At 44.1% G+C, this 70937-nt stretch overlaps 4 protein-coding genes across 7 annotated transcripts in view; 2 read left to right on the top strand and 2 right to left on the bottom strand.

The window, feature by feature from the left end:
• The window catches only part of GNPDA1 (glucosamine-6-phosphate deaminase 1), an 11162-nt gene extending 3493 nt beyond the window's left edge, over positions 1–7669 (top strand). Inside the window, exons 3-7 of the mRNA XM_052643060.1 lie at positions 788–889; positions 2386–2568; positions 3553–3737; positions 5368–5542; positions 6207–7669. Coding sequence (XP_052499020.1) covers positions 788–889; positions 2386–2568; positions 3553–3737; positions 5368–5542; positions 6207–6307 — 746 coding nt within the window. The 3' untranslated portion in view covers positions 6308–7669. The remainder of the gene's footprint in view (positions 1–787; positions 890–2385; positions 2569–3552; positions 3738–5367; positions 5543–6206) is intronic.
• A 12837-nt stretch (positions 7670–20506) lies between these two features.
• On the bottom strand, positions 20507–39530 carry RNF14 (ring finger protein 14). Of its 4 annotated transcripts, none has more exons than XM_052642889.1 (9): positions 39499–39530; positions 36869–37044; positions 34439–34608; positions 33264–33415; positions 30049–30576; positions 28507–28735; positions 24530–24702; positions 23462–23592; positions 20507–21891 (listed from the first exon to the last, which is right to left on the bottom strand). In XM_052642889.1, exons 3-9 carry the CDS (start codon positions 34590–34592, stop codon positions 21834–21836), a joined length of 1425 nt encoding a protein of 474 aa, XP_052498849.1. In that variant the 5' UTR covers positions 34593–34608; positions 36869–37044; positions 39499–39530; the 3' UTR covers positions 20507–21833. The 4 variants fall into 4 exon arrangements, with proteins under 4 accessions (XP_052498849.1, XP_052498850.1, XP_052498848.1 ...); XM_052642890.1 differs by lacking the exon at positions 39499–39530 and adding an exon at positions 39432–39483; XM_052642888.1 differs by lacking the exon at positions 39499–39530 and adding an exon at positions 39179–39418.
• An 11158-nt stretch (positions 39531–50688) lies between these two features.
• Positions 50689–63084, top strand: PCDH12 (protocadherin 12). Its single transcript, XM_052643917.1, has 4 exons — positions 50689–53579; positions 56580–56677; positions 58771–58922; positions 62306–63084. Exons 1-4 carry the CDS (start codon positions 50709–50711, stop codon positions 62770–62772), a joined length of 3588 nt encoding a protein of 1195 aa, XP_052499877.1. The 5' UTR covers positions 50689–50708; the 3' UTR covers positions 62773–63084.
• Positions 63085–67958: 4874 nt separating this feature from the next.
• Positions 67959–70937, bottom strand: part of DELE1 (DAP3 binding cell death enhancer 1) — a 14548-nt gene continuing 11569 nt past the window's right edge. The window contains exons 11-13 of the mRNA XM_052643111.1: positions 70469–70628; positions 69277–69519; positions 67959–68533 (exon numbers count right to left, since the gene is read on the bottom strand). Coding sequence (XP_052499071.1) covers positions 69278–69519; positions 70469–70628 — 402 coding nt within the window. The 3' untranslated portion in view covers positions 67959–68533; position 69277. The remainder of the gene's footprint in view (positions 68534–69276; positions 69520–70468; positions 70629–70937) is intronic.

Raw genomic sequence — 70937 nt, 5'->3', positions numbered from 1 at the left:
CCTTTAAGTCTTTTACCTCTAAGTCCTTTAGCACATAACTCCTCAGAACAAGGACATTCTCTTATATAACCACAATACTACTGTCATACCTAGGGGAATTAAAAATCATTTCACAGTGTCATCTAATACACAAACTATATTAATTTTCCCTGTAATTGTCCACATTTATTTGTAGTTTTAAAAAAAAATCCAATGTCCAGTCCAGGCTCCATGCATATCTAGTTTCTTAATCTACAGTAGTCCTCTTGCCTCTTCATGGGTTTATGATTGACTTTTTAATGAGACTGCACTTGAGTTTGCTGCTCCAAGGGGAAGTCTCCCCGAACCCACAGGCTGGCCTGTACCACGGCTGACGTTACGTGGTGTAATGTGTCCCCTCTCCTAGACAGTGAGCTCCTCCAGGATGGCTGCTGAGTCTCTTACTTCTCTGCATGCCCATAATGGACCTCTCACGTACTGGTTGCTCAGGGAATATCGTGTTGGTAATTAAGTCTGACATTTACTCAGGTGCTAATCACAGTCATTTCAATCATCAGTGTTTTCAGTGCTAGGGATTCAGCAGTGAACAAGACAAACATAGCCCTGCCCTCCTGGAGCTTGCAGTCTAGGGAGAAAATAGGTTATTAAACCAGCAACTTAATGGATGGCAGTTGGGACTGAGCATTGGGTAGGACTTCAGATCTGACAGGTATTCCTAGTGAAGCAGCCCTGATTCATTCCTGGTTGCCCTCTGGGCTTCCAGGAGTGGGAAGCTGAAGGGGGTTCATTGCTGTGGCCTCTCTTGCAGGGAGCACCCCACTTGGCTGCTACAAGAAACTGATTGAATACTATAAGAATGGAGACCTGTCCTTCAAATATGTGAAGACTTTCAACATGGATGAGTATGTGGGTGAGTCTTTGTCTTTCATGGTCTTACCTGATTCCAGGAAAGTCGTACTCCTTGCCTCACAGGATCAGCCAGGAGAGGACTGGGGACATCTCGGAACCAGTGACATTTGGTGGTAGGCTCAATTGGTAATACCATATCCTCCAGGCCTTGGTTTCTTCAGCTATAACATGAAGCTAATGAAACTGACTTTTGGGCTTAAGTGATATAACAGATGTGGAAGCTTCTTGTACAGAGCAGACACTTGATAAACTTTAGCATATTGCCCCCCCGTCTCCTCCCCAACTCCATGCCCTTTCTTTCTGGAACAATGACTGCAAATGGGATCTGGGGTCCCATGGCTGGGAGGTGTCCCCCCAGTGTCTGTGTCTGGACTTTCTACTGCATCTTCCAGTCCCTTTCCTGCCAAGTATACCAGGAGGGGAGCTGAGACTGGTGTCCTTCCTACTGATGAAAAGTGGCACCTTGGACTCCTGTCATCCTCTGTGCCACCTACCATCATCTTGTAATGGTTTCACTTGAAAGGTTCTTCTGTTTAAATTGTGGTAAATTACACATAACATAAAACTTACCATCTTAACTGTCTTTCTGTGTACAGTTTGGCGTTAAGTACTTTCACACTGTTGTGCAACCAATTTCCAGAACTCTCTTTATCTTGCAAAATGAAAACTCTAGCTATCAAACATCAACTACCCATTTCCCCACTCCCCCAGCCCCTGCTGCTGCTGTTGCTGCTGCTAAGTTGCTTCAGTTGTGTCCGACTCTGTGCGACCCCATAGAAGGCGGCCCACCAGGCCCCCCTGTCCCTGGGAGTCTCCAGGCAAGAATACTGGAGTGGGTTGCTATTTCCTTCTCCAGTGCATGAAAGTGGAAAGTGAAAGTGAACTCGCTCAGTCGTGTCCGACTCTTAGCAACCCCATGGACTGCAGCCTACCAGGCTCCTCCGTCCATGGGATTCTCCAGGCAAGAATACTGGAGTGGATTGCCATTTCCTTCTCCATATCCAGCCCCTGAAACATGCATTTTAAACATTCTTCTTAACTGAAAAATATCCTTGTTGGGAAGCCCTGAAATTAATTCTCACCAGCCCCCTGGTGTTCAAGTTGGGGTTCAGGCTGAGCAGGGTGTAACTAGGAATGAATGGTGGGATAGGAGGCATAGGGTAAGGCATATGCTTGCTTCCTTCCCTAGATGGACCCAGTACTTACCCCCTAGGAGGTTAGCCCACCTCTAGTGGCCCAGAATGACCCTGGCCTGCAGCCTCTGGCCATTCCCCTGTGAAAGGAGATCAGAATGAGGGCCTAGTCCCATGGTCTTGAGCAGACAAGGATACCAGCTCAGCCTATCCTGAGTGGCTGGGGGTAGAAGGGCTGGGGCCCCAGCCTCCCTGATAGGCTCTTCCCTGAAAGTGTCTCTGGGGGTCAGGAGGTATCCTGACATCTTTGGGAGGCAGACTCTAGCTCAGCCTGGCATGACTGAGTACAGCCATGGCCCCACAGGCCTTCCTCGAGACCACCCAGAGAGCTACCACTCCTTCATGTGGAACAACTTCTTCAAGCACATTGACATCCACCCAGAAAACACTCACATCCTGGATGGGAATGCAGCTGACCTGCAGGCTGAATGTGATGCCTTTGAAGAGAAGATCAAGGCTGCGGGCGGGATTGAGCTGTTTGTTGGAGGTGAGCTCGACACTGCAGCAGGTGTCCAGGGTGGCTGGAACACAGGAGGAGGACAAGACCCATGCCTGTCTCCCAAACAGCTTCCTCTCTGTGCCAGTGACAAGAGTCATTTGTTGGCCTGAGGTGGCAGGGAAGGCACGGTGGGAGCCCCTGCTGCTCAGAAACTGTGATCTGGGGCATCTCCTCTTCTTCAGTGTCTTATCTAAAGTGTGGTATTTGGATTTGGACTCCGATTCTCTCCGTTTCCCAGTTAGGAGTTTTATGGATCAGTCACAGGAACTAGCTGATCAATCAGTTAAACATTAAAAATCAGACTCATGTAGTTCTAAAAGATTCTACCATCAACCCCAGCACACTATAAACAGCAATTGAACCCCAGAGAAGCTTTGTGACTTGCCCTGGGTCAGCCAGCCAGAGCAGCAGAGAGAGGGTGGGGACCGAGGGTGTCCCTACGCTGAGTTGCCCTCTTACACTTCCGTCTGTCATGGCCTCTGGAGTCACCCACAGCGGGTGGAGGTGGGAGGCTGAAGTTGAACAGTTTTTTAGTGCTCCAGATTTAACCCTTCTTTACTTCAAAGTGGGGAGGAAGAGGCTAGGAATGCTCATGTTTTGAGATATAAACCTGGCAGCCCCTTTCCAGGCCTTGTGTATGTTTTATTCAGTGTGACTCTGTCTAAGCAGCGGGACCCATGACTAGTGGCAGACGAGAGAAAAGTTACACTTGGATCACCTGGGGGGCAGAAGCTTATTGAATCGCTCCCTCCTTAGCTTTCTGAGGGGGTTAGCAAGTTAACAGTGTGTGTATGCCTCAGCTAGAAACAAGGGGGGGAAGGTCAGATGCTTAAAGTTTATCTTAACTGAATGAGGTAAGATACACGGTTTTCAAGGATTTTTTTCAGACCCCACGTGGGGAAGGAGGGATTGTCCATTCTTGAAGTCTTGGATCCCTGGCACCGACAGGGCTGCCCCATCTCTCTTGGGCAGGCATCGGCCCTGACGGACACATTGCCTTCAACGAGCCGGGCTCCAGTCTGGTGTCTAGGACCCGTGTGAAGACGCTGGCCATGGACACCATCCTGGCCAATGCTCGGTTCTTCGATGGAGATCTTGCCAAGGTGCCCACTATGGCCCTGACAGTGGGCGTGGGCACTGTCATGGATGCTAGAGAGGTAAGGGTGCAAGGGATCCACAGGCCTTTCATTGTGGGTGGGGGGAGCTAGACTTGTCTTTTTGCTGCTAATTTTAACTATACAAGTACCACCTGAATTCACTTTTATTAAAAATGAAGACATAATAAATAAGGCTAAAGTCCCAACTGAGACCCTTCACTGTTCTCCTTCTTCTCTGGAAGTAACCGTTCTTCCCAGTGTGAGGTGTAACCTTTCAGCAGTGACTTCCCAGGAAGCTGCAGGCTCCTAGTCTCTGCTTACCCAGTACCACTAATGTCAGAATATGAATTTGTACCTGCCCAGGTAACTGAGGGGGCCCTCTGGTTCCCTGCAGTTGGTGGCGGTCAGTCACTGCTTGAAGAGAGCTCCCCCTGCAACTGCAAGATGCTTGTGCTTAAAGCCCTGCGTGCAGAGATTCATAAATGTGGAGAAGTGTGATGGAAATAGTATCTTGACCTGAATTTAGTAAGTCTTTCCATAGAAATCTGGGTATCATTAGAATTTTTTGTGGTTCCAGTTTCCTTACTTTCATTAGAAGCTTTTTCTCTTTATTTCTGGTATATTCAGTGAGAAGAAGCTACAGAAATTTTAGCTTCAACTTTCCTTGCCCAAGTCTGTAAACAAACATGTAAATCAGTGAAAAAGATTCCCTGTCTAAAATGAACTTTTGTGAAACAAGCAATGGCAGCAGATTTCTGTTGGGTAACCTTGAATCAGTACCTAGGGAGGTCATTTTGCTGGTTTTGGTAAATAGTGTGGTTTGAGGGCTCTTCCTGCAGTGTGCAGAAAGGACCTGGGGCTGAAAACCTGGAAATTCTCTTTTTGAAAATGAATTCTGGCGTCCTGAACAAAGAGTCACATTTCTCTGTGCCTCTGTTTTTTCATCTTTCAAGCAAGGAACAGTAGATCCTGCTCACAACTCCATGATACAAGTGAATTACAATGAAAGGGTATATGGAGAGCTATTTATAATCACTTTCCAACACTTGACATCTTGATATTTTAAGCATCGAGGGGAGTCTGTGCCTGTTTTACTTAGACAGAAAGCATTACTCTAAGTCACACGAGCAGGTCTAAAACTCTGAATTGAAAAGTGACCAGATTAAGGGGCAGCCTTATTTGGGTTCAACATTAGCAGCCACACAGATAACTCTCAGCATGGCTTCCAAGGCCTCCTTGTAGACAGTGCCGATTGTGACCCCTTTTTCAGTTTGTCACTGAAAACTCACCCAGCCTAGAAGCCCTGGGACCTAAGGTGTGGGCCTCAGTGTGCACGGGACATATGTTCACAGGGCACTTTCACAGACATCACCAGAAGTGCCAGAAGGCACAATTACGTGGTGGATAAGGGCATGGACTCTAGGTTAGAAATGACATGGGGCAGGCTACTTAAACCTCCATCACAGAACCTACTTCCTTATGTAGGGATAATGATGCTCCCCACTTCAGGCTACTCGTGTGCTAAGGCACATAGAGCATGGAGCGCAGTGTGCCCCGTGCTAAAGACTTAAAACGACATAGAAACAGTAGTCCTTACGATCATTTTGGGTGGCCAGACTAGAATTCAGGTGTCGACTTCCAGTTTTGCTGCTCCTTCTCCTCCATCACAGGCTTGTTTTCTGATCCCCAGGTGATGATCCTCATCACAGGTGCTCACAAGGCGTTTGCTCTGTACAAGGCCATTGAGGAGGGGGTGAACCACATGTGGACCGTGTCTGCCTTCCAGCAGCATCCCCGCACAGTGTTTGTGTGCGACGAGGATGCTACCCTGGAGTTGAAAGTGAAGACTGTCAAGTATTTCAAAGGTGAGGGTGAGGTGGGTCAGAGTAGGTAGCCATCTTCAGAGGTGCCGGGAGTGAATGGTGGATCTAGCTTGCATGCTCTGACCACTGTAATTCACAACTGTGATTTTTAAAAAAAAATCAAACCCTCCTCTCAGAATACAGTGTTTTCTTCCACCTATGACTGTCAGGGTCCATTTTGGGAGACCTACTTGCTCTGAGGAGGAGAAAAGAATGAAATCAAAGTTGGAGTTCTAGGACAATTTGGTAAACTCCTTGCAGTGATACTGAGCCTCAGGCTTTTTATCTTCATACAGGCCTTTTCCTTCTAGTCAAGGCACTGAACTGTCATGAAGATCTTTTTTCTTCTACTTAAAGAGGACACTCACTGCTTCAAACATGAATCCTCATTTACTGAGCAGAATAGGAATTTGTTCTTTGGTGAACAAATGGCCAACTTATAATGGCCGACTGTCCTACAGACTGAATTTATAAAAGTCCCATGGATTCTAGCATTTAATAGGAATAACAAATTCTTTTCCTGTTCTTAAGATGTTCATCATTTGGGCCCACAGAAAAATGATGAGTACCAGTTCTAGGACAAAATTTGAGAGCTCCTGGACATTACTGTTGATAATGGAACTCTGCCTCTACCTGCATTAACAACTTTTGTTTTTAATTTTTGTAGGTTTAATGCTTGTTCATAACAAATTGGTGGACCCCTTGTACAGTATCAAAGAGAAAGAAATAGAGAAAAGCCAGTCTTCTAAGAAACCATACAGTGATTAGCCTGTGCTAATCACTGTGGTATCAAGTACCTCATTGGGACAGGCGGATCTTTCTGGAAATTGTCTTTAGGATGACAGAATTGTATTTCTTTAATCTAGTATGGTTACTCCAGATAAGTGGGCCAACTTTTTGGCTATGCAGCATGGAGTTTGGTCATAAGAATTTAGCTACTTGTTTGTAACTTACTCTTAATCAGAAAAAAAAAAAAAAAGGAATCACTCCATAATTTTGATGTTTGCCCCACTGACTAGGGGTTTTTAGCTTTTTGTTCTGTCTCTGACACTGTTCGTATGTATACTACATTCCCATCAGTAAGTTCTATCATGTGCACTGATTCTCAATTGGGGAGGGAGTTAAGGGCTTATATATATTGGATAGAACCTCTCTGGAGAGTCTTGAAAGTCCCTCTTGAACAGACCTGCCCCTTATTTGAGAATCACTGTTTTAGATTAAGGAATAAATACTCTGTGTCTAAAATCAGTATGAGGAAGCAGTCCCTTTGGTCAATAACAGAGGCCATGGGAAGGAAACTATCCCTTATTTTCTCCCCCACCCCCCCTTTTTTTTCCCTGCTTTCAGTTGGCCCTTCCTTGAACTCAGAGGACTCTGAGAGAGGATTTGGGTGGGTAGGGCTAGAGAGAAGGCTTTCTCTGATAAACTCAGAGCTTCAAGTTTGACCCAGCCACATCAAACTCCCCTCCCACAGGGACCTTCCAGCACTGGAAGGTGGAAACATTTTTCCCACGGGAGTCCTGTGTTTTGTTCCAAAGTCTCACTGTGGAACCTCTCATACTCATGGAGGAGGTCCACAGGGGCAACAGACACTGTCAAGTTCAAAGCTGTATTCAGCCAAGGTTATGGGGCCAGGGCAAGCAGCTCAGTTTAGAAACACACAAGTGACATGTTCTACACCCCTAAGAGCTGAGCGCCAAAAACATACCAACTTCTTTAGAAGTTGCCTAATATCCTTTCCCCACATAAAATACCCTATCCTTCTAACCCTCGGGGGCTCCTGTGGCATGGCCTCATGTTCCCAGAACAGAAAACACAATGCTTTTGCCCCTTTCTCCTTCGTTCCTTGTTCACAAAATGAGTCTACTGCTCTGCTTTCCTCTTACTTCTATGCCTTGACGGTTTGGATGCTGCCTGCTCCTCCCTGTTTTTGTGCCAGCTGGAAGCTGCTGCCACCTCTTTTCTGGGAAAGATCTTTCAGAGCCTGGCTCAGGCCTCTCTTTAAGCACTGTGTTTGGTACCAGTGTTTTACCTTTAGCTTTTATACGTGATTGTGCTGCCATTCTGTTTTAAGCTAATGGATCAATGGACTTGTTTACAATGTGATGTTTTCTATTAAATCCAGTATTTTCAAGTAAAATGTGTCATTTGTGGATTTCCTCCCCCAGAGGTCAGAAGCTGGCCTGGGTTGATATTTCTATGTTTTGAGCACAGCTAGTGAGTAAAGCACCACACTCACTCCTCATAGCAGCTCAGCAGGAAGTCACAGTCACAGCAACTGTTGATCTCTTCTTCAAACACCAGAGAGGAAAATAACCAAAATATTTCACAAAAATGAAGTGCCTGTGTGAAAAAATGGTAGGAATGAACAGATGAGCAATGAGCAATAAACGGTCAGCTTCTGGGTCTGCTTGACATCCAAATGAATATGTGGCTGTTAAACAGAATAAGGCAGACTTGTGACCAGGAGGGATGTACCGACTACAAGGTACAGAAAACAGGTTTTAAGGTTTTTTTAGTTAAAAGTCAATACAATGGAACATCTTGGGTCAACATAACCAACTGAGGTATGAGTAGAAGTTGAAAATAGGGTTTACTTTTTTAACAACGGTTACTAATATATGTGCCCACAGTAGTCACTTGTTTTAAATATAAATTCGATGACTTTTATTAAGTCTGTGGAGTTTTACAATTCCTCACCACAGCCCCTTCCATCATCCCCCACAGCTCCCTAATCCTACCCCAGCCCAGGTGACCACTCGTCGGCTTTGTCTCTATAAATTCACCTTTGTTGGACATTTCATATATAAATGGAATCATACAGCATGACATCTTTTGGGTCTGGCTTCTTTCACTAAGCATAATATTTTGATGTTTAGCCATATAACAGGTAGCAAACTGTCTATTCCTTTTTATTGCTGAAGAGTATTTCATTGTATGGATATATACCACATTTTGTTTATTTCATAAAGAAGGGATTACATTATAAGTAGGCATGTTAATAGGAAAAAAATCTGAATGAAATGAGAAAGGATTTAGTGATGAATGCTAAACGGAGATGTCTGTATGAACTCAGGATCTTAAAAAAATCTGTCACGGTAAAAAAGTCTAAAAGAGTGGGTAGATGTATATGTCCCCTTCATGAATCACAGCCTTGTCGTGGTGAAAGGGCCTGCATAATTCAATGAAGCTAAGAGCCATGCCGTGCAGGGCCACTCAAGACAGATGTGTCATAGTGAAGAGCTCAGACAAAACATGGTCCAGTGGTGTAGGAAATGGCAACCCAGGCCAGTATTCTTGCCTGGAGAACCCCATGGACAGTATGAAAAGGCAAGAAGATATGACACCAGAAGATGACCGCCCCCCAACCCAGGTCAGAAGGTGTCCAGTATGCTACTGGGGAAGAGCAAAGGGCAATTATGAATAGCACCAAAAAGAATGAAATGGCTGGGCCAAAGCAGAAATGACACTATGTTGTGGATGTGTCTGGTGGTGAAAGTCAAGTCTTCTGCTGTGAAGAACAGTACTGCACAGGAACCTGGAATGTTAAGTCCATGAATCAAGGTAAATTGCATGTAGTAAAGCAGGAGATGGCAAGAGTGAATACTGACACCAGTGAACTAAAATGGACTGGAATGGGTGAATTTAACTCAGATGACCATTATATCTACTATTGTGGGCAAGAATCCCTTAGAAGAAATGGAATAGCCCTCATAGTCAACAAAAGAATCCAAAATGCAGTATTTGGGTGCAATCTCAAAAATGACAAAATGATACTGGTTAGTTTCCAAGGCAAACCATTCAAAATCCTAGTAATCTAAGTCTGTGCCCAACCACTGATGCAGAAGTTGAAGTTGACTGATTCTCTGAAGACCTACAACACTTTCTAGAACTAACACCAAAAAAGATATTCTTTTCATCATAGGATTGGGATACAAAAGTAGGAAGTCGAGATACCTGGAATAACAATCAAGTTTAGCCTTAGAGTACAAATGAACCAGGGCAAAAGCTAACAGAGTTTTGTCAAGAGAACCCGATGGTCATAGCAAACACCCTTTTCCAACAACCCAAGAGACAACTCTACACATGGACATCACCAGATGGTCAATACCGAAATCAGATTGATTATGTTCTTTGCAGCCAAAGATGGAGAAGTTCTATACAGTCAGCAAAAACAAAACCTGGAGCTGACTGTTGCTCAGATCATGAGACTTTATTGCAAAATGCAGGCTTAAACTGAAGGAAGTACGGAAAACCACTAGGGCACTCATGTATGACCTAAATCAAAACCCTTATAATCATACAGTGGAGGTGATGAATAGATTCAAGGGATTAGATCTGGTAGAGTGCAAAGAACTATGGATGGAGGTTCATAACATTGTACAGGAGGCAGGACCAAAACCACCCCAAACAAAAAGAAATACAAGGCGGCAAAGTGGCTGATTGAGGAGGCTTTACAAATAGCTGAGGAAAGAAAAGCGAAAGGCAAAGGAGAAAGGGAAAGATATACCCAACTGAATGCAGAGTTCCAGGGAACAGCAAGAAGAGATAAGAAGGTCTTTTTAAATGAGCAATGCAAAAAAAAAAAAAGGAAAATATCAGAATGGGAAAGACTGAAGATCTCTGAAAAATTTGGAGATACCAAGGGAACATTTCATCAAGGATGGGCATGATGACAAACAGAAGGACCTAATAGAAGCAGAAGAGATTAACAAGAAGTGACAAGAATACACAGAAAAACTATACAAGAAAGGTCTTAATGACCCAGATTACCATGATGATGTGGTCACTAACCCACAGCTGGACATCCTGGAGTGTGAAGTCAGGTGGGCCTTAGGAACCATTACTGTGAACAAAGCTAGTAAATGTGATGGAATTCCATCTGAGCTATTTAAAATCCTAAAAGATGATGCTGTTAAGGTGCTGCAAATTTGGAAAGCTCAGCGGTGGCCACAGGACTGGTAAAGGTCAGTTTTCATTCCAATCCCAAAGAAGGACAATGCCAAAGAATGTTCAAGCTACCATACAGTTGCACTCATTTGACATGCTAGCACTATGCTCCAAATCCTTCAAGCTAGGCTTCAGCAGTATAACACAGAACTTCCAGCTGTACAAGCCGGGTTTTGAAGAGGCAGTGGAACCAGAGGTCAAATTGCCAACGTTTGTTGGCTCATGGAGAAAGCAAGGGAATTCCAGAAAAATACCTACTTCTGCTTCATTACACTAAAGCTTTTGACTGTGTGGATCAGAACAAACTGGGAATTTCTTAAAGAGATGGGAATACTAGACCACCTGATCTGTCTCCTGAGAAACTTGTACACAGGTCAAGAAGCAACAGTTAGAACCAGACATGAAACTGGTTCAAAACTGAAGAAGGAGTACATCAAGGCTGTATATTGTCACCCTGCTTATTTAACTCATATGCAAAGTACATTATGTGAAATGCCAGGCTGGATAAATCACAAACTGGAATCAAGACTGCTGGCAGAAATATCAACAACCTCAAATATGCAGATGATACCACTCTACTGACAGAAAGTGAAGAGGAATTAAAGAGCCTCTTGATGAAGGTCAAAGAGAAGACTGACAAAGTTGGCTTGAAACTCAACATTAAAAACACTAAGGTCATGGCATCTTGATCCCATCACTTCATGGCAAATAGAAGGGGGAAGATTGGAAGCAATGACGGATTCTATTTCCTTGGGCTTCAAAATCACTGTGGACAATGACTGCAGCCACGAAATTAAGATGCTTGCTCCTTGGAAGGAAAGTTATGACAAACCTAGACAGCATATTAAAAAGTAAAAACATTACTTTGCTGACAAAGGTCCATATAGTCAAAGCTATGGTTTTTCCAGTAGTCATGTATGGATGTGAGAGCTGGACCACAAAGAAGGCTGAGTGCCAAAGAATCGATGCTTTGGAACTGTGGTGCTGGAAAAGATTCTTGAGTCCCCTGGACTGCAAGGACATAAAACCAATCAATCCTAAAGGAAATCAACCCTGAATATTCACTGGAAGGTCTGCTGCTGAAGCTGAAGCCACCTGATGCAAAGAGCTGACTCACTGGAATAGACCCTGATGCTGAGAAAGAATCAAGACAAAAGAAGGGGGCAGCAAAGGATGAGATGATTAGATAAAATCACTGACTCAATGGACATGAATTTGAGCAAACTCTGAGAAACAGCAGAAGACAGAGGAGCCTGGTGTGCTACAGTCCATGAGGTCACAGAAAGTCATGACTCAGTGACTGAACAACAACAACAAATAGGTATATATAAAGCTGATTCACTTTGCTGTACCACAGATATACAGCTGTACAGCACATTATAAATCAACTATACACACCAGTAAAAATTTAAAAAATAGTAAGAATAAAAAAATTTTTTTAATCTGTCTTTCCAAGGTCTGTGTTTCCCAGCAACAGTGTCATCATGCTTCAACCAGCTCTCGTGCAGATCAGGTGGGATGTATACTCCTGGGCCAGATTGGGCCTCTGATGCTACTCAGGGCTTCTTGGAGAGAAGCAATCATTAATGTATGTTTTCAGCAGCGATTGCAGTAGAACTGGAATATTTTGTTGCCAGAAAACAAGGATGCTTTAAGAATGGCCATCACCAAAAAGTCTACAAACAATAAATGCTGGAGAAGTCATGGAGAAAAGGGAACCCTCCTGCATTGTTGGTGGGAATGTCGATTGGTACCACTATGGAGAACAGTGTGGAACTTCCTTTAAAAATTAAAACAGAACTACCATAAATTCCAGCAATCCCACTCCTGGACATATATCCAAAGAAAACCATAATTCAAAAAGATACATGCATCCCAATGTTCACCGCAGCACTATTTAACAACAGCCAAGAGATGGGAGCAATCTAAATGTCCATTGACAGAGGAATGGATAAAGAAGGTGTGGTACATATATATAATGGAATATTACTCAGCCATAAAAAGAACAAAATAATGTCATTTGCAGCAACATAGATGGGCCTAGAGATTTTCATACTAGTGAAGGAAGTAAAAGAGAAAGACAAATATCATATGATATCACTTATATGTGGAATCTAATTTTTTAAAATGACAAATAACTATAAAACAGAAACGGACTCAGAGATTTCAAAAACACTTATATTTACCCAAAGGGAAATGCTGGGGTTCTTGTTCAATTACTAATTTGTGTCTAACTCTTTGCAACCCCATGAACTGCAGCATGGCAGGCTTCCCTGTTCTTCGCTATTTCCAAGTTTGCTCATTCATGTCCATTGAGTCAGTGATGCCATCCAACCATCTCATCTTCTGTCACCCCCTTCTCCTCTTGCCCTCAATCTTTCCCAGCATCAGGGTCATGGTGGAGAGTTCTGACAAAATGTGGTCTACTGGAGAACAAAATAGCAAACCACTTCAGTATTCTTGCCTCAAGAACCCCATGAATACAATGAAAAGGGTCAGGGGATAAATTAGGAGCCTGGAATTAATATACACACACTACTATATATAACACATAACCAACAAGGACATACTATATAGCACAGGGAAATCTACTGAATATTCTGTAATAACTTATTTAGGAAAAGAATCTGAAAAAGAATACATGTACAACTGAATTACTTTGCTGCACATCTGAAACTAGCACATTGTAAGTAAACTGTACTCCAATAAAATTTTTTTAAAAATAAATAATACAGCTAAGTAGAAAAAGGTGAATCTGTAAAACCCTTAGTGTGATACACAAAAAGGAAAAGATAGTGTATATATATAATTTGTATTTCAGGGGTTGGATGCAATGTGCTTAAAGTTTCATTTAGTAAAAAGTAGCAGCATGCCAACAAATGGGTGTCATGCCTCCTATTAAATACATGTTTAGAAACTGCAGATGGATACAAGAGACTAGCCCACTATCTACACCCAACCCTGGTCAATATATCCATGGCTTACTCCCTTACTTCTTCAGGTCTTTTGCTCAAATGTCATTTATCAGAGATATCTTCCCTGACCCTCCAGTGTAAAGTAGCAATCCTGATTCCCTATGCCTCTCTGGGATATTTTCTGATGCCTCTTTCCTGGGAACTAACATCCTTACTGTGATGAGATGCTAGTGAAAGGTGCAGAAGTTTCCAATAAATAGACTGTGATAGAATCCTCAATTATGAAATAATGGAAAAATAAAACAACGCAGTAATTTGGACCTCAAGAGTGTCCTTAACAACTATTTTCCCCTAGTCTTTTCAGTCTCCTTAAAGAGACCTAATTCATAATGTCTAATTATGGCCTCTAATCCCTCTTCCTCCAGCTTTTCTCTGACCTTGAAAATAGAAGCAAGTGGTAAAGAACTTCACAGGTTCCCACCACCACATACACCCACCTGCTAGCCTTGCCCTCAGTTTGCCCTCTTCCTGTGGTTTGTCCCTTGTCCAATTCCTCTATTTGTACACTGCTGCTGCTAAGTCGCTTCAGTCGTGTCCGACTCTGTGCGACCCTATAGATGGCAGCCCACCAGGCTCCTCTGTCCCTGGGATTCTCTAGGAAAGAACACTGGAGTGGGTTGCCTTTTCCTTCTCCAATGCATGAAATTGAAAAGTGAAAGCGAAGTCGCTCAGTCGTTTCCGACTCTTCGTGACCCCGTGGTCTGCAGCCTACCAGGCTCCTCCGTCCCTGGGATTCTCCAGGCAAGAACACTAGAGTGGGTTGCCTTTTCCTTCTCCAATGCATGAAAGTGAAAAGTGAAAGTGAAGTCGCTCAGTCGTTTCCGACTCTTCGTGACCCCATGGTCTGCAGCCTACCAAGCTCCTCTGTCCATAGGATTTTCCAGGCAAGAGTACTAGATCCCTTCTTTTCTTGCCTCCTTGAGGGCATTGCTCCTGAAACTCTCCTTTCACACCTACAGCATCAAACTGTCCTTTTTTTTTCCTGAATCACCCCTACAAGAATACAAAACAAGCTTTAAAAACAAAACTCTTTACCGTTTGTCCTCTCTTATAATAGCTTCATTCTGATTCCCTTTGCAGTAAGAAAATTCCTGGAATTATCTATACTCTGGCTTCAACCTCTCTCCAATTCTTTCTTTATTCTCGTATTCCCATTATGCACATAACACACCTTTTGCAACTGCCTCACAGTTCTTAGATACTCTGTACCTTTTCTGTATCTTCTTTCATTCCTTTTCCTCTTTAAATTTCAGTTTTTCTATTGACATATCTTGAAGTGCAAGGTTCTTTTTTCAGCAGTGTTAAGTCTACCCATGAACCCATCAAAAGCATTCATTTCTGATAGTTTTTATATCTAGCATTTCTTTTCCATTCTCTTTTGGAGTTTTCCATTTTTTGCTTATATTCCTCATCTGTTCCTGCACGTTGTCCACTTTTTCTATCAGAGACTTTAGCATATTAATCTTAGTTGTTTTAAATTCCCATTCTGATAATTCTAAAATTTCTGCCACATCTGAGTTTGGTTCTGGTGCTTGCTTCATCTCTTCAACACCAGCAATTTTCCTTGAGGGCAGGCTTCTGACCTGGAAACAAAGCTCTGGGGTTATTTCAAAAGTTACTCCCTCCAGTCCACCCCCTACCCCCAGCCTCCCACCAGCCAACACCTGACAGAAGCAGATTCTTTTGCCATCCTCAGAGTGACAAGACGGTTGAGCTACTGGTGGTAAAACCCACATATGGGTGGGTCCCCTTCAAATGAGCTCCCAGGAGGTTTCTTTTTTTAAATTGTAATAATTTATATGGTATGTGTTACAAATTGCTCCCCATAGTTTTAAACTCTCACTAATCCACACTCAGCCCCCTAGCAATTCATTTAAAGCCTAATTATTGCCTCCAGCAACTTCTACTTTGGGTAAGCAGACCTGTATTTTCTGCATTTTCCTGTCTTTCTAGTTTTTGTGGAAGTTTGCCCTGTGACCTCAATTCTCTGGTGGAGCTAAGAAAAGTTGATTTTCAGTTTGTTCATTTTCTTTATTACTGTGAAGATACTCCATTCTTTCTCAAACACATTCCAGATTTTCATCCCCTCCATTAAAACAGCAGTTGTCAAGGTCACCAATGACCTCTAAATGAATTTCCAAGTCAAGTCTCAGAGCTCATATTACTTGATTTATTTGCAGTGTCTGACACAGCCGACCACTCTGTCCTTCACATCTGACGTGGCTTCCAGGACATCACACTCTGCTGATTTTCTTACTTCACTGGTCACTCTCAGTCTCCTTTGCTGGTTCCTCATCATCACCCTGAATTCTTAGCATGTGGGGTGTCATAAGATGCAGTCTTTGGACCTCTTCTCTCTTAAAACTCACTCTCTTGGTAATTTCATCCAGTCTTACGGCTTTAAATACCATCTATACATTGACTCTCATATTTACATCTCCAGCCTGATATTTACATCTCCAGCCTGATATTTACACCTCCAGCCTCCCATATTTATATCTCTCCCTTGAACAGCAGAATATCCAACTGCCTACCTAACATCTCCACTGAGATAACCATCAGACATAGTAAATTCATCTGTCCACAACTCAAGTCCTCTGGCAAACCTCTGCTACCTATAGGTTTCTCCATATCACCTATTTACAAAGACCCAGAAATCGACTCTGCTGTCTCATCTTCTCACATTGTATGTCCAATCTAGCAGTAAATCCTGTGAGTTTCACCTTCAAGGAAGTACAGAATCTGAACATCTGTCAAGATTCCAAGTGCTGGTACACTGGTCCAAGGCACCTGCACTTCTCACCTGAGTTACTGCAGTCGTTTCCTAATTAATCTGTTTCTGCCCTTGCTCACCCTGTTCCCTCAACACCAGACACTATCACACTTCAAAATCCTCCAAGGGCTTCCATCTCAGAGTAGAAGCCAAAGTTCACCCAAGGCCCAAGCAGTCTGCAGCACCACCTACTCCCATCCCACCTCTTAATACTCTCCCTTTCTCAATCTGCCTAAGTTCTGATTGGCTACCATGCCATTCTCGGAGTCCTCTAACACACTCCTATCCCAAGGGCCTTTGCTTCTGCTATTCTCTTTGCCTGGACTCTCTTCTCACATAGTCCACAAGGTTCACTTCCACACTGCCAAGCCTTTGTTCAAGGGCTATGCTGATGAACTCCTGTCCGCTCTTTAAAATTCCAACATCACTCAGCCTCCCTTAATAGCCTCCCCTATTCCTTCTTCCAACTTTTCTCCATGGTGCTTATCTTCTGATAAATCATGTAATTTGCTTAGTGTCTGTTTCCTTCCACCAGAATTTAAGTTTTACAAGAGCAGGGAGATTTATATCTGCTTTAATCAAGGCTACATTCTCAGTTCCAAAAAAAAAATAGTAAGGCCTACTGTGAGGTGTTAATAAACATTCATTAAATGAGTGAACGAATACTAGGAAACACAACAAGTTTGTATTGGAATGGGATTGAAATTAAGACACACAATCATCTCTTAAATTTATATGCATTTAGGTTATATTACAGAGAAGGCAATGGCACCCCACTCCAGTACTCTAGCCTGGAGAATCCCATGGACAAAGGAGCCTGGTGGGCTACAGTCCATGGGGTCACTAAGAGTTGAGCACGACTGAGCAACTTCACTTTCACTTTTCACTTTCATGCACTGGAGAAGGAAATGGCAACCCACTCCAGTGTTCTTGCCTGGAGAATCCCAGGGATGGGGGAGCCTGGTGGGCTGCCATCTATGGGGTAGCACAGTCGGAAACGACTGAAGCGACTTAGCAGCAGCAGCAGCAGCAGGTTATATTAATATTAGTTTGTTGATTCAATGAAGAAAATAAAAAAGAGTCAAGGAAAAGAAATAACTATGCTGACTTTGTACTTCGGCATCAGAATCTCACTAAGTTTTCAATGTGCACGATACTCTTCAAAGTATCCTCTGGCTCAGAGATATACAGTACTATTTGGAGTGGTAAATCTTCAGGCTACTTGAGTAATTATGCAGACACTAGACTATAGGTGCTCAAAGTTGATATTATAAACAGCTTTCTGACCACAACCTCTCAACCTGGCCTGCAGGCCAATGTTTACTTTTAATGAGCCAAAGTTCAGGGAACACACTACTTAGCTACTCTCATCAATATGAGATGGCACCACAGTTTAAAATTCCTTGGTCTTGCTTACTCAGATATAACAATTTCTTCACTTCAGTGGTTTCAGGCAAGCACTACTATCAGGGGTGACACTTTAATGTCACATCACAATTGGAGGTCAACTATGGTTCAAGTACAGTTTTAAGTGGCCGTATAGTCTTTAGTAATACTGCTGTTCCTGCCTTGCTGGTATCATCAGATGTTATTCTACCTAACAAAGTGTATAACAAACTGTAATGAAACATAATGAGAAAAACTAAAATCTCAGAAATACATCTGGGATGTGTTTCTACAACAAAATACTACTCCTGTCATAACCAGTTATTACATTTATACCATGGGAACTATTGCCACCTGCTGGTGATGCTTATGACTTACTTTAAAGATTAATATGGAGAAGGCAATGGCAACCCACTCCAGTACTCTCGCCTGGAAAATCCCATGGATGGAGGAGCCTGGTGGACTGCAGTCCATGGGTTCACTAAGAGTCAGACACGACTGAGCAACTTCACTTTCACTTTTCACTTTCATGCATTGGAGAAGAAAATGGCAACCCACTCCAGTGTTCTTGCCTGGAGAATCTCAGGGACAGGGGAGCCTGGTGGGCTGCCGTCTATGGGGTCGCACAGAGTTGGACACAACTGAAGCGACTTAGCAGCAGTAGCAGCAGCAGGCTCTCCAAAATTCCAGGCAAAATTTTGAAATTCCCTTCTAAATCAGGCAACCACACGAAGGGCTTTATGATTATCAGATCTGAATAATTTTCTCTTAAAAATGAAAAGTAGGTATATTAATGAATTTCTAATGTAAATGAGAACCAAAAAGAAATTAAAAAAAAAAAAAAAGAGAATCCTCTTCTACTAAAAAATGACCTTGCTGACAATACTATAGGTCTGGGAATATGGCTGCCAACTGTTTTCTCTCTTACCCATCTCAACAGGAAGGGGGGCAGCCCCTAGATGCTCACTCATTGAATTCAGTATTTAGCTGAGGTGGCAGGGCTCATCTTCTCACACTAGTGCAGAGCCCCTCTGTGAGTCCAGATGACCCACAAGTCTGATCAACTTGTCCAGTGTTTAATGATTTCCTCATGAAGATGAGCAGAAAACTGACCATAACAGGCATACAGCCTAAAACTCCAGAGATAGCCAGTGTCCTCAGAAAAAAATAGAAAAAGACCTCAATCAATAAAGAATTTTACTGATTTTCTGAGCCAACCTGCAACAGGTAATCAGTCTTCTGAAAAAATTTTTGGCTTCTGACCAATACAGGTGCATCAAGATACAATGTTTATGTAATATTACTAATAAAAATGTGATAGCCAAGAGAAGCCTAAGGAGACATGATGACTAAAAGTAATATGTGGTATCCTGAATGGGATCCTGGAACAGATAAAAGTCTCTAGGGGAAAAAAAAAAAACTAAGGAAATTAGAAGTATAGAGTCTAGTTAATAACACTGTTCAGTAACTGTGACAAATGTATCATAGTAATATAAGATGTTAAGAATAAGGAAATGTTTCACCTTCCAGTGCAGGGTTTGCAAGTTCAATCCCTGGTTGGGAAGCTAAAATTCCACATGCTCTGAGGCCAAAAAACCAAAACATAAAACAGAATATTGTAACAAATTCAATAAAGACTTTAAAAATGGTCCACATTAAAAAAAAAAAGAGTAAGGGAATGGGTGTAGAGTAGGTTGGAACTCTGTACTATCTTTGCAATTTTTCTGAAAATCTAAAACTACTGTAAAACGAAACGTTTACTTTAGAAATAATGAATGAGACAAGATTTACCTCAAGGGACAAAAGCAGGCCCTTAAGTTGATTCAATCCCACGCTTTAAAAGTCACAAAAGCTTTATATTGACTTAAAAAGTTATTTAGCAGGTTGTTTTATCAGTTCTAGATCCAAACCTTTTCTACAAAATCAAGGGATGCACCCTCTTCAAACTTGCTTTAGCAATCTTCAAAGGGATCCTCCTCTGCTCTCTCATTCTCATCAAAAGGACTCATAAGGTCCATGTCAATTTATGGCAAATCTCAGCCCAACTGTAAAAAAGGCCTTCATCCTGAAACTAACACAATATTGTAAATCAACTATATTCCAATAAAAAATTTTTAAAAATTCAAAGGAACTTAACAACAATTCATAGAATGAAAATTTCCAAAAATTATACTCATTAGTAGTCAATGTGTAGGCAAAAAATTTTTAATTGTGTGCCATTTTGCCCTGTCAGATTGGCAAATTATAAGTAAATAAATAAATAAAAATAAGACTTTATAAGTCCTACTGTCTTTGTGAAAATTAAAGGGTGAAGATCTTGTACCTAAAGAAAAAACACTCAGTTGAACAAACAAGTCTTTGAGGCTAAGGACCTGTTGTGTTTTTTTTAAATCATAGAGAAAAATCCTGTCATTTCTTTCACGAAACTAAGATGTCTTTCCTACTTTCAATACATCATTAACATAATGTACAACAGACCCAAATAACCCCTAGCAACATCAATTAGCCCATGAACCTAAGAGCTTCTGAGAGGCTACCAGTGAAAGGTATGAAATGAACTCTTACCCAGTCATTGAGAAGAGCCACTATTCTCAAGTATGTACTCTATATAATTAAGTTGTTTTCATTTCCATTTCTTATCTTCAACTTATTTTTTAAGTTAACTTTAGTTCTTATATAAAATGTGCTGAATCCATGTAGATTAAACAAAATATGGGCCCCCAAATCTAAGTTCAGTCACAAGCTTAGGTAAAAGAGGAGACACTGTTCCATGACTTTCTTCTGCTCACTTTAAGAATACGTGTTATACACCACATAGTTTTTAAATGTGATCATTGCCTTGGTGACAGAACAGATAGCAGCAACTCTGCTCTAACTGTAAGACAATTTTTAAATAATTTTTATTTTTAAGATTTAGCATCCTCATTGACAATCCAGAAACAGTCCATGCTCTCTGGATACACACACATAAAATGGTTAAAAGCAATTCCCCAATTTTCAATGACAAGGTAGGAAAAAAGAACATGTTCACAGCTTTAGCTGAATTCTTCTATCCTTTTTACCAAAAATCTTATTTTGCTACCAACCCACTCACCAAACCATAAGGAAAGACAATTTTTCAAAAAGCCAACAAAACCCAAGAACAGGGATCTAGGTATCAAGCCAAAATCATCCCCTGAAACAGTGCTGATGCCAAAAAAAAAAAAAAAGAGAGGCTAGGAAAACAAATTTCCATAGCACATTAGAGAAGCCCTTTTAAAAAGAATTCAGAAACTTAGCGCTGGAACTATGGTGGTGCAGTGTTCAAAACGCAGATAATTAAAGTTCAGCTTGGGAATATATTAGGCTTTCTCCTATCCCAGCAGGGGAAATAAAAATATGAGCTGTTGGAGCTAATATTAAAATTGTCCTTACCAACGAAAGGTAGGGCAAGGGTCAACCGGAGAGAATGTAGAACAAAAGGTAGCAAAGGCAAGTTGTTCTGAATCTAGGCTCTACTGCCTAGAAGCATGAAAGTTTAAAAGGGCTGAAATTCTTCTAAGCCACTATCAATAAATTCTAGACTTGGCTCAAAACCAGTGGACTATAGACCACTGATAAATATATTAGGCGACCTACAGTGTTTACGTACTAAAAAATATTTTTTAAATTATCTGTAAATTTCTATTCTGAAAAGCAGCAGACCAAAATGACACGGGGCCATCTAATCAGTTAGAGAGTAAGGGTTGGAAAGAATGTAATACGGAGTAAATAAATAAGATCAGGCTCTCGGCACAATTTTAGTAAGGCTTCTACCTACCCCAAGTGTTAAGGAGTACTACTGAGAGAGCTCCCACAGAATGTCTTAGAGGGATGCTTCTCAGAGACAAAAAGGTCTTTAACTCTTGACCCCTCTCTCTTTCCCTAAAGCTTGGAGAAGAAAATAAATATTTAATTTTAACTATTCAAAGCTTTGGGCACATTGTAATATTTAATATTTTCTAGTTTTCATTTTCTGAACCTTTGGCTTAATACTTCCTCAATTATGCTGCAATGAAAAAATGTATACATGTGCCTTAATCAGTAGTACCACATGAAAATAAAACCTTGTTCTTCCATATCTTCTACATAGGAAGACTAAATCAACGGCACCCTGCAAAGTTACTCTGTATACTTGACAAAAGATTAGGGCAAACCATTCCACTTCCATATCTTGAGCAGTAGAAGTTAACTAGTCTTCAATCTCATCTTCCCAAATATCTCCATTAACATCCACAGCATGGAACAACCTGGAAGCATAAAACAAGGTACATTTTAATATACCTGACAGAAACTGAGTATAATTTCTTTCCTTTTTTCAAATATATGTTCTGCACTATTCTGATAATATCTTTTCCTTTCCTTTAATTATTCTACTGGGAAGGGCTGAAATAACAACCCTTTTTTAAGGATCCAGACAACTCTCAAGGGCCAAGGAGAAACAATAATGGGAGACAGGTATCACAAAAACTGACACTAATGTGTATAATATGTAGAATAAGTCAAGACTGAAAAATTCAGGCAGTCAAGAAGCTGCACTCCTTCAAAACACTGTAACTTTACTACATACTAATCACTCCATCCTTTCCATCTTCACCGTGCTTGTACTCTCCACTAGTAGAATGTTTTACAGTTGCCCAATTTCTTTTCCTCCTCTTATGTTACTTAAAATTTGTATTTTCAACACTTTCATTTCCAGTGGTTCATAGGCAGAGCTGGTTTATTCAACTCATAGTTTCATAATGTCAAGAACTGACTGTAGGTACCCACAGATGTCTATTAACAAAGATTATCAACTGATATTGAAACTGAAGCTGGTGGAGAATAGGATATTCACATTGTGCCAAGGAATCATCCCACAGATCACTCACTGACAACAGAAGAAAAACCTTACCTTTACAACGGAACAAATGATAGAACTGAACATCATGCTAATAGTGAGACAGCCTGACATTATGGATCTGATGTGATACAACATGAAGTACACCACCTCTTGTTAAGTATTCCTGTCAAAAATGTTACTCTAAATCTAATCAAACTGCATTCTACAGCTAACTTCCACTTTACAGAAAATAGAGAGCAAAGAGAAACAAACTAAAAGGCACCATGGAGAAACAGAACTCCAGCAGGTAAGGTTATATAGGACAACAGCCTGGACTCTTCAAAAGGTCAACGTTCCGCTCAGTACAGACAAACAAAAGGTGGGTAATACTTTTCTCTATTATGAAACAGAATCAAATAAAATAATTAAACTTGATTAGATCCTGGTATAATAAAACAGCTTTAAAAGATATTTTTGGGAATAGTTGATAAGTCTTAAATATTTTATTAGATGACAGTACGCCATTGTTAAATTTTTTGAGGTATTACTGTTATGTACAAAACTTTCCTTATCTTAGGAAAGATGTGTGGACGTATATAGAGACGATGCATCATATCTCCAACTTATGGCCAAGTAGTTAAGCAATAAATTTAGAAAACAAATATGGTAAATATTATCAATTGTTCATTTTGGTGAAAGATATCATAGTCCTATCCTTTCAACTCTTCCATATGTTTGAAATTTTTCACTAAAAAAGTTGAGGAGGATAATTAATTAAAGAAAATCTTCAGATAGTACATTTTCATCATAAAACTCATTTTCAAGAAAATGCATATATGACAAAATATATGAAAGAAAAATATGAAAAATATATAAAAGAAAATATTTAAAAATATAAGAAAATTCTCTAAATAAACAGAGATAAAACTTCCTGGGCTTGTGGTCTGCAAATCAAGTACCAAAAAACTGCTGAAAGTAGGAGTTCTGGGAATACATACCGGTTAAAACACGGGGAAGCAGGATCAGTGAAATGTTTATAAGGGTTTGCTCTAGAAAGAGAACCCATGCAAATCCAGCAGAAATATTGCATACAGCCAGTACATGTCATCTTGTTACATCCATCTAATTTCTGGTGGGAAAGAGAAAAATATCAAGGCTGTAAAAGCAAAAGAGAAATGCACTTGACAAAATGATTTGGTGCAACATTCTCCTTATCGTCTCCCTTTTCTAATGCAGGGTTGAGAAACACAGGCTAACACACACTGATATTAATGCCTAAACTCTTTGGCATTACAAGTGAAATACAGGAAATACTTCGATACTAAGCAAAATCTCTTCTGATAAACAGTAAATACAAACCAAACATGTATAGGTGAATTATGTAGTTAGACTGATTATGAAAATGTTTGCCTTTAATATGTGGGATTTACACTTTTTACCTAAATCTTAGTAAACATTTGGTACCCAAGTCTCCCATTCTATCAGAGCTGAGGCATGTCAAAGTGGTTAAATAGAAGGCTAGTTTCCTTAATGAAGTAATTGAGGCATCATCATCCAGGTTAGCTCAGATATAACGGACTGGAAAAACAGAATCAAATGCAAAGACATATATTTTCATTTTAAAATATATTAAGGTTTTGTCAAGAAACAATAGATTTATCTATCTGTTTTGACTTATATCTGTATTTCGTAAGCAGGAACTTGTTAAAAAGATGTGTTAAATTCCAGGATAAATAGTTTTGAGAAGTCAGCCTGTTTTTTAAAAAAAAATAACATACATGAGTTGAGTTGACTGTAGTCCTAGCATGGCCTCCTCATAACTCATTAAATTTTGAGGCAGATACAAGGTGAGAAAAACCATCACTGTATGAAAGCACTCTGAAAAGGGAAGTCTAATATATTTAATATCAATAACAATAATTAGTAGCAAATTTGAATCTTCCAAGAAGGTTTAATAAATACCAAAATACGTTTTCTTAATTAGTTCAAAATTAAAAGGCTTCTTGAGGAAATCATAACATGCTTGGCAAGTAGGCAGGCCTCCAAGTCTGTCCCCAGACTTTTACCTCAATGGGAGTTCCACAACATGGGCAGCTCTTTGAGTTCTTTTCTAGCCACTCCTTACTTTCCATCTCTTCCAGTGCCTTCTGAATCACCCTCTTACCATACCTCTGTTCCAAAAATCTTTTATTGGCCTCATCTGCTTGCAGGTACTCATTTCGTAAGTCCATTAATTTCTCTAGAAGGTGAAATGGAAAATTAACTTTTATACAACTTGTAAAGCTCATTAAAAATCATTAAAAATGATCATAACCTTTGACTATTCAATATTATTATTTAATAATGTTATTCTTGGGATTTTATCATAAGGAATTAATCCAAAGTAAAATTATATGCAAAGAGACGCATATAACACATATAACAATGGCAAACAAATTAAATGTCCAAGGGAATAATTATGTGTGGAACCACTTAATGACATAATGTTTAGTTATTAAAACTTATAATTAGGATGGCTACAATTCAATTAAAATACTCATTACAGAAGCCAGCAAAAAGAATATTTAGGTTGTAACTAGGTAAAAACTACACATGCATGAAAGACAAAGAACAGACAGGAATTCTCCAAGTAGAAAAGCTGGACTTCTTAAATGTGACAGAATAATAGTTTACCTTTTCTCTTTGATTTTAACTTATTAATGTTGATATTTTTGTGCAAATAGTACAACTAGTAGTACAGTTTAAAGGCTGACTTATCAAATGACACAAAGGTTGAAACAGACGCTGATTTTCTACTAAGTCAGCATCATTCACCATTTAATAACAAGACCTGCCAAACTAAACAAAAGCACCTTTGATTTAAGGACAAAGACCAACAGTTCAATTCTGCATATATAAGAAAAAAGCCAGTGAATAAAATTTACCACCAACAGATAAAGGAAAAGTCCTTTCTACCAACTTTTCTGCTTAATACTCATCAATCTGGTTTCTACTGCTTTATCACTTAACTCAAATGGAATGGGCAGCTATTTCCAAAGGCTTTATTTGTCAACAAAGGCTTTTGCTCACAATTCTATTACCTTACCTTTTCAACACAATTAATTAAAGACCTCTCTCAACAATGTTCTGGCTCTTTTATTATTTTACCTTCCTCATACTATTTAGAAGTAGACAACTTCTGGAGCAGAATTATAACTGCACTTTTCCTTCACCTATGTATCCTTTCTCTGTATTGTTCATTCCCATGACTTTAACACTTCTACTGACATGCAGCAGACATGTATTTTTAAATCCTGTCATTTGTATTTCCTCTACTAGTTCAAAGCATTTCTGTATTCCAAGACATCTTAAGGACAGAGGTTGCTGCTCTAATGTTCTCAAAATAATAAAATTATTAGTGTATCATATATTTTTTATGGTAATATCTAACATATAGAGAATAAGAAAGAGATTCCCAATTTTGCTGCAGCCCCCAAGTCTATCTTTGATTTCTTCCCCAAACACTGTGAAATACCTGGAAGGTACTTCAGCCTCTCAATGATAAGGATACCAAAGTCTCAAGTAAAGGCTTATATTATACTCTGGTGAGTTCTCCATCCCATCTGCCCATAACCTCTACAAGACTCTGCCACAGGTGACTGGAAATACTCCATTTACTCATTCTCCTGTCAGGGTCCTCTCTTGGAGATGACACTCTGCTAACAATCAGTAACTATAGCAATACTGGCATTAACAGTTACCATTTTGTGGTTTGAAGACTTAAATCTAACACATAACACCATAAAACTTTCAGAAGAGGACAGAGGCAAAACATTTTCTGACCAAGGTAATAGAAATAAAAGCAAAAATAAACAAATGGGACCTAATCAAACTTACAAGCTTTTGTTCAGCAGAGGAAACCATCAATAAAAAGAGATGGTTTGGAAGAAAGTATTTGCAAATGATGCAACTGACATGGGCTTAATTTCCAAAATATACAAACAGTTCATACAACAAAACAGTTCAACAACAAAAACAAACAACTCAATGGAAAAATGGGCAAAATAACTATTAATAAATAGATATTTCTCTAAAGAAGACAAACAGATGGCCCAAGAGGTACAGAAAAGATGTGCAATACCACTAATTATTAGAGAACTACAAATCAAAACTACAATGAGGTTCCACCTAACATAGGTGAAAACGGCCATCATTAAAAAATCTACAAATAACAAATGCTGGAGAGGGTGTGGAGAAAAGGGAATCCTCCTACACTGTTGATGGGACTGTAAAAGGTGCAGCCACTATGGAAGACACTTTGGATGTTCCTTAGAAAACGAAAAATAGAATTACCAAATGATCCAGGAATCCTACTCCTGGGTAAATATCCACATAAAACTATAATTCAAAAATATAGCTGCACTCCTATATTCACAGCAGCACTATTCATAATACCTAAGACATGGAAACTACCTAAATGTCCATCAACAGATGAATGAGTAAGGAAGATGTGGTACATACATACGAAGGAATACTACACAGCCGTAACAAATAATGAAATAAAGCCATCTGCAGTAACGTCGATGCAGCTAGAGATTATCCTACTAGTAAAGTCATAAAGAAAAAGACAAATACCATATGATACCACTTATATGTGGAATCCAAAATATGACAGAAATGACCCTATCTACAAAACAAGAACAGACTTGTAGACATACAGAACAGACTGGCAGTTGCCAAGGAAACCAGGAGTGGAATGGATTGGGGAGGTTGGGGTTATGCAAACTGTTATATATGAATGGATAAACAAGGTCCTACTGTATAGCACAGGGAACTGTGTTCAACATCCTGTGATAAATCATAATGGAAAAAATATAAAAAAGAATGTACATATATTCTGTACAGCAATGAATCACATTGCTATACAGAAAAAATTAGCACAAATTATACATTAATTATACTTTAATAATAAATAATACACAAATTTTTAAAAAATAGTTACCATTTTGCATTTCACATGCAAAATGCCCATTCTCAAATTTCAGTGAAGAACCAGCTTTTTCCTCCCACTCTGTCAAGGACCAATACTTTTGCAAAATATAATCAAATGAATTATTATAAAAATGCATAAAAAGACAAAAATATAAGCCTAAATTTTTGTGTTTGACTGACATAAAATTTAGTCAGTGGCCAGCAATAATGAAATTGCTATAAAAGTTTTAAACCCTGACTCTCAATTTCTGTATTTACCCTGTCACTGACCAGTATAACAACTATAACAACTCTGAGCAGCACTACAATAGGTCATTTCAAAATTACAATAATCTTATGAAGTAGCTATTATCATCAGCCCTGTTAGTTTGAGAAACACTAAGTCACCAGAGTAGTCCAATTGATGTCAAGGGCATGATTTCTCAATCCTTATCTAAACCAGAAATGGCTAACAGGTTTCACTTCCTGTGCCTACCTCAATAGAGGGTGGCTTTCTAAAGCACTGGGTTGAGGAAGATTCTGAGCCCTCCTGAGCTCACTGAGAAAGCACTTGATCAAACGTGTGCATCATGGAAACAACAGTGATAGCTTAGATGCTCTGTATTTGCCAGCATCTACATTATTCCATATTCATCGATAGAAATTACCCTGTCATTCCTTCCATGGAATGCTCCCCCTTGATATCTGCATGGTTTGTTTCCTTACTTCTTTCAAGTCTACTCAAACCACTTTGCCTCCACTGGGTTTTTCTAAATAAAATCCCAAACATCTTCCCCTTCAGAACACTTCATAGCTTGTCTCTGCTTTTCTTTTTTTTTTCCTCTTCAGCATTTACCACTATCTCATATTCTTATTTATTGGGTTTGCCTGTCTCCCCCATTAGAATGTAAGTTCCATGAGGGCATTTGGTCACTGCTATATTCCCAGAATGTAGGCAGTAACTGACATAAAAATATCTGTTGAACCAACAAAGAAGAACACAATTCTTCCAAATTAAGAATTGAAGCGGTAAGTCTCTTTTCTAGGGGGTGGGGGAGGGCTGGGAGACTGAGTTCACACGGTTACAACCTACCTGCTGTCACCTTACATGGAGAGACCCCGTGGTAGGTCAGTCTGCACAGGGTACAGAAGGCGAAATTGCAGCTGGAGCAGATGCCCATGGTACAGCCAGGCTCCTGCATCACAGGCAGCTGGCAGGATGGGCGGGGGCAGTACACCACATCGGCCATCAGGTCCAAGGTGGACTGGAGGAGAAGGCGGTCATAACGGGCAAACAACTCTGCTTCCACTAGCTCTTTGACCTGGAGGGAAATGTGAAACATCGTTAAGTTTGATGATTTCCCAACCAGTTCTGATCCTAAGGGAGATCTTTAGGAAGCAAGCATAAAAACCAGATGAACAGAAAATAATAACGATAACCCTGTATGCGAGACAGCAAAAGAGACACAGATGTATAGAACAGTCTTTTGGACTCTGCGGGAGAGGGCAAGGGTGGGATGATTTGGAAGAATGGCATTGAAACATGCACATTATCATATGTGAAACAAATAGCCAGTCCAGGTTCGATGCATGATACATAGTGCTTGGGGCTGGTGCACTGGGATGACCCAGAGGGATGGGATGGGGAGGGAGTGGGTGGGGGGTTCAGGATGAGGAACTCATGTATACCCGTGGAGGATTCATGTCAATGTATGGCAAAACCAACACAATATTGTAAAGTAATTAGCCTCCAATTAAAATAAATAAAGTTAGATTAAAAAAAAAAAGAAAATTAAATCCTCTATCTCACTTCAAAATCAAACCAAGTATGAGTGAATGAGTGAGTGAAAGTGGCTCAGTCATGTCGGACTCTTTGCGACCCCATGGACTGTACAATCCATGGAATTCTCCAGGCCAGAACACTGGAGTAGGTAGCCTTTCTCTTCTCCAGGGGTCTTCCCAACCCAGGGATCAAACCCAGGTCTCTCGTATTGCAGGTGAATTCTTTACCAGCTGAACCACAAGGGAAGCCCAAGAATACAGGAGTGGGTAGCCTATCCTTCTCCAGCAGATCTTTGTGACCCAGGAATCAAACCAGGGTCTCCTGCTTTGTAGGCAGATTCTTTACCAACCGAGCTAGTATGGGAAGTTTATATCTTGACTGAGACAGTGGTTACATGGGTCTACCCATTTGTCAAAACTAAGCAAAATGTACACTTTAAATGAGTACATTTATGCCTCAAAGGAGCTGATTTAAAAAAAAAAAAAAAGAAGAAACAACCAAGCAGGCTATCTTTAAAGTCTGTACACATTTGGTTAATCATCCCAAGGGATAACCCCTCCAGATCCCAACCTCACACAGACTGGGTAGTAGTTCCCCCTTCTAGCAGATAATATAGAGTAAATCACCAGAATTATTTTTTTAATGCTCATCCTTGCCAAGGGACACCAAAGCCAGCAAAGGGAGCGTTTACATTTGTTTAAATAAAGATCATGGACACAATAAAACTGGTGGGCTGGCTCCAAGGCCTCAGACTGTCCTGATGAGCCCTATCAAGAAGTTCCTGAGAGAATGCTTCCCTTTGGAGAGTTGTGAGAGAATTAGGGAGCAGCTGTCAGCAGAGTGAAGAGTTACCTGACCAGGAGTGGCCACTGAAGGGCACTTGGGTTCTGGGCAGTTGAGGCATTGAACTTGGCCATCTCTGATCTGGATTTCAAAGTAGTCCTTGAGACAGGCTTTGCAGTACACATGCCTGCACTCCAAGAAGTACATGCACTCACTACCCAGTTTCTCACAGAAACAGATATTGCACAGGAACAATTTACTATTAAAGCATTTTATCTGCTGAGCTTGATCAAAGTCCAAGATTTCCTGGATCAGACTCGACAATGATTCCACGTCCTGCACGGCTCTCTCGTCCACAACTTCCTCTTGGTCTATGTCAGATCCAGTGGCTCCTCCAAAATCTAGCTCTGTGTTGGAAGAAGCTTGAGCCATCCTTCTCTGAACCTTTTTCTGAGAACCCATCGTGAGTTCAAAAGGAGAGACAATATTCAGGTACGCTAAGGTCTCTTCCTTAAGAAACTGCATCCAGGCAAACAGGACCACGCTGCCACGGTGTTCTTCCCACAGGTTGTCTAAGTGCTTGCAGAGAGCAGATAGCTAGGGGAAAAACACATGAGGATGTTAGTGAGTGAGTTTGGAAAGATGATGATGCTGTCAACTCCTAATTTCCCTTGAAATCTTTTGAATTTAGACCTTTCTACTTCCTGTTAGGAAGTAGAAAGTATTCTTTTCACTTCTGTGATAAACTGTGCTGCATAATAGCATCAGTGTTCTTATCAAAGTACTTCTTAAACTATTCAGCAACATGAGCCATAGACACAAGGTCAGAAGCTAAAAGAAGTTCCATAAAACAAGAGAAACAGTTAAGAGTCTACCAGATGTACAACAAGGTTTACATATGGGCTACTGAAATGGAGGACTTTTTCTGTTCTTTATTTTTCTTTACTTTAGTATTGCTATCTATCTCATGTAGGAGAAGAGATCTAGTTTTAAAATGAACTATTTCTATTCCTTTGGAGTACTAGCCCTGTTGGTACCCTACAATAAAGATTAGCAAAAAACAACTTAAAAATACCATCCAAGCTTTAAAATTAATTCTTTCAACTGTATCAAGAAGTCAACTTATGTGAAAAAAATCACTAACAGAATCTAATCTCATAGTCCTTGTTATTCCAATTTATAAGCTGATTTTAACTAAGCAATCTGAGATTACACCAGATCCTGGTAAATAAAGGAAAGCAGACTGATATTGAATCTGGATATGATTACAAGCCCTTAACATGATTTGACTCCCATGGGCAAAGCTCACATTTTTCCTAAGTTAAGCAATCAAACGTTAAACTATTTTGACTTTTCCTCCTTTAAAACTGGTCTGTTCAATTTGAAAGGCAAATATAAGATTTTTAAGTAGAGCTCAGGTTCATAAGCAGCTTTTCTTTTTAGGTAAACATCAAAGAATAAGCCTTCCAGATGCAAATAAATTTTGTAAATTTGACATTTGAAGTGAAAAAGAACCACATTCTCTTCCTTACACTGCGTAGTGCTATTCACTAAATTCTATATGGGCACAAAATTAAACACTGACTGTTCAAGACTGGACAACAAATGCTTTTACACATTTGCATAAATGTGCTTTCATGATCAATAAGAAACCGGATGAAATCTTTAAAATGTAATAAATACTAAAAGAAAGCTCTGAATGTTTGAGTCACCAAATCCAAGCAAGAAGTCACCCTCCTCCATCCTCTTTTCTTCTCTAGTCCCTTCTCAAAAGAGGTATCTGAGATGTACGTACATGTGAGGAACGAGGGAGGCAGAAAGAGAAGAGCATGAAAGACACTGTGTGTATATATACTGAAAAAGAAATAAGGAAAATACTAGAAAACTAAACCCAGTTCTATCTATCAATCAGATTCAGTGAGGAACAGGTCCATGAGTCAACTTCATTATTAACAGGAGCAATTCATAAAGCCAAGGAATCAGGGCCCAGTAACAAACAAGAATTGAAGGAAGGAGCAGCATAAGAGACAGATTAAAATGTCAATTATCTGGACAAAAATTTACTTGACAGAGAGTCCTACTGTAATTTTAGCTATGTAACATAAAATAATGAGCAACTCTCTTCTCCCTACACCTTAAAAGCCAGCATTAAGTAGATGCTATTTGGTTGGAATCTGCAACTGTACATACGTATACATGCATGAACATAAAGTATCAAGAGCTCTCTGGAGAAATGGGACTATAAATGTCTAGATAATTTAGTCAACTCTCAGTGATCTAAATGTAAATAATCCACTGTCTTGCATGTGTTACCTCTGACAAAGATGTTAAAATGCAAGGTGAAACTCCTTTTTATTCTACATGTATTATTCTTTTTAAAACTTTAACTTTGTTTTTAAACTCGAAGTTCAATTTTACAAATGCACTCTCATCTAAGGATCAGCCTGGTGATGAACGCACAGTGGTGGGAATGAGAATTACATGACCAATAAAGAAAAACTGACAAGCTGTTCCTTGAGGTCAAGTAACTCTGACAGCTTTTGTCTTAATACATCAGCCTATCAATCTTCATCATGACTTCTAGAAAAGTAACTGCTATTGATCCATTATCTATTCCAGAATACATTATATCAGCTTCAAGCCATATTTATGTCTCAATCAAGAGATGACATTGTTAGTAGAAAAGGATATACAACGCAGAGGAAATGAAAGCTCGTGATATCAGATCTCAAGCCTTAATGAGATATCTATAGGAATCATATGCATTTCTGTGTGCATTCACATTATGTGAGCGCAGTCAACAACTGTTGCTAATATACAGACTTCTACATACAAAAGCGCTCTTATGCGTTCTTAAGGAACGTTTATTATAGGTACATTACCTCAATTTTAGTCCTAATTACAATTAAATCTTTCATTTAAGGAATGGATAAGAAAAATAAAAAGCAATAGCAACATCTGAGGAAAATGAGGAGGACCTATAGTCTCCATTACAATACAGATTAAATGGGAAAATACCAAGAAAAGGATAGAAACAATATACTTGATTAAAAATTACTCCTACTGCAATTCAAAGTGATTAATCATTCTAATTATTGCCATTCCTTTCTAAAACACCAAACATTTTCAACTTATTAACATTATAATTCATGAAGGGGAAACAATTACAACATCAAACCCATTTGTTCTTCATGCACTGAATTCAAGATCATCAAGGGAGTCTTCAATTAAAGATGATTTTTTAAGTTTCTAAAAATGGATAGAAATTAAGTTTCGGGTCTAACCTGAGTTGGTGACAGCCATTTGCCACTAAGTGTGAATGAAGGTGGGGAGGAGGATGGATAATCTGGTGGCAGTTCAAAGTTCAGCACAAGTGGAGGCAGAAAGCAAATGGTGTATTCAAAGCCACTATTCTGGAGACACTCATTTGAATTGCCTGAACCAAAAACAAAGATTAGAAAGGATCAGCTGGTCAACACCTGAGTGTCCATTACTGCTGAGCAGTGCTCAAGAAAAACATAATGCTTCAGTTGAGGGGATAAAAACCCTCCCTCAAAGCACTTTCTGTTCTTAATTTTACTTTGGAGCCACCACCTTAAAAAAATATTATAACCCCTTAAAAAAATCTACTAAGCATCATGAAATTTAAAATGAAGATACACAACTTATTCTTGCTACACTTCTGAGTATAATTCCTAACACCAGTGAGCAAGTAATACACAATGTTTTCTTTTGTTGTTTTTTACAGTAGATGATTAAAGACACCATCTAGAGAAAAAGACATTATTTCTATCAAAAGGCCATGACCTACTCAGACAATGTGCCAACTCCAATGAATCAGAGTTGGGAGGATTTATGCCAATGCAATGATCTCAGGCTGAGGGCAAGCTACAACACATAACACCTTCACAATCAAAGTTTCATTTCCAGTTATCACACTTACTTTCTCTACTTAAGGCTGTTACACTAGAAACATATTGAGAAAGTGTTCATAATGTCTTCTGTGAATACAGTATCAAAAGTACTAGTTTTTAATTTTTTTCTGAAGCAAAAGGTCACAGAGTAGTAGCGTCATGTGTTTATGGTGGTTAAAAAGATTCTAGAAACCAAATAGTATTAACAACAACCAAATCTTTCCAAGTGTTTTCACATATATTATTTCATTTTCTATTTTATTACCCCTATTTAACAGCCAATGACTCACGGCTGATGAACTGCTAGTTAGATGATTAGGAAGCATGAAATATGCAGGATAATATTTGTGATCAAAAAGGCAGAATTAAATTGAAAATTGTTCACCCTTTATTTTCAATTAAAACAGAAACAGGCATTAAATCTGTAATACTACCATCTATCACTAATGCCTATAAACACAAGATGATAAATAACTTAGGGTACACTAAGAAATTGAGAATAACCTTTATCTAGAAAAAATCTGTTTAAGAGAATATTAACTGACCGCTCACAAATATCTTGAAATTTTGTGGTAAGTCCAAATGGATCCTGGTTTCTCCACCTTGGACAGACTCTGCTTTTCTAAATTCATCTCCATCATAAATACTTGCCAGGGCCAGCAATTCATCCTCCTGAGCTTCTCGGTCTTCTGACGACATTTAATTTTCTGAGGAGCTGAAGATAATCATTCAAGTCAGTTAAGAACAGAAAAGGCACAGAGTCTGGAAAAGTCTAATGGCCCTCCCCCCAACAAACCCACTCCCCCCAAAAGAAAGTTCCTCAAAAACAACTGCAAAGAATTAATCAATATTCTCAGTTTTCTATCTAACTAAAAGTGACAGGCATATCTAATATCCCAGTAGATCATCACAGTAACAGCCTTTTTCAAAAAGGACAGCTGTGGTTCTTATAATTGCTGACTTTTTCAGTTAGGTATGATATGTGTGGATCACAATAAACTGTGGAAAATTCTGAAAGAGATGGGAATACCAGACCACCTGACCTGCCTCTTGAGAAATCTGTATGCAGGTCAGGAAGCAACAGTTAGAACTGGACATGAAACAACAGACTGGTTCCAAATAGGAAAAGGAGTACGTCAAGGCTGTATATCGTCACCCTGCTTATTTAACGTCTATGCAGAGTACATCATGAGAAACGCTGGGCTGGAACAAGCACAAGCTGGAATTAAGATTTCCTGGAGAAATATCAATCACCTCAGATATACAGATGATACCACCCTTATGGCAGAAAGTGAAGAGGAACTAAAAAGCCTCTTGATGAAAGTGAAAGAGGAGAGTGAAAAAGTTGGCTTAAAGCTCAACATTCAGAAAACGAAGATCATGGCATCTGGTCCCATCACTTCATGGGAAATAGATGGGAAACAGTGGAAACAGTGGCTGACTTTATTTTTGGGCTTCAAAATCACTGCAGATGGTGACTGCAGCCATGAAATTAAAAGACGCTTGCTCCTTGGAAGGAACGTTATGACCAACCTAGACAGCATATTCAAAAGCAGAGACATTATTTTGCCGACAAAGGTCCGTCTAGTCAAGGCTATGGTTTTTCCAGTGATCAGGTATGGATGTGAGAGTTGGACTGTGAAGAAAGCTGAGCGCCGAAGAATTGACGCTTTTGAACTGTGGTGTTGGAGAAGACTCTTGAGAGTCCCTTGGACTGCAAGGAGATCCAATCAGTCCATTCTAAAGGAGATTAGTCCTGGGTGTTCATTGGAAGGACTGCTGCTAAAGCTGAAACTCCAATACTTTGGCCACCTCATGCGAAGAGTTGACTCACTGGAAAAGACCCTGATGCTGGGAGGGATTGGGGGCAGGAGGAGAAGGGGACGACAGAGGATGAGATGGCTGGATGGCATCACCGACTCGACAGACATGAGTTTGAATGAACTCCGGGAGTTGGTGATGGACAGGGAGGCCTGGCGTGCTGCGATTCATGGGGTCACAAAGAGTCGGACATGACTGAGCGACTGAACTGAACTGAAAAAAGAAAGCACAATAAAAAAATTTTTCAAGGACAATTCACAAAGTACTTTGACTTGCTCTCTAAACTTAGGAAAATGCCTTGCTCACAAAAGCAGTCAAAGTATATTTGATATACTTCTTAAAAATAAGTGAATTTTTTAAATCCACAGGAATCTCTACAGCAGGTTTTCTCAGCCTCAGTGCTACTGATGTTTTGGAACAGACAACTGTCGTGGGAGGCTGCCCTGTGCATTAGAGGACGTGAATCTGCATGTCTGGCTTCAATCTGCTAGATGCCAACAGGATCCCTTTTCCTCAAGAGTTGTGACGATCACAAACATCTCCAGACATAACCAAATATCCACCACCACCCCTGCCACTGGGGAGGGGGAAGAAAATTGCTCCTACTTGAGAACACCCCACTCTAGAGACTGTTAAAAGGATGATAACATGTCAGACAGATAACTGTGGAAGCAGCAAAATAACATTAAATTTTTGAAATAATATCAAATCAATTTTAAGATTTATCATTATTTTAGGTAACACCAACAGTGAAAATATGCTATAATTAAACTGTACAAATGTTTTTTAATTACAGCAACTGAAAGATACACCACACTGTCAGATAATTCAAACATGCAAAAAAATATGTGTGAGAATCTGTGAAAATTAATAAAACCACCAAAAATTACCATCCTATCGATTAAAATACTAGACTGTAACTGTATTTGCAAATATGCTCCCTCTTGGCTGAAATATTTTCTAAATTGGAATGCACAAGTAAAAGTTAGGATGTGGTTTTTCATGTTATAAAAAAGTGACACTACAAAACTCAAATTCATTTAAAATGATTCCATTTTCAAAAAGTACGTTTTCTAGCAGATGATAATGGTTCTGCTTAAGCTGTGTCCCTACCTAAGACACAGTGATATATTCTATTTAAGGTCAGTTAGTACCTGTTAATAACAACTAGAAGAAAAGGATATCAGCACTGGAGTTTGTACTTCAGCCCCAAGTTTGGAACTCATGCAAATCTCATTTATTCTTAAGATGATGGAGATGAGACTGCTGAAGGTGGATAAAAGGCCAAGATGTAGAACTCATACTAGATATACTAGAGAAACCCTGCCATCTGCAGAAAAAAAATACAAAAGATGGTGTTAGCATCCTCTCCAAATTTAAATTCTGAATTTCCACAACCACCACTTAAATCAAGCACATTCTAACACACAGTCAATCCTAATCTACAGCTGCATATTGATCACCTAGGTCAGCCTAACTGAGCCATGTGGTTCAAAGGATATTTGCATGTTCCCAATAATCAGAGTGCCCTTCTTATCTGCCTGCCTTCAGCCCTGGGAGGAGCTGAGAACACCAAAGTCATAGATGACAGCACAACATGCCCCCATAACAAACCACTTCCTGCGGTTTTCTTGTTTTTCTTTTTCCTTTCCTCTTCCACTTCTTCTATTCCTTCATTTCCTACCCCTCCAGTTTGTCCTTTTGTCCACTAACGAATTAATCCTGAGAGGGACACTCAACGTTAGATTAAGGAAGACAGCAGGGTATTTAAAAACAAAATAATAAAAGTGCTCACACACAAACATTTAAGTCCTATTCTAAATGCTCTACCAGGCTTCTTGAACAGGGAATAAAGGAGAAAGGGAGACTGGTCCATAGACGGGTTCTGGAGAATGCTATGAATACCTTAAAATATGCAAAATATATAAAACAATAATTTTAAAACCATATTTTCAGATGTGTGACTCTCAAATAAGTTAACAATGAAATTTAAGATCAATTTACATTTATCGAGTAGTACTACTATGTATTATGTATGATACATTAAGTCTTTTCACATCACCTTACATAACTGTAAATGCTTTTTACCACCTGTAGAACATGGTGACAATGTAATTAAGCTTTTTGTTTCTTCCTGTTCAAACATTATAAATGAGGTAAGGTAAAATCACTCAGTCGTATCCGACTCTTTGCGACCCCATGGGCTGTAGCCTACCAGGCTCCTCTGTCCATGGGATTTTCCAGGCAATAGTACTGGAGTGGATTGCCATTTCCTTCTCCAGAGGATCTTCCCGACCCAGGGATCGAACCCGGGTCTCCCACATTGTAGACAGACGCTTAACTGTCTGAACCACCAGGGAAGTCCTATATAAATGAGCTGAAATGAATTCATACCCAGGCTACACCCCAGAGCAATTCAATCAGACATGGGTCATCCAAGTTCGCCATGTTATTCTAATGTGCAGCCAGGATTAAGAAACTCTACTCCAAGCTGTTTCCCATTGGCAGCTCCTTATGACCCAACTCACCAGACCCCAGCTTCTGAAGCTGCCATGGGTCCCAGTCCCTTAATTAAAATTGCTGACATGAATTTCTTTGATTCTATTCATTCAGTCTTCAAGACTCACCTCCAAAACCCCTATTCCATATAAAACTTCCAATTAGCGTGTCTTCCTTTAAAAACTCAGAAAACTTTTTATTGTAACTTTCCTATGACATTGTCACACCCCACCTTGCATTAGTTTTTCCTCTCAACTTGCGCTTCCTCTCCTCCCAGACTAAATTAGTTCCTTAAGGGCAAGGATCAAGCGTTTTGCCTCTATGTATATTGCTCTCAGAATCTAGCAGTGCTTTAGGTTAGACACTGGAAAAAGTGAGAACTGAACTGGGGTGAGATGTGGTTGCTGCAATGGGGGACTAGAATCAAGATTCAGGGACTGCACTGCCACATCCCACCAGGAGCACGTTGGGTTGGTCGTCACAATAACAGCAAAAAGAGTGAACTCTTACCACGTGTCAGGCATTGTGGTAAGCCCTTTAAATGCACTAACCCGTTAGATTCCCACAACCCCATGAAGAAAGTCCTACTATTTCCACTATACACAGAAAAATGACATTTTAAGTCCACGCTGGCTCAAGGTCACAGAGCTAATATAAAAATAAAACGGGATTCAGACCACCTTGTTTCTTCAGCTGTTAACACAGGAACAAGAATAAACCCCGGTGTCACAAGACGAGAGAATTCAAGTTTAATATTACTTTTAGGCAAACCGGAAACCGCTATAAGAGTGAGGGAAGCCCCTCCTCCGCCGGGTTTCCCTCGAGCCTGGGAAAATCCTACTCATTCTCTCAGGCCACACCATGAACGTTTTGCCCGTGGGCGGGGGACCGGGGGGTCAGCATGCCGCTGCCGCGTCTCCTCAGCTCACTGCGGGGCGTATGGAGTCGTTGTTTGCGCGACTCACCTACAGCTGGGGGGCAGGCCCGAGCCCCGCTACCTGCCCCAGCGCTTGGAAACGGAGGACGCTGCGCGCGTGTGAGCCCGCCCAGGGGTCCCGAAGGGGCAGGGCCTGGAACTTCCCCTTCCTCCTCTGGGCACCCCGGGGACCTTAGCCGGGCCGGGTCCCGGGTCCGGGGAGTTGAAGCCTGCTAAGCAAGCAGTCCGGGCCCGGCCGCCCTTCTCTGCCTCGCGCGCCTGGAGCGCAGTTCCTACCGTACCTTCCGGCTGCCCCACCGCGCCGGGCTCGAAAGTTCCGCCCTCCAACCTAGCTCCGGGTCCCCTCACCTCCACTCGCTGCCCCCTCCTGGAGACGCCCAGCTCAACCGGCGGACCGCCTCTTCCGTCTTCGGAGCTGTCAGCTGAGCCGGGCGGATCGGGCGGAGAGGCCTCGGCGAGAGAAGGGCTGTGCGCAGACGCCGTGACCGCCCCGGCCCCTCGGCCGCCCCCCGCAGGTCAAACCGGCGCTGCAGCCGCGACCACCGTCACCGTACCGCTGCCCACCAGACTTAAGACTTCAGTATGCCTGTGGAGACGTTGACACAAATGCAGATTCTGGGGCCCCTGCTGGGAATGTGCCTCGGAATTAGAATTTTTACCAATCACTAGAGGTAAATCACGAGGCAGGGAACTACCTGGGGTAGACCTGCTCCCCCAAGTAGAGAAGGCAAGCCTCTTCTACCTCCCGGGATCCCGGTCTCAGAAATGCTACCTATCTTTCTGGCACCTCCACTATGAAGGCATTCTCTCATTGGTCATATTTTAACTGTAATAACTACAGTGTTTATTAAGCATAGGGATGCCTCAAGTCCTGTACTCATGATTTTATGTAAATGTTCACTTCATTATAACCTTATACTTTAGATACTATTTGTTATTCCTACTTTACAAGTGAGGAAATTGAAAAAGGTTCAAGAATTTACCAAAGCGTATAGGCTGAGTGGGAATTAAAATTACATGTCCCCTACTACCTCATGCCATATGCAAAAATTAACTCAAAATATAGCAAAGACCTAAACGTAAGCAATAAAACTAAAAAATCTCTTAGAAGAAAATGTTGGATTAAATCATGAACTTGGATTATGCAATAGGTTCTTAGGAACAAAAGCACAAGAAATAAAAGAAAAATAAATTAGATTCATCAAAATTAAAAACTTCTGTGCTTCAAAGGGCATTATCAAGAAAAGACAACCCACAGAATAGGGGAACAAATTTGAAAATCATATGTCTGATAAAGGTTTAAAAGCCAGAACATATAAAGAACTACAACTCAACAACAGAAAGACCAATAACTCAATTTAAAAATGGGCAAAGGATGTGAATAGACATTTCTCCAAAGAAGATATACAAATGTTTAGTAAGCATGTGAAAAAAGGCTCGTCATTAGTCATCAGTTTAGTTTCAGTTCAGTCGCTCAGTCGTGTCCGACTCTTTGCGACCCCATGAATCGCAGCACGCCAGGCCTCCCTGTCCATCACCAACTCTTGGAGTTCACTCAGACTCACTTCCATCGAGTCAGTGATGCCATCCAGCCATCTCATCCTCTGTCGTCCCTTCTCCTCCTGCCCCCAATCCCTTCCAGCATCAGAGTCTTTTCCGATGAGTCAACTCTGCATGGGTGGCCAAAGTACTGGAGCTTCAGCTTTAGATCATTCCTTCCAAAGAAATCCCAGGGCTGATCTCCTTCAGAATGGACTGGTTGGATCTCCTTGCAGTCCAAGGGATTCTCAAGAGTCTTCTCCAACACCACAGTTCAAAAGCATCAATTCTTCGGCGCTCAGCTTTCTTCACAGTCCAACTTTCACATCCATACATGACCACAAGAAAAACCATAGCCTTGACTAGACGGACCTTAGTTGGCAAAGTAATGTCTCTGCTTTTGAATATGCTATCTAGGTTGGTCATAACTTTTCTTCCAAGGAGTAAGCATCTTTTAATTTCATGGCTGCAATTACCCTCTGCAGTAATTTTGGAGCCCCCAAAAATAAAGTCAGCCACTGTTTCCACTGTTTCCCCATCTATTTCCCATGAAGTGATGGGAAATAGTCATCAGGGAAATACAAATCAAAACCACAATTAGAAGCCACTTCACACTCACTAGAACCACTGTAATAAAAAGAAAAAAAATTTTTTTAATCTCATGATACAGAGAACTGTTTGGTGGTTGTCAGAAGCAAGAGGTGGGCAAGTGGGTGAAGACACAAACTTTTAATTATAAAATAAATAGGTCATTGGGATGTTATGGAAACCATGGTGAATATAGTACATAATACTCTATATATGAAAGTTGCTAAGAGAATAAATCTTGAATGTTTTCATCACAAGAAAAAAATCTGTATGTATGGTGTTGGATATTAACTACTCACTGTAGAAATCATTTCTCAATACATACATATATTGGATCATTATGTTACACACCTGAAACTAATATAATGTTGTATGCCAGTTACATCTCAATAAAGAATTTTTAAAAAGAAGACATTATAACAAGTGTTGGTGAAGTGGCAAAGAAATTGGAATCCTCATATATTGATTCTGAGGATGTAAAATGGAGTAGCCACTCTGGAAAACAGAGGTCTGCATTTTCATTTTGCACTGAGCTTCACAAATTACATTGCTGGTCCTGCATGCAGGAGAAAGGAAAACTCAAGTGGGAAAAAATCGGGTACTGGAGGGGCTTCCTGACTGCCACAGAAGGGAAATTTTTGAAATGCAAATAATCAGTCCTAATCCTCTGTGCTATAAACCTTGACTGTTACAGAACAGAAACCTAACTATCCCTGTAATGGATATCAAAACCAGAAATGTACTCCTTAAAAAGACAAAGGAAGGAAGAATAATCTCTGAAGTCATCCACTAATACGGTTCATATTCAGCCAAAGGAAATAAAGCCTAGAGTGAAAGCCTACTGCAGTGTGCTCAGAGACGAGACCGTGAATGCAGCCAGAGATCTCCCAGCTGCTAAAAGCGAGGGGACAAAGAACCAGGCCAGGAAAGTCTCACAAAGTCGAAGTGAAAGGTGATTGTGACATCCTGTCAGGGCTTCATGTCAGAGGTCACAGGACAGAGGGAATAGAAGAATTTCGAAGCAGTGTTAAAAGTTTGGATGAATGTTTAAAGTGGACTAAGCAGAGTCCACTTTGGAAGTCAGGTTTGGATAAACAGAGTTTTTTACTTAATTTTCTTTTTAGACTCTGTAAGATTTTTGTAGCTTTGGTTTTATGCGCCTGGTTTTGCATCATTTAGTTTAAATTGAGCTTTCCCTACATGCCTAATCATCTGCTGTGCTAAGCATTTTACATGCATTGTTTCATTTTAACACCCAGGACCCCATGACCAAAGTAATTGTATCTCCCCATTTTACAAATGAGGAAATTGAGGTGCTATGGGGTGAAATGATTTTACCAGTGTCATTCAGTGGTGATCTATATAGTATTAGGACCAATTCCTCATCAGTCTGACCCTCTCATATAGCTTGTAAAAGAATTAGGGTTTGTTGAAACAGAAATACAGACAGAATGAAGTCATTCTGGCTTTAAGAATTAAAAGAGAAGGCCCTAGGGAAGTCAGGATTACAGTTTATGATGTCATGATAGGTAGAATGAAAATACAGAGAGAGAGAAAGCGATCTAACTCCATATCCTGTCCTCAGGAACACTAGAAGATGATGGAGTCCAGGGCTAGGAGAGAATGGGTTGTGTGACCTAGACCAGAGGTCAAGACCCTGCCAGTGGGTAGAGAAGCAAAAGTGAGTCACAAAATATGTCTGGTCTTGTAGGGACAGGCAGGCCTTCCATCAGGACCTGCACTGGTTCATCCATCACTGGCATCCAACGGTGTCCAGAGCCTTTGGTGAGCTCTCATCCCCTCTGCCCGGGGGGCCAGCCTCCTTTTCAACGGCCATCCCTCTCAAGCATTCCTGAAACAAGCCTTGACATATACAGGGGCAGCAGTGTGGAAGGGAAAGTCTTGCCCCACCTCTGGGACAGGACTGGATAGTGGCAGGCCTCATCCCAGTACAGAAGTTTCACAACTGATCTCATGTCGTTTATACTTCCTCACTCTGTGGATCTCAAAAAATTTACTACTATCGCCTGGAAATCTGAAAAATTGGTGTTTCTTTAAAACAGGGGCTTCGTACTCAAAAATAAAAAATTGAGAGCTAAAAGCATAATTATAAATAATTAACAAGTAGAGCGCTATTCATGTCCCATGCGCCACTCTAAATGTTCTGCATGGAGTAAGCTAAACATGACAGTAACCCTGTAACATATTACCATCATCATCATCCCTATTTTAAAGCTAAGGAGACTGATAACAGAGAAGTTAAGTGGCTTGCCATGGTCACACAGATAGGAAATTACAACGCCATGCTTTGAACCCAGGCAATTGGAGTCCTGAGCCCACATTATTAACCTTAATGTTATGCTTAAGTCAGGTTAACACTTTGCCTAAGGAAAGTGCTCAAGTCTGTAAGGAAAAATAGCCAGACTAGCCAATGTGGCCAGCTTCCCTGGTCAGTACAGCTCAAACAATACCTCAGGTCATCCCAGGGTTATATAACAACAGACTCCTAAAAAGGCTTGCAGTGGCTGACAGTATAAAAATGTTTTCTGTGCTTCTGTTCCAAGGTAAAATTTGATTTACAATAATAGGCACAGAATGATCATGTTTATACTTGCAACCTGGCACTTTATTATTATTCCCCTGAATAACAGTGAAAAGAGTTTTGTAACCCCAAGGTAACATGGCACTGTAAGAAGGAAAGAGGGGTGAGATTTAGCAGCAGCTGCCATCATAAATCAGCGTACAGCTGTTTCTCTCGGAGCTCCGGGCTCAACTCTTGGCTGTCATAAACTTATAAAGGGGAGTCCCATGAGAATTTATGTAACGATGGGAAGACTCGTTTTCCTTCCTGCAAGAATCTTTCTGAAGCAAGGTGAGAATTAGGCTGATTAGATTCTATGTGAAGAAAGAAAACCAAACCAGTGGTTTAGAGGAAAGGAAAATATGGGTCAACTTTAGCTATTTAGCTACTTCCCTTGCCAAAAAAACCTGACCTTGAAAATGGAGAACATGCTGAATTCCACCCAATGAATGAGTGACCAGATGACCAAATAAATTAATGAATGTGATCCAAGCCTCCTCAGGGGTGGTTCTTTTAGTGTGAGAACAGTTACATCCTACAATCACTCAGAAATGCTGAATACATAACAAGGCCAATCAACAGAGTCAGCCTCTGAATATTCATGCACAGATGATGCTCCCAGTCAATATGTTTGATTTTTGTGTTTACTGATAGATTTTCAAATTCACTGTGTAAACCAAAATTCTAAAAATAAAAAGAAGAGGAAAAAGGAAAACAGAGAAGAACTTGTGGTGAGGTCATACTTAACGTCTGGATAGGATTGCCAGATAAAAATACTTAAAGTTTTCTCACTATCTGAAATTCAAATTTAACAGTCACTCTATATATTTTTTAAAATTTATTTATTGGTTGTTCTGGGTCCACGTTGCTACGCGGCTTTTCTCCAGTTGCGTCAAGTAGGGGCTGCTCTCTAGTTGTAACGCATGGGATTCTCACTGCGGTGGCCACTCTTGTTGCTGAGCACGGGCTCTAGGATGCTCGGGCTTCAGTAGCTGTGGCTCCCAGGCTCTAAAGCACAGGCCCAGGAGTTGTGGCACAGGGACTTAGTTGCTCCACGGCATGTGGAATCTTTCCAGATCAGGGATCGAACCCATGTCTCCTGCATTGGCAGGCAGATTCTTTACCACTGAGCCCCCAGGGATGCCCCCACCCTGTATTTTTATTTGTTAAACCTGGCAACCTACTTCTGGGCTAAGAACCCTAATTAGAAGAGAGGGCTGAAGAGAATATTTGGTGGACATGCCCACACCTGGGAGTCAGAAGGAAGGCAAACCAAAAGGAGAATCCGAGAAGCAGGCAGAAGGGCCTGCAGAAATATGGAAGAACCAGTGTGCACAGAGCTTCTGCTGAACACTGACACAGACATAGGACAGAGGTGGGGACCAGGAGGATGCTTGGTGAGAAAGGCCTGATGGCTACAGAGTTCGCCCTTGCCAGGCTGTTAGTGCTTCTAAGAAGCTCTGTGAGCCCACGAGCTATAGCTACTGAAGCCTGCGCATTTGAGAGCCTGTGCTCTGCAGCAGGAGAGGCCACCAGAATGAGTAGCCTGCACACAGCAACACAGACCCGACACGGCCAAAAGTTTAAAAAATAAATAAAAAGTTTAAGATGCTCTATGTCAGTGGCTCTCAATGAGGTTGGGGTGGAGAAGGGGTGTGTGGTAGAATGACCGATACTGGGTCATAATATCAGAATCAGATAATAATATCAATATCAGAACTGAGGCCTACATGCTGGAGGTAGCCCTCTTCTCCTCTGAAGATTAGGGAGAGAGACGTAAGTGTAACCCTGATTAACTCAGAATTTATGTGGTCCAGTTTTGGAGGCTGTGTTGTGGTAACTAAAGCACAATATAAGTTATAAATCCTTTCTTGCACTTTTCTTGAAAACCATGAAGGAGAGTCACAGTTTACAACTATCCATCAGAAAGTCCTTATCATCAACCTACTTCCTTCACAGCCTCGGCTGTTCTCTAAGGTACCCCCTCCACAATATCCTCAACCTTCAGCAATTCCCCTCCCCCTCATCTAGTTTCCCTTTTATTATATAGATCAATTAGGCCTCTCTTCCCAGCAAAAAGGTCCAATCAACTTACCCAACCTGGTCCCAAGCGATCTGAAAGATGAAGCATTTTCAAAGAGAGGAAAATAGAGCTGGCAATTATAAAATTCTCTTTGGCAGTCCAGAAAAAAGAAAACGATGAATTGCCCTGTTCATGGTATTTTGAAAAGCTTTTCAAGTGACTATGATACGTGGACCCTTTTGAGAGATACCACTCTTGATCAAGACACAAAACCTTTCCACTTCCTGAAAAGTCCTCTCTTAGCAAATTTCTCCCTGCCAAGTATTCTTCTCTCTACAGTGGGCCCAGAAATCCACCCAGATGGGTGGGATTGGACATCTGTGATCTGCCCCCAACAGAGACCACAAACAGTGGGGCAGGACCCAGAACAAGTCCTTGAGTCTCCCAGTCAATGGCCCAGGCTAGAATGCCTCTAACTTCAATAAGGTTTTGCTGGGGAAAAAAAAGAGGCAACTCTTAGGTGGTCCAGTCACCTCCCCAGCCAGAAAGGTCTTGAGAATGAAGGCCCCCAGCTTCATCAGTGCTGCTTTGGTGGTGCATTGATTTGGTGGTGGTGACTACAGCAGTGGCTGGGCAGATTCACAGGGAGTCCTGGGGGTGGGCAGCCAGCCCAGCAGGACATTCCTAATGTGGGGAAATGATCTTAGCCTTCATCCAACTGGTCTTCAAGTCCCTTAAGTGTCAGAGTCTCACCTTGCTGGTCTGAGCCCTCAAGGTTCTTCAGGACACCAGGTATTTAAAGAGATCCTCTGATCCCTGACCCTTCCCACTTCAGTCTCCGACCTCTCCCATAGTGATGGACCCAAGTGTGAGCAACCCAAAGGGTGGTGATGAACAAGGCCTCCAAGCAACAAGCCCAAGCCTGTCCTCTTTTTAAAAATATTTCAGACTTAGGGATTTGAAACAATTTCTGCTTCTTTGAATCTATTTTTAAGACTCAGGGTGATGTAGGCTTTCCAAACAAATTCCAGTTTTACCCCTTGACATGTGGCTGCTAAAGATCAACTGACCCTGCAGCCAAAAAAGAGGAGGAAGTATTACTAAATGGGGACCTCATTCCTAGAGACAATAGCCTTTAAAAGGTCTGGTGCTTCCTTTGCTGCCCGTGGATTCTTAAAGGGTTGTCTTAGCTTCCTGCACCCAACACGAGTAAAACAGAGAACAATAATAAACCACCTATGAGATCCAAAAGTTTTCATGACCTGTGAGTCCATTTTGCATCCATGGGTGCCAATCAAGGCCACACACACACACACACACTCAAATGCCCTTTGAAGAATACTCAAATAAGGGACTTCCCTGGTGGTTTAGTGGTTAAGACTCTGCACTTTCAATGCAGAGGGCAGAGGTTCACTCCCTGGTTGAGGAATTAAGCAGCATTCCCCCGCCAAAAAACCTCAGGTAAAATCTTGAATTCTATCATCCCCCCTCTGTGGGTGTTCGGTCACAGTTGGCTTCCCACTAGGAAAAATGATTATCACCTGGGTATAGGTCCTTCCGCTGTGCTGCACACAGCACAGAACAGAGGTCTGGAGCTGTGCTGCTGCTGCTGCTGCTAAGTCACTTCAGTCGAGTCCGACTCTGAGACCCCATAGACGGCAGCCCACCAGGTTCCTCTGTCCCTGGGATTCTCCAGGCAGGAATACTGGAGTGGGTTGCCATTTCCTTCTCCAATGCATGAAAGTGAAAAGTTAAAGTGAAGTCACTCAGTCGTGTCCAACTCTTAGCGACCCCATGGACTGTAGCCTACCAGGCTCCTCTGTCCATGGGATTTTCCAGGCAAAGAGTACCAGAGTGGGTTGCCATTGCTTTCTCCCTGGAGCTGTGGACATTCGTGAACTCCAGCCACCCACCTCCCTGCCTCTCTGCCTTTGGCCACCAGATGGCATTCTGGAAACGTTCTACGCACCAGAGCTTCTTGCACCAAAACTCCCCTGCATTACTCCTAGCTGGCTGCCTTTCCTCCCTCTTCTCTGTTCCTTTGATCCGTTTCCCAGAGTGCAGCCTGTGGGGCTTTCTGGAAGGCAAATGTGCGTGATCCTGAGCAAGTTACCCAACCTCAATGCTCAGCTTCTTCACCCATGGCCTGTTGTGAGGGTGGCGTGGGATGATGTATGTGAAGCACTCAGCACAAGGCTTGGCAGGTAGCTGCTAGTTTCATCATGCAGCTCAGAGCCCTTCCAAAGCTCTCCACAGCCTACAGGACAAGGTCCAAGTCCTTAGCATTGGGCCCCAGGCCCGCCATCATCCGGTGGCCCTGCTGAGATCCCCAGCCCAACTTACTCTTCCTCTGTCCACAGACCCCTCTGTCCACAGACCCTCCTGTAGGACCACAAGGAGCCAGCTTACCCACCTCAGGCTTCTTCCACCCTGCTCCCTCCCCCTGCCTTGCCTCCCTGCTGCCCACCCACCTCCTTTGGCTCACTCCTCCACATCCTTCTGGGTGCATCTAAGGGTCCTCCAGGAGGACCTGAACCCAGAGCCACCCCACTGGACCCACTTCTTTCATTTCCCCACCCTGACCTGAAACTACGAGTCCCTTGGGGGTCACTCTGTCCTGCTCACTGCCTTGCACACAGCAGGATGAGTGAGGGTCAGGCAGTGGGGCCACCATGCAGGCTACCACCAGAGAACCTGGGGCCCACATTGGCTCTCTTTGCAGGACAGGTAGCCCTAGCCTGTGCTCAAGCTGAGGACACCCTGGGAAGTGAGACTTCCTGGCGGAGAAGACAGAGGAAAAAGTGAAGGGACAAATGCAAGACCATCTTTACCATTTGCACTCAGGGTATCAAGCCTGGCAAATAATACCAGGTAAACTAGACCCATGCAATGAGTGCTTTCTCTGTGCCAGGCACTGCACTGAGCCTTCACTTGTATCATCTCATTGAATCCTTACCAGAAACTCAGGAGATGCAGGATAGTCATGCTCTACTGGAGAAGGAAACTGAGGCCCAAAGAGGTTATGTGACTTGTGCTATGTCTCTAAGCTAGTGAGTGCTCTGTCTGTCTCCAGAGCCAGGGAATATCCTCATTGGATTCAGACCCTGTGCTGTTGGGAATCTCCAGGGAGTAGAATATGAGGGGCTAGGGTGTGGAAAAGAAAGTACAGAGGGGAGCACAGGTGATGCTTAGGCCAAGGAGGTCCTCATCATGCCATCCAAATGGCCACAAGCCTCCAGGCCAGTGGCCCGACTGGAGTCACTTTTGTCTCAACAGGCACCTCCAGCCCTAAGGACCTACCTAGGCAAAGTTGACCCTTAACTCCCATCACATCAAATGTTTTACAAACCTCTGGACTCAACCTCAAAGTAAAGTGCAAGACTGGACAATGGTGGGGCAGCAGCGGCAGGAGGAAATGAGAAGGAGCAAGCCACCTCAAGGCTACCCAAGCCAGTTGCCCTCTTGGCCACCTCCTGGCTCTCATCTCTGTGACAGGACTCTTGGACAAGAACTGCAGTGGGGAATGAAGAACTGGAGAAAGGGAGGGAAAGGGAGAGGAAAGTGTGGGAGAGGGAAAGGTATAAAAACCTCCAAGACCAAGGAGTGGGAGGCTGGGGGATTCCCCGGGATAGGAGCTCAAGCTAGACCAGATGTGGAGAACAATGGGCAGGAGGCTGGGGAGCCAGAAGGGAAGGGGGAGGGAGGCCACACCGTTGGGTCAGAGAGGTCATTGTGCTTCAGGAGCCAAGGCCATGGGCTCCTTTACGATCTGGTCTGTGTGGGCAAGGGACTGCTCCATGGCCAGTGCAGGAGCCAGAGCCAGTCCCAAGGCAGGCCAGACTGTGCAGATCACAACACCCACCTCCAATAACAGTGTCATTGCTCATGACTCTGGGCCAGGCTTTCCATGCACATTCCATTTCATCTCCAAGATTTCTGCCTGAGAGGTCTACTGTTTTTATTCCCATCTCACTCTCAAGATGAGGCCCAGAGAGGTTGAGTGACTTGTCCCATATGACCCAGCTGGGAACTTGCAGGGTCAGAATTTGAACCCAGGCAGTTCAGCTCTGATGGCCACTCTCTTAATCAGCTCTGCTTCCCTTGAGACAAAAACGGGTATTGGGGCAGGGTCAAGACTGAGATGTAGACAAGGGTGGGAAAAGAGGAGTGGGAGAGGAGTAACGGGAGATGAAGGAAACAAGGAGAGACAAGGAAGGAAGAGAGGCCGAGGCGTGACTCGTCCAGGAGGGGCTCGGGCTCTCTGCTTACTTGAACACAGCAGGGGCTCCCCTCCCCTCAGCGGCCGCCTTCCACATGGACAGCACCTTCCCATCCGGCCTGTCCCCAGCCGCATCCTCCTCAGCGGCAGTCCACTCAGCTTCACGGAAACTCTCTTTCTCTAATTGGCATAGAAACTCACAGCCCTCCCTTTTCCTGTAGGTGGGGTTTCCATAGGAAAAAGCTGCTTCTCTGTTTCCCTGGCCCAGCAACGGTTTGGAAGTCAGATCCCCACATCCTGCTTCACTGAGTCCAGTTCCTCTTGGACCGACTCTTGTCCATCACTGGCTGACGGGGACCCACAGTGCCCTGTACCAGGGCTCTCCTGGCAATTTTACCTCATCGGTCCTTGCACCTCTCAAATCTCTTCTGATGAAAATGGCCTTTCTTTCTGTTAGTTCCATTATCTAATGATGGGACGAGGCTGTGCCAACAGGTCTGGGGGCAGGAGAACGGGGCTAATCGGGTCCCTCAGGAAACACTGGAGGCCTCGCCCAGCCCCTGAAGAACTCTAGCGGTTTCTGGATCTAGCGCACTCTGGTGGTAAGCATGATGCGACTTCTGTCACTTCTGGGACTTTTGGGGCCAGGTGGCTACTTGTTCCTTTCAGGGGATTGTCAGGAGGTGGCCACTCTTACTGTGAGATATCAGGTGGCAGAGGAGGTACCGGCTGGCACCGTGATAGGGAAGCTGCCTCAGGAACGGGGCCGGGAGGAGGGGCCTGGCCAAGCGGGGTCTGCCTTCCAGGTCCTACAGCTGCCCCAGGGACTCCCCATCCAGGTGGACTCTGAGGACGGCGTGCTCAGCACAGGGAGGCGGTTGGACCGGGAGCAGCTTTGCCGGCAGCAGGATCCCTGCCTGGTGTCCTTTGATGTGCTGGCCACAGGGGAGCGGGCGCTTATTCACGTGGAGATCCAGGTGCTGGACATCAATGACCACCAGCCGCAGTTTCCCAAAGGTGAGCAGGAGCTGGAAATCTCCGAGAGTGCCTCTCTGCGCACCCGGATCCCCCTGGACAGAGCTCTGGACCCAGACACTGGCCCCAACACCCTGCACTCCTACACCCTGTCTCCCAGTGAGCACTTTGCCCTGGATGTCATTGTGGGGCCCGATCAGACAAAACACGCAGAACTGGTGGTGGTGAAGGAGCTGGACCGGGAAATCCACTCATTTTTTGATCTGGTGTTAACTGCCTATGATAGTGGGAATCCCCCCAAGTCAGGCACCAGCTTGGTCAAGGTCAGCGTCCTGGACTCCAATGACAATAGCCCTGTGTTTGCTGAGAGCTCACTGGCCCTAGAAATCCAAGAAGATGCTGCCCCTGGTACTCTCCTCATAAACGTGACCGCCACAGACCCTGACCAAGGCCCCAATGGGGAGGTGGAATACTTTCTCAGTAAGCACGTGCCTCTGGAGGTGCTGAACACCTTCAGTATTGATGCCAAGACGGGCCAGGTGATTCTGCTCCAGCACCTAGACTACGAGAAGAATCCGGCCTATGAAGTGGATGTCCAGGCAAGGGATCTGGGTCCCAATCCCATCCCAGCCCACTGCAAGATTCTCATCAAGGTTCTGGATGTCAATGACAATGCCCCAAGCATCCACATCACGTGGGCCTCCCAACCGCTGCTGGTGTCCGAAGCTCTTCCCAAGGACAGTTTCATTGCTCTCATCATGGCCAACGACCTGGACTCAGGAAACAATGGCCTGGTCCTCTGTTGGCTGAGCCAAGAGCTGGGCCACTTCAGGCTGAAAAGGACCAATGGTAACACATACATGCTGCTAACCAACGCCACACTGGACAGAGAGCAGTGGCCCCAATATACCCTCACTCTGTTGGCCCAAGACCAAGGACTCCAGCCCTTATCAGACAAGAAACAGCTCAGCATTCAGATCAGTGATGCCAATGACAATGCACCTGTGTTTGAGAAAAGCAGGTACCAGGTCTCCACTCGGGAAAACAACCTACCCTCTCTCCACCTCATCACCATCAAGGCCCATGATGCAGACCTGGGTGTTAATGGGAAAACCTCATACCGCATCCAGGACTCCCCAGTTTCTCACTTGGTAGCTATTAACTCAGACACAGGTGAGGTCACCGCACAAAGGTCATTGGACTATGAACAGATGGCCAGCTTTGAGTTCCTGGTGATTGCAGAGGACAGCGGGCAGCCCCAGCTCTCATCCAGTGTCTCTGTTTGGGTCAGCCTCCTGGATGCCAATGATAATGCCCCAGAGGTGATTCACCCCATACTGAGCAATGGGAGAGCCAGCCTCTCGGTGCTTGTAAACGCCTCCACAGGTCATTTGCTGGTGCCCATTGAGAATCCCAATGGCCTGGGCCCAGCAGGCACTAACATACCACTACAGGCCACCTCCAGCTCTCGGCCATTCCTTTTGGTGACTATCATAGCAAGAGATGCAGACTCGGGTGCAAATGGAGAGCTTCTCTACACCATTCGGAGTGGGAACGAAGCCGGTGTCTTCGTCCTCAGCCCCAACCTGGGGCAGCTGTTCATCAACATCACCAATGCCAGCAGCCTCACTGGGAGTGAGTGGGAGCTGGAGATTGTGGTGGAAGACCGAGGCAGCCCCTCCTTGCAGACCCGAGCCCTGCTGCAGGTCTTGTTCGTCACCAGTGTGGACCACTTGAGGGACTCAGCCCGTGAGCCAGGGGCCCTGAGCACATCGGTACTCACAGTGATTTGCCTGGTCGTACTGCTTGCTGTCTTTGGGTCGATCTTGACTCTGATCACGTCTATCTGCCGGACGGAGAAAAAGGACAACAGGGCCTACAACTGTCGGGAGGCAGAGTCCACCTACCGTCACCAGCCCAAGAGGCCCCAGAAACACATTCAGAAGGCAGACATCCAACTTGTGCCTGTGCTAAGGGGCCAGGTGGATGAGCCTGGCGAAGTCGGGCAGCCCCCCAAGCATGTGGGCGAGGAAGCAATGATGGAAGCAGGCTGGGACTCCTGCCTGCAGGCCCCCTTTCATCTCACACCGACTCTGTACAGGACTCTGCGTAACCAAGGCAACCAGGGAACGCTGGCCGAGAGCCGAGAGGTGCTGCAGGACACTGTCAACCTCCTTTTCAACCATCCCAGGCAGAGGAACGCCTCCCGAGAGAACCTGAACCTTGCCGAGCCCCAGCCTGGCCAGCCCCGCTCAAGGCTCCTGAAGGCTGCGGGCAGCCCCACAGGAAGAGTGCCTGGAGACCAGGGCAGCGAGGAGGCCCCACAGAGCCCGCCAGCCTCCTCTGCAACCCTGAGGCGGCAGCGGAATCTCAATGGTAAAGTAGCCCCTGAGAAAGAATCAGGCCCCCGTCAGATCCTGCGGAGCCTGGTCCGGCTGTCTGTGGCCGCCTTTGCGGAGCGGAACCCTGTAGAGGAGCTCACCATGGATTCGCCTCCTGTTCAGGTACCTCTCTCTCTGGTCACCCCTGGGCCACCACGAATAGCATCAGACCCCGTCACCCTCCCATTCATTCCTTAGGCTCACCAAGCACCTTAGGATGCACTGGGGGCAGTGGTTCAGCTCTGGAGTCAAAAGAATTTAGCTGTGTGATCCTGGACAAATGACTTACTGTCTCTGAGCTTTAGTTTCCTTATCTATAAAGCAGGGATGGCAGTAAGAGCATCTGCCTCACAGAATTGTCACTTAATTCCTATTGAGGACTTACTCAGAGCACCTGGCACAACCAGACACACAGCAAAGGCAGCGAGCAACAGTACCTGCCTTCATCTCATTTGGGCAATTTTCCCTGTGAAGCAAGCTGGCATGGGCATTACTGCCCCCGGGTCTCAGGGGCTGCCTGAGACCCCAGAGGCTGCCGGCTAGGCCAGCTGGGTAGGGCAGTGGAAACAACCATGGGACTTGGGAGTTAGGCAGATCTAGGTTCCAATTTCGGCACAGTCACTTTAGGAGCTGGGCAACATTATCTTATTTTCTTCATCTATAAGACGGGAGTTGTGATACCAAACTTACCTGTGTCTACCTCCCAGGGGGTTGAAGATTAAATGGGATGATGAATGGCTGTGTCCTAGGGTTTACTGGACACAAATGGAAAGCTTTTTCTGGGATGGGGCCTGATCTCACATCTATATCGACTCCTCTGAACCCCAGATCATTTCCCTGTGATCAAGGCACACTTCTGTTGTGAGCCAGGCCATCAGCTCATGTTTCCTGCAGAGCAAGGACATAGCTTCCTTCCCCCACTTCTTCCCCAGGAAGCCACCTGGAGGCGGCCCAGCTGCTCTTTCAGGAGTCCTGCCCTGGCTCTGTGCAGCCCCAGAAGTGTTGCCCAGAGCCATTCATTCATTCACCTATTCATTCATCAAATGCTTAATGAATAAGCTCTTTGTGTCAAATATGGTGCTGGTGGTTGCCAGAGACAGCAGAGAGCAGGCCCTGCGGGTGACCCTATTGAAAGAGAGAAGGGCACCCAGGTGAGATCGACATAAAGGTAAGAGGCACCTTGCCTAATTCTTGTGTCTTTCCAATAGTGTAGTGCTGCAGTGGAGTCAGATCTGGGTTAAAATTCCATCCAGCCCTGCCTCTAATTGCTAGGTAGCCCCTGTGAGCCTCAGGTGCCACATCTGCAAAATGGGTATAATAGCATCCTTTTCCTTGGGTTACTGAAGAAGGACATGAGATCAGATACCACTGGACAGTTAGTGAGTGCTTATCCTGAAATCTATTACTAAGTGATTTATAGATGTTCACTCATTAAATACTCATATCCACAACCAACACATGGCCTGGGTCTTATTATTATCCCCTGTTTTACTGCTGAGGAAACTGAGCCTCAGGATTCCTTAAGGTCACACAGATGGGAAATGGAGCAGGGGAAGATTTAGGATTTGAACCTGAGTCTGACTCGAGTCTGACTCTAGCTGTGAAATGACCCAGAATGACAGCACATCACCTAGGGGCTGGCACTCAGGGTGTGTCCCTGAAGTATCGGCTGTCACTTGAGAAAACGGTGGCAGGTGCCTTAGGAGGGTTTCTGGGCCTGGGCCAGGAGGTGGGAATGGCCCTGAGGCAGCAGTGGGGCCCTGACACTCCCAAGTCACAGTGAAACCCCAGTCCCAGCCACCTCCCCTTCCAGACCTCCTCTGAGGTCAGCCCTTTCTGTCACAGCTGCCCAAAGGGCAGAGGGATCTCCTCAGCAGGGAGGTGAGTTGGGCCCAGGAGGCAGACACAACATTTCTAGGAGTAACAGCCCAAACCCCTCGACTCTGCGGAGCATTTTAAACTTTAAAACCACCTAATTAATCCTGACAAGCCTGAGAAGGCTGGGTAGGATTTTTAGATTCACCTTAGAGATGAGGAAACTGAGATCTGAGTACATCTAAAAACCTGCCTGTCATCACCCACCAAGCTAGAAATGACTTTGACTTGGCCTGTTGCTTCCCTCATAAGAGCCAGTGGGGCCTAGCCCTGAACATCTCACCCACCCCTGTCTCCATTCACCAGCCTTTCTGAAACTCCACTGTCTCCTCTGGCCTTTCAGCTTGAGTACCTTCTAACTGAAACTCCTTTCACCCCTCGCCCAGACTCTCACCCTCTCTCTACTTGCTAACCCTCTATGGAAACTCCCGGTCTCAGTAGAGGGGCCTGTGATGCACTATGAACTCAGAAAACATTTGCTGAAATAAGTGAATGATTTCCCCCTGTAGCCACACCCCCCATACACACACACAACTGCCTCCTTGCTCTAAGTTGGATGAGGGGCTTTCATCTGCTCCACTTCACCTCTATCTTATCCCAACTCCGATGTAAGCCCCCATAGTAGCCCACATGCCCTGTCTCCCCCGACTGTTCTCCCAGGCAGACTGGGAGTTCCCTGAGGGCAGCGACTGGGCCGTGATCTCATTCTTACTCCCATAGCAAGCACAGGCCCTGGCACAAGCAGGCTCTCATTAAATACTTGTCGAGTGAATGAACGGATGAATAAATGGTTCAAAGACACCCTCTGCCTTCTTATAACATAGTTACATCTGACCCACCAACATTGGCTGAGTGTTTGAATACTGCTGAAGAGGGGGATATAACACTTTAAGATGATTCTTATTGAAGTAATAATACATTTATAGTCAGGAAATGCCTTTTCCACCCCCATCCCACAGTGTCCACCGGGAGCAGGTCTCATGGGGCCCCCCAGAGGGCCCTTATTCTTTCTCTCAGACACCTAGTTCCCGGGAATCTGTAGTTGACACAAAGCCAAGCAGAGAACCTGCCTGCACACTTCCCTGCCTCCATCACCATCACTGTTCACCATCCCCCATCCGATCCACAAACATCTGAAGCTGGAGGAAAGACTATAAAAAGAAAGCGCCGGCATTGAGGGAAACATCCGGTAAGGAAGTGTGCTGGGTCGGAATTGTGTGGAGTCAACAGATTTTTCCTGTCTTGTAGCAAATCTCCCAGCTGCTGTCCTTGCTGCATCAGGGCCAATTCCAGCCCAAACCAAACCACCGGGGAAATAAGTACTTGGCCAAGCCTGGCAGCAGCAGGTAAGCAGCACGTAGCCCCAACTCTGGCTTCTCAAGCCCCCTCCCCACCAGCCTGCCCTAACCCCTGCAGCCTCTGTGCTGCAAGGAAGGGTGAGCACATTCCAGATGCTACTTCCCTGGGAGACTGCAGAGAACAGCACCCATCCCCCCACCCAGACAGCTTGGTCCTGGAGCCACTGTATTAATAGTATTTACAGGACCCAGAGTCAATAAGGAAATGACTTCATCCCTGAGGCTCTATCTGTCCTCTGACTTCAGAGGGACTAGACTATGGACTTTAAATCTGCAACGTTCAGCCTTCTTGCTCTTGACCCTTAAATATAATATGAAGGTTCCTGGCTAAGGATATGGGTATGTGGGTGTGTTTCTTTGGGCTGTCCTAGAATTAAAGAGACCTCAAGAGGACAACTAATTTAACTCCCTCTTGTTACAGATGGAGAAACTGAGGCTCTAAGTAGTTTGATCCTACCCAGCTACATAAACTTGAGTAAGTCAGATCAAGCCTCAGGCCTGCAGTTTCTCATCTGTGAGATGGAGGTCGCCACTTCCTTGTAGTGATGGGGTAAGAATTTAGTGACCACAAGTGTTCTAAGCCTGTGGCCCAATGCCTGGAACAAAGGAGGTATACAAACAATGCTAAGTCCTTTCCCCTTAAAGTGACTTTGCTCAAGGTCAAGTAACCAGTGAGTGGCAAAGCTGGGACTGGCTCTTAGGACACTCACTTCCAGTTCAGTGCTCTTGTTGTGACAACTTATAGTCATTTTGTTTGGTTGGTTTTTGGCAAAAATATCTAGAAACACTGTAGAGTAGGGGTGAGCACATATACTCCAGAGTCATCTCAGCCTGCCTTTGAAATCTGACTTCATCACTTAACCTGTGGGAACCTTGGGCAAGATGCATAATCTTTATAAGTCTTGGTTTTCTCATTTGTAAAATGAGGATGATAACAAGAGAAGCCCTTACAGAAGTGAAAGGTTTGATGAGAAGGCGAATATACCTTGCAAAGCATATGTCTGACTCAGAGTAATTGCTCAATAAACATTAGTTGTTGTCATTACTTGCAAACTTGCCACCTTCCTGCTGAAATGGCCATAGAGAAAAAGCAGCAAGGACCCCAGGCCTTAAAGGCTGTTGGGGAGCCTTCCCAGATGCTGGGATGAGAAGCCAGGCTTACCCACTTTGCTAAGGTAGTCCCAGGAACTGGCCTCCTCAGTGACAGAGGGCAGCCATGGGAGGGAGAGGCCAGGGAGATAGCAAGAAACCCCATAGTAGACTCTTAGTAGTTTTGGGATGCCTTACCTCAGCTGCATCCTCTATTGACCTGCTCTTCTGGTCTGGGATTTAGCCTCAAACAAGGAGAAGGGAACATTCAGTCATTCAGTCCACCAGGTATTTATTAAGCACCTACTATGTGCTAACCTCTGTTCAGAGCACTGGTAAGAGAAGACACAGACCAAAATCCTTGCCCTTGGAGACCTCCCTGATGGTCCAGTGGCTCAGACTCCGCATTTCCAATGCAGGGGGCTCAGGTTCGATCCCTAGTCAGGAAACTAGATGCCACATGCTGCAACTAAGACCTGGAATAGCCAAATAAGTAAATAAAAATAAATACTAAGAAAAAGAACCCTGCCATCACTGGAACTCATACTCAGCTGGAGGGATGGAGAGATGGAAGGGTGATTGCGCTGGATCAACCAAGGTTTACTAAACTCCTACTCTGTACCAGGTAAAGAGAAGGAATGGAGGGACAATGGTGAATAATATCTGTGCATTCAGTCACTTTTGTTTGCTGAGTGCTTACAACACTGTGCTAAGGCCTTTACCTGCGACACCTCATTTTATCCCCACAATGCCCCGTAAGGTGGTTGTTATTTATTGCTCTCATTTTACAGATGAAGAAACAGACTCAGAGTAGGCAAGGGGGCTGGGATCAAGAAACCCAGGTTGGTCTGACTCTGAAGCCTGGGCTGGGAACCTAGTTCACTTTGCAGATGAATGAATGCTGGCATGAATAGCAGAATATTCATAAGCAGGAATGAATGAATCTGTGTGTGAATTTCCTCACTGGTGGAATGGATTGGCTTCCTCTGCAGGAGTGCAATCCCAGACACAGATGGCCCAGGCGCCAGGGCTGGTGGCCAGGTAGAAGCAGACCAGGAGGAAGGACCCCTGGACCCTGAAGAGGACCTCTCTGTGAAGCAGCTGCTAGAAGAAGAGCTGTCGAACCTCCTGGACCCCCACACAGGTAGGGACTTCCCAGGGTCACCCTGACCCCACTTCTGCCCCTACAGTTCCTTCCTGTGCCCAGGCTTCAGAGAGCTGCTCCAATCCACTGCAGGGAAACACAGCTAGTCTATTTCTGGAGAAGACTATCAGCAACATTTTTTACTTCCCCTGGAGCTTCAGGTCTTCATTTGTTTAAAGACCAGATTCGTCTTTGATTATGCATTTAAAAAATCATCAAAGAATAGTGAACAATTACTGAGCTCTTGGTGTGTGCCAGGTACTAAGAAAGAGTCTTGCAGGCATAATCTCAAGTTAAGCTTCCACACAGTCTTCTGAGGTAGACATTAGGAGTTCCAACTTAGAAATCAGCAAACTGAGGCTCAGAAAGGTATCACAGCCTGCCCAGAATCACCTAGCTCATCAGTGATGGAAGGGAAGTCAACCTGGGCCCACCTACCATTAGGGGACCTCTCTTTACCTCCTAAACCACTCATCTGCATTTCTTTAATGTGTTTGAAGACCCCTTTACCATGAGAACTCAAGAATCTGCTGGCCCTCCCACACCTCCCTGACAACACACATCAGTCAGCCTCCTCCAAGTAACACACACTAAGTCTGACCTATGCTGTGGTTTTCTGTTGCATAGTTAATAATCTATTTCTCATCTGGTCATATTTGTGTGCTGAAGGCATGGCAGGGATTCCCCTTTCCTTGGTTAAAAAAATATAGCTAACATTTATTGAGTGCTTTCTATGTGCTAGTCCCTCTCCTAAGTGCCTCATGAGAAAATCTTCTGAGATTGGGACTATTCATTATCCCCATTTCATAAAAGAAAAAAAAACAAAACTGAGGGGCCAGGGTTTTAATAACTTTCCCAAGGTTGTGTAGCCTATGGTTATTAACCCAGGCAGTGTGGCTCTAAATTAAAATTAAGTAAAATGAAATCTACTTAAAAGTAAGTAAAATGAAAAATTCAGTTCCTCAGTCATACCAGCCATGTTTCCAGTGCTACATGTGGCTAATGGATATTGCTTTGGACGGCACAAATACAGAGAACTTTATAGGACTGCATTGTCTAGAATGTAGAGCTATGAGGTCCATTCCAATAACCAATAGCCATATGTGAAAATGGCTGGACCAGCTGAGATGTGATAGAAGTATAAAACACACGCCAGAGTTTGAAGATTTAGTATGAAAAAAGAATGTAAAACATCTCATTAATAATTTTAAAAATATTGATTACATGATAAATGATATTAAATATAAAAATTTACATAAATTAATCTCACCTTTTCCTTTTACTTTTTAAATCTGGCTATTAGAAAATTTCAGATGACCTCAGGGCTGGTGTTATATCTGTATGCCCCAGCTTTGTGCTGGAACCTGTGGGCTTAATTCCCATGTGGTCCTGATTCCTCATAGCACAGAGGGCAAGGAACACAGGAGGATGGTAACAAGTTGGGGAACGAATAGCACAGCAACGGTAGCAGAGCCTGCGCTGCCCATAGGGCTGGACCATGATGGGGCTACTGGTGAATGTGCCTGACACTGGGGTCTCGGTTGCATCAGGTAAAAGCCCCCCTGGAGGATGTGATGATGCTCATATTTTACTGGCTGCATGAGCTCACTGCATCCTCATAGCCACCTACAAGATAAATGCTACTATCTCACCACTTTATAAGAGAAAAAAAGAGGCTCAGAGAGATTAAGCAAGTTTTCCAAGTTCACACTGCTCATAAGCTGCACAGCTAGGAAATCAAACCCCAGTCTGCCCAGTGCCCACCTGCCTCAGAGTGAATTCACCATCATGTTTCAGCCATTCTCCTACACTCCACTGATTTTCTCATTCCAAGCATCATTCCTTCTGAAGCCCTCTGACCCTTATACAAGGAAAAGCCTGATTCTGTAACACCAAAAGAGTTCCAACCTTATTACCCCAGAGTCTCAGGGAACTAAGGTTTACATTTCCCAAATGTCCAGGGTTAATATTTATGTTCATTCAATCATTCAGTAAACGTTCACTGAGCCCTGGGCATGGGCTGGACTAGTCAGAAAGGGGCTGCCTCACAGCCTGCATAGCCCCGCACTGACAAGGCAAGACCAAGACTCATTTATCAATAGAAACAGCATTTAGCTGTATTTTGGAATAACTTTTCAAAATCACAAAAGTAATATTTGGTTAATAGAGACAAATGTAGATAAACAAAAAGGGAATAAATCATTTCTGCCCAGGGCAATTTCAGCTAACACTTTGACTTCTCCCTTTCCAGTCTTTCACTCTGTGCACAGGCTTTAAACCGCTCACCTTAAGCAAGTATTAAATACACGTTAAAGTAGTTGTTGTGCTTTTTCTTTAAAGATACAGATTCTTAACCACAAGGCCTATGCTTTGTCTCCTCTGCCTTGGCCTCTATAACTGGGCCTGGGACTGGTTTCCTAAGACAGGATTTTCTGTTGAAGAGATGGCAAATGGAGAAATGCGATGGTGGGATTCGGGGCCAGGGGGACTCTTTTTCACTGCCCCATGCCTTTCCCGGGACAGCTCTTAGGCAGCCAGCCCCTTCACAGGTTTCCTGCAGCTTGAGAGCCGAAGGCTGAGGTGTCGAGAGCATGAGGTGTCGAGAGCATGAGGTGTCGAGAGCATGTGGTGTCGAGAGCGAGTGACAGTACAGACCTTAGCAGGCCAGGGAACCAGAACCACAGGTGAGCACCTAGCATCCAGGGATAGAGGAAGGGCACATTCTCCAGACAGTGGGTCTCAGTGGTTCAGTCACAGGGGGCTTCCAATCATCAGACCCGGGGGTCAAATCTGGGCTTGGGTGCCTAGTAGATGAATGACTGAACTTCCCGGAAATCATTTCCTCATCCATAAAATACTCTTGACTTCAAAGGTGTGTGTGGAGGTTAAATGAGATAATTATGTAAATTGTTTGGCACAGAAATACTTAATAAGTGGTCACTATTATTATTATTATGAATAGGAAAGGAAGGCAGCAACAAGCCAGGAACTACAGCATTGGCTAAAAAGGGGAATCCCTCCAGCGCTCCCATCCTCAACTAGTGGTGTCTGTCCTGAGGGAGTGAAAATCCTGGCAGAACAGGGACGGATGGAGGCCACCTAAACCCGAAACACCCCTGGGGACTGGGAGATGCTTTAGAAAGAGGCCAATTTCTAGTTCTAGGCCTTCCTCCTCCCGCGGCCGCGTCCTCACTCCAGCTCACCAGCGAACCTCAGTCGCTGCCTTCCTGCCCAGCGCGCTTCCTCGTCAGGGCCTCTTCCTTCCCGCCCCGCTCCGGCCGCCCCATCTGTCCCCCCCATTTCCCTTCCCTCCTTTGTCTGGCGCCCCGCCCGCCCGCCCGGGGCTCCGCCCTCACCGACCGCGTCCCCTTCGCCCCCTGCAGGCCTGGCCCTGGACCGGCTGAGCGTCCCCGACCCGGCCTGGATGGCAAGACTTTCTTTGCCCCTCTCCACCAACTACCGTGACAACGTGTTCTCTCCGGACTCTGCGACCTCGGAGGAGCCCAGGACCTTCCAGACGTTCGGCAAGGCGCCCGAGCTGAGCCCGACAGGCACGCGCCTGGCCAGCACCTTCCTGTCGGAGATGAGCTCGCTGCTGGAGATGCTGCTGGAGCAGCGCCCCGCCGTGCCGGTGGAGGCCGCCTCCGAGGTGCTGCGGCGGCTCTCTGTCTGCGGGAGGACCCTCAGTCTAGACCTGGCCACCAGCGGGGCCGCGGGCTCCGAAGGCCTCACGGGCCTAGCTGGAAACAAGGGGGCCGAGAGCAGGACCAGCCGTGGCAGCAGCAGCAGCAGGGGCCAGTGGATCCAGGAACCGGGGACCCTGGGGGATGTTAGGAAGCCCAGGCCCTGAGGATTCTGGGACAGGAACTGGTGTCTCTAATCTTTGAACTCACTGACCAGAGGTGGCCTGAGAACTTTAGGGTGATGGATGCTGCCCCACAGAGGAGGCGGGAGCCCCAGGACAAAGAGCTGGCTGACCAAAGCAACCCCATGCTAAGTGCTGGCTCTACCTGTGGAATTTTTGGAGGAGGGAAGCAGTTTGTGGCTAAGTGTTTGCTGGCAAAACACATGGAAGGAGAGCACAGAGGGTTCATCCTCTTTGCAAAATAGATGCCAAGGAGCATCCCAAGTAGGAAGGAGGGCCTGGTTGCACCCTGGAGGGTTGGGGACTGGATCCTGGGGCACCAGGCAAAGCTCTCTGACCTACTAATAAAAGGAAATACAGTGGGTAGTTACCCTGTTTGCACCTGTCAGGAGGGACAGGGAAAAGGGAAGAGTAGGGTGAGGGTTGTCATCCAGTCGCTGGCCGGAGTGTCATTGTGGGCCTGGATGGGAGGGTGCATAGTGTTAGGTCAGCGGTGATGGACATAGGTACACTTGACCCTCGCTCCCCTATTGCTACAGTATCAAATAATCTGCTTCCCAGGTGAAAATTAAAGCTAAGAAAAGCATGAGTATTTATAGAGTATTAACAGGGGCCAGGCACAAGTCTTTACAATAGGATTTCATTTCATTTCCTCACAACCAGAGGAAGGGAGATGTTATTATCCCCATTTCACATACAAGGCCATGAGACTTGGGAGAGGCTGAGTGTCTTGCCCAAGATCAAGCAGAGAAAGGAGGCAGAGCCAGAAATTGGAACTAGGCTTGTCCAACACAAATACCCATGCTCTCGACTTTGGCTAGACTGCCAGACAAGGAAAAGATAGGAAGAGCTACCACAGGTGGGCTTTTGCCAGAAGTGGACTTGCCTGAAATCCCCTCCGGAAAAATATTGAAAAGAATATTTCCAAAGCTTCTCAGGCTGCATATCTCTGCTCTTCCGAGCGCAGAGTGATGGGGACTTGTCACGGACCTGATGCAGGCTGGGCCTCTGCAGACTCCTGTCCTTCCTTAGCAAGCAGCCCTTCAGGTGCAGAAGTCATCTTTCCAGACCCACTGATCGTGGGTAAATCTTCCTCTGTCACAGCAGTGAATGCAGGCCCTAGAGGACAGTGTGTGAACTGGGTCTATGAAATCGACACTGACAGCAACAAACCTTCCAGGGGAGGAGGGGATGAAAAAAACAGCAAGTATTTTCCCAAGGTTCAGCCTTATAATTTTCCTGGAAGTTTCCAAACAGTCTATTCAGCTTCTCGACAATGTGGAGGCTCTCCCTGATACTAAAGAAAAAATTTCTGTGCCTCTCCTTTCGTCCTTTTCCGGAGCTCAGAACACATGTTCACTGTTCACTGAAAGGTGCCAATCATACTCTCATCTAGGGATAATGAAAACCATCCATACTTGGAATGTAGTGAGGCATCATTATTCCATTATCCCATTTTACAGATGAACAAAATGGGGCCCCCAAAGTGCTTCAGGAGCTTTGGGAGGAGGGTCTCTCGGTCTCTGATATCTCACTCCAGGGCAGAATAACCTCTTTACAAGATCTGTGATTTGCAAGTTGTTTGGTTCCCCAAGCCAATGAAAGAGGCTGGGGGACACCAAGCAGGTAGGGTTTCCAATCTGACCAGCAAGGCACCTGGCCCAAGGCAACACGTGATGAATACTTGTTGAATGGAAGAAAAAAATGAAACAGTGGGTACAGAAATGCTACAGGATTCCCTTTTCTCTATGCTGGAGCTCCAGGTATAAGACTTCATTAGAAAAGAGAAGAAAAAAAAAAAAAGGTTCCATTACATGAAAACAGACTGAAAATCATAGCACTGGAGTAGACAGTGCTGACCCCCAATCACTAGTGGATTTTTAGTGCAGAGCTGATGTTGGGCGATGGAGAGAAGAGACGAGAAGAGGAGATGACCTAGGAAACTGGAACCATTACTCACAATTGGATCACTGCCTCCCTCTAGTTCAAAAGACCTAAAACTAATCCTTGGAACCTCTGCATACTTGGCAAAATTTTGTGTACAGGCTTTTTGTCTAGGCAGAAGATACAGAGTTATCAGATTTTCAAAGGAACATGTGACCTATAAAAAAGGTAAGCAGCACTGCTCAAGTCACTAAACCTCCACCGACAGGCAGTTTTAATCACAAGGAGTCTGAACGCTTTATTGCCAAAGAAATGGCAAGACAGGAAGGACTGACTGGCCCAGAGCCACACAGCAGGCTTGTGGCAGAGCTAGCATCTACATCTGAAATTCAGATGATGTTCTTTCTGATATATCAAGGGTCCTTAACCTGGGGTTCCTGGTCGAGCTTTGGGATCTAAGGACCTGCTGAATAGCATGCAAAATTGGGAGGATGAGTACTTTTCCATGAGAAGGAGACAGTGCTTTCATCTGATTCTCAAAGGGGTCTGTGACCTAAATAAGATAAGGACCACTGTGATCCTTGATTCCCCACAGAATCTGAAGAACTCGTAGGTAGAGTTGTTTCTGAGGCAAACGACCTTTGATCAGGGCTGGGGTGTATGTTGGTGAGCCTTGGTGCTCTTGCCCAAACCTGGCAACCCCTCCAAGGGCTGATGTCAGTCCTTTCCCCCAAGAAACAGTTGAGAGTGAGACAGTGCATATGCTGACAGAACTGAGTGTGCTGAACGGAAAGGTTACAGAAACTTCTTGACATCAGCTGAGATGTCAGAGCTGAAGCTTTGGACATACTCAAACATCTTCCACCAAGATGGGCTCTGTCCCCCCGGAGACTGAAGGAGCAGGCGAGCCAGCGAGCACTCGGTTAAATGTCGTCTTAATTTGGAAAGCGCAGGGGGACATTTTTTTTATCAATAGTCAGCCATTCTCCAGCACTAGCAGCGCCACAACGCAGTGCTCACTTGGAGCCCGGGGGCAGTTTCGAGACTGACAGGCAGCCTCCCTGCCTGTCACCCAACTGCAGCTTGGCAGCTCACTGACCCTACCTCTCCTCTGACTGAAATGAGAGGGATATGGCAACTACCACCCTTGGGACTCTGGAGAGAACACAGCAAGACAGGAACAGGACGGGAAGAGTTTCAGCACAGGCTCAGCCTGGCACACAGTGTGCACCTAGAAAATAGGTCAGTATTTTCCAGTCCCTACTGAGTAAGTGGGTACAATATAGTGGGTCAGGGGTGGGAGGCATGATCAGAAACATTCATTCAACAAACATTTTGTATTTATGAGTAATTACTAAGGGTCAGAAGTAGCACTAGGAATGGCAGTGGGGGGAGGGGTACACAGAATCATTTAAATATTTTAAAGCAATTGCTATGTGTTGGGTAGTCTTGGCACTGGCTGATGTCAGGTGGAGAGAAGATAATCCACAGAATCACTCATTCACTGAATGAAATTTACTGAACATTTGCTTAATGCCCTGCACTGAAAATATAATGAACCAAACAGCGTCCGCAGTGTCAGTGAAAAGTTAAAGTGTTCGTCATGTCTGATTCTCTGTGACCCCATGGACTATAGCCCACCAGGCTCCTCTGTCCATGGAATTCTCCAGGCAAGAATACTGGAGTGGGTACCCATTCCCTTATCCAGGGGATCTTCCCAACCCAGAGATGGAACCTTGGTCTCCTGCACTGCAGGCGAATTCTTTACCAGCTGAGCCACCAGGGAAGCCACAGTGGCAGGGCCCTCTGAAACCAGCATCTCCAGATAAGGAGACTGAGGCAGCAGAGCCTTGGCAAAGGGCTCACTGCTGAGGGCACCAGGGCTCCAACACTGGGTCATCTGGACCCAGGCTGGCCCTGCTAATGGGGCCACCCCCCCAGCCTCCCCTCACATTTCCTTTCAGGGCACTGACAATGAGTCATTAATAGCGGAATTTTAATGGCAAAAGCACAGCAGTTCCAGGGGCTGCGAGGAAGCCCATCCCCTGGGGCTGTACAGAGACCGCAGGGACTGAACAGCCGAGGATTTTTGGTCCCTTGACAACATTCCTCTCACGACTCTCCATCCTTCCTTCTCCACAACGGGAGCTTAAAAATATCCCCCCTCTGTATCTGGCATGCCAGATTGGATTAGCACTTAATTTGTAACAACCGATGGGGAGGGAGAGCCCTACCTGACCATCACCACAGGAGGCCCAGGGTCCCCAGACTGTCTGAACTGCCCCTTGGCCCCAGGCATGACCAGAGAAGCTGATAATCAGAGAACCCCCAGTGACAAAAGGAGAGGAAGAGGCTGGGGAGTGGGGCTCCATGGGAAGGCAGGAAGTGACACTTAACACAGCGGGTGCCCCAGGAAGGTTTACCAGCTATCTGAGGGGACCTGGGCTCTGTGCCCAGCTCTATGAGGGGAGCACTCGGTTAACCAAGTTCTTTACTGCAGGACTTCTTGGAACCTTGAATATGCTGATGTATATTGTGAATCTATAAAAAGGGGATGTCTAGTGCAGCGTTTCCCAAACTTATCTGACCACAGACCTTTTTTTTTTGCAGAGAGATGAGTGCGCTGCACAGCTTAAAACCCTGAGCTTTAACCAGTGTGTGTCTTGAGCCCTTACCTGCACAACGGGGCCTCATGCTTAGTGCTGAGGATACTGGAATCCAAAGAAAAAGTCCCTGCTTCCAAGGAGCCATCTGTAGGAGGAAGCCACAGGAGGGGACCAGTGGGGTGAGGCCCGTGTTCAGGGCAGCCCTGGAAAGGGAGTAAAGGGCAGGGGAGGTGCGGGAGCTAGAGGAACCTTAGGGCTCCAGTGGCGAGACCACTAGAAGTGGGAGGAGGTGCGGCCGGCAGAGAGAGAAATGTGGAGAACTCCCCTCCTCAGATCCTCCCCACGTGGAGCTAGCCATGCTGGGTGGTCTTTCCCATTTGAACAGTTCCTAGGGGCTTGGTCCTCAGTCCTTGCCACCCCGCACCCGCAACCACATCTCTGCTATTGAACTTGGGCTAACATCCAGAAGCCAGGGAACAGCTATGCACAAATTCAGTAATTGGAGTCATTAGTGTTGACTCAGAAATCATTTTTTTCTATGTCTCTCTCTTGGAGAAGCTTTTAAGACCCTTTAAATTGGTTAATGGAGAGTTTAGATATGAGGATGGAGCCTCAGCTTTCAGCTTCCCCTGCCCGTCTCCCTGGCTTTCCCCAATATACTCAAGGGCAAGAGTGATGAGATAATCTCCAGTATCTCTTTTATTAAACTCCCATCCATTTCTGGCACAAACCTTTCACAAACGAGGATCTTGAAATCTACACTCTCTGGTACCAAAACTCCTGGGGCTCAATCTTCTCTTGTCGGCAGGACGATAATAAGGCTTTCACATAAAATTGCAGTGAGAACTGTGCAAAAGAGCCCTGGGCCAGGGGTCAAGAGGCAGGATTCTAGTCCTGGCCTGATGACTCACAAACCCATGGAAACAGGGCATCACTCTGCCTCCTGGGGCCTGAGTGCGCACCAAGGTCCTTTCGCAGTGAAATGTCCCACCTCAGCCCTGGTGGGTAGGAGGGCAGACACCGCTGCCCTTGGTCTACAGTTGAGGAAACAACACAGCAAGTCAGGCCACTGCTTCGAGGGGATGTGGCCAGAACCGGGTCTTTATACACTTCCCTCTTCTTCACTGTGCTGGCCAGGTACTTAAGGTTCTTTGGGGAGGCAGGTGGATAACTGGCCTCTTCTTTGGGATTCAAGTTGTGGTATCTCTCTGAGAACTTGCAGGCTCCATCTTTAGGGCTGAGTGAAGCGTGAAGGCCTGAAAAAGTCAAACAGTTACATCAGGCCTTTGGACACTAAGCTCCTTCCTTCCAAATCAAAGGTGAAATGGAGACAATCATGGATCTAGTGGAGATGAACAAAAGCAACATGATTCAGCATTTCCTGAGCTGTAGGCGTTTGTGGAACCACCCCTTTGGATCTGTGCTCCCTTTATGCAATGTTGCAAGGTTTTTCTCGAACTTGATTCACTATTTTTTAATATCTGTGAAACTATAATATGCTAATCACATTTTATAATATATATTAACAATACAAATACTAAAATAAAAAAATATTAGCTTGAATGCTGCCTAAAATCCTCTTGTGAACCACCAGAGGCACACACATCAGATGCTGGCAAAAAATGATGTAGTCTGAGCCTGAGGAAACTGAGGCCAGGCAAGGGGGAAGGGAAGTGATTTCTCAAAGACAAAGGCCAAGGCAAGGACCAGGGTCTCTAGCCCCTTCAGTATAAAGTTTTCCCCAGGTCAATGAAGGAATCTTTTATGTATAGATGAAATGACTGTGAACACATCCACAGCTCATTTGTGGGCCTATGAGAAATGATCGGAGTCATCTATTAGCCATGTACTTGAAATGGCTCAAAAACCTAAGCTCCCATGGAATTTCCACCCCAGAAAGGGATATTGACACCCTATTTTTGTTGCCATCTCACCTCCTTCCTCCCTGCCCCTCCCTCCAGCACCCGTGAGAGGTCCTGGTGACTGCATCTTATCTCACCTTAGCCAAAACCCAGTCTGACGAGACTCCTTTCCAAGGGATAGGGGTGTGGGGGGATGGCCCTGCTGGGGGCTCCAGGGCTGGCTCGGAGATGCCCGCTTCTACAGAGGAGGCCAAGGTTGCCTGTGCTTGAGGCGTGTGGCAGGCAAGACGCTCCTGCCAGCAGGCTCCTGTTCAGGCTGCAAAGAGAGGGGCTGGAAAACGACTTCAGTCCTCTTACTGCTAGGTCGCTGGGCCCTGGGGCTGCAAGGAGAGGGGAGAGCAGTGCTTACCCTGTGTTCTTGGACGTCTACTTTGGAGCAAGGGTTTCTTAAAGGACTTGGCTCCCCTGGCATTGTTCACCAGGTCAGCCAGAGTGAGTTAGGGGTGAGCAGGGCTCCCAGAGCCCTAGACTGTAAGTTGGGACCCGGAGGCAGCCTCAGGATAGAGTCCCTCCTGACGAGTCATCTGAAAGGCCACCACGTATTCAACACCTACTATGCGCCAGGGCTATGCTAAGCCCTTGGCTGTCGTCTCATTTAATCCTCAATGAGTTTCCAGAGATTGATTCCAAGATGGCAGAGTAGAAGGACATGCCCTCACCTCCTCATGTGAGAGTACCAATAACTAGCTGTTGAACAATCATCAACAGGGGGACATGGGAACCCACCAAGAAAGGATATCCCACATCCAAAGACAAAGGAGAAGCCGCAATGAGATGGTAGAAGGGGATGCAATCACAATAAAATTAAATCCCATACCCTCCAGGTGAGTGGCCCACAAACTGGAAAATAACTGTATCACAGAAGTTCTCCCACTGTTGTGAAGGTTCTGAGCACTACGTCAGGCTTCCCAGCCCAGGGAACTGGCAAAGGGACTGGGAATCCCCAAGAAATCTGACTTTGAAGGCTGGCGGGATTTGATTACAGGACTTCCACAGGACTGGGGGAAACAGACTCAACTCTTAAAGGGCACAAACAACCTAATGAGTTTTCAGAGGTGAAGAAACAGAGGTGCAAGAACATGCAATCCAAGTTCAGTGACAGAGCAGGGGTTAAAACTCAGGTTTGATCTGTCAGACTCAAAAAGCTGGGCTCATACCCACCAATGGAGCAGGAAGTAATAGAGAGACAGAAGGCTACCGTCACCTGCTTCTCTGTCGCAGGGTACTAAGCTCAGGGAGGAACCTGATGGTTGTGATTCTCGTCTGTACCTGCTGCCTCCATGGAGAAGAGGGCCTGCAGCCTCTCCTGGGCGGGCATGTTCCCCAGAGCTGCTGACTGCTGGTAACATCTCATGGCCTCTCCCAGACTCCTCTGTACCCCAAGGCCCTTCTCATAGCAAATTCCCAAGTGGTATCTGCTCTGTGAGTCCTAAAGGAAGAAATGGACAGACACACAGATGGACACACACAAAGGACTGAGAACTGAAATGCTGGGGCAGGAGGAAGGCGCAGCAGTCAGCAGGCTGGCACTTCACCCCCGCAGGGCCAGGCCCAGCCCCGACTCCCTCACTGGACCAAGGGGTCTCAACTCTGAAGAGCCAGAGGCCCAGAACAGAGGAAACAGGGATCCTTCCACCCAGAGCAATTCCGGCCAGAGCAGTGTGGAAACTTGCTGAGGATGGTACTGAAAGTGTGCAGAAGCGAAGTCTGCGAGAGGCACTCAGTCCTGCTAGGGGAG

The sequence above is a fragment of the Budorcas taxicolor genome, chromosome 7 (genome assembly GCF_023091745.1).
Source record: "Budorcas taxicolor isolate Tak-1 chromosome 7, Takin1.1, whole genome shotgun sequence".
Classification (NCBI taxonomy): domain Eukaryota; kingdom Metazoa; phylum Chordata; class Mammalia; order Artiodactyla; family Bovidae; genus Budorcas; species Budorcas taxicolor.
The sequence above is the reverse complement of the archived record's forward strand: the minus strand, read 5'-3'. Positions and strand labels throughout refer to the sequence as shown.

Bases quoted from the DNA above. Each gene is read 5' to 3' on its own strand.
- PCDH12 (XM_052643917.1), top strand. From the start codon at position 50,709: ATGATGCGACTTCTGTCACTTCTGGGACTTTTGGGGCCAGGTGGCTAC. The intron at 53,580-56,579 runs GTACCTCTCTCT...CCTGTCTTGTAG, and splicing joins TGGATTCGCCTCCTGTTCAG to CAAATCTCCCAGCTGCTGTC. The intron at 56,678-58,770 runs GTAAGCAGCACG...CTTCCTCTGCAG, and splicing joins GCCAAGCCTGGCAGCAGCAG to GAGTGCAATCCCAGACACAG.
- RNF14 (XM_052642889.1), bottom strand. From the start codon at position 34,592: ATGTCGTCAGAAGACCGAGAAGCTCAGGAGGATGAATTGCTGGCCCTG. The intron at 30,577-33,263 runs GTTAGACCCGAA...TTTTTCCCCTAG, and splicing joins AATGGCTGTCACCAACTCAG to CTATCTGCTCTCTGCAAGCA. The intron at 23,593-24,529 runs GTAAAAGTCTGG...CTTTCCCACCAG, and splicing joins GTTGTGGAACTCCCATTGAG to AAATTAGATGGATGTAACAA.